This window comes from Ylistrum balloti, unplaced genomic scaffold, assembly GCF_031769215.1.
Source record: "Ylistrum balloti isolate Yb309-2 unplaced genomic scaffold, AGI_CSIRO_Ybal_v1 Utg370230, whole genome shotgun sequence".
Lineage (NCBI taxonomy): Eukaryota > Metazoa > Mollusca > Bivalvia > Pectinida > Pectinidae > Ylistrum > Ylistrum balloti.
In genome coordinates this window covers 352,723-424,811 of record NW_026782190.1, presented here as the reverse complement: position 1 = coordinate 424,811, position 72,089 = coordinate 352,723, and the positions used below count along the sequence as shown (strand labels likewise).

Genomic DNA, 72,089 nt, shown 5'->3' with positions numbered 1-72,089 from the left:
TCTTCAAACTCAGACTGTTCCAGTACTACCAAATACAGCGACCTCAGTGGGCAGCGTCCAGGTATAACACAGCATCACTTGTATGGTACCAAGACAACAGCGTTGTAATCGGCAGTAATATAGACCTATCTCTATGCCATCCAAACTGGTATACCTTATACATATCTCAATATGGCCTTATATGGTTGTAAACTTCTTGTGTCCTTTCAGAAACATTGGAAAAACATATCTCGTGCCGCTATTTAACACCTATTACTTCTTTTCTCTCTGTTTTTATTATTTGTTTTAATTTCGACATGATTACTGGCCGTGTTCGAGTCTCTTGCCTTGCATAATAACACACAGTATAACGAACATGTGCAGCTAGTTTAGTAATGAGTGTCCGATCGAGAGAAAAATGACCATAGATATGAGTCACACTAACTATTCCGTCGATACAGAATACCGGAGACCTCTGCAACATGGTGTTCAAGTTGAATAAGATTTTAACATTACATTTCACCGGGACATAAACACGTGCTTTTGTTCTATCATTACACGTTGATGTTGTTGTAAACAACGATTTAAAGGACCGCACCGGTCCAATAAAGATATATTGACAGTGTTACGCATAAAATACATTAACACAATCTTCCATTGGTGAAAGTTTGACACAAAACGTAGGAGCTGTGTTATATCCATTATTTTGTAATACATAAGTCATTAATCAGCCAGACAAAATAGGTCGCAAATCACAATAAGGTACTGTTATTGACTATATTAAGAAAGCTCAGCATCTGTCGCTTGCCATTCATACATGTCTATAAGGGAGTGAAGGATTGAGATTGAATCCGACGGTATATAGAACCATGTCTACACACAATAAATCTCAACATTAGACCATCGTCAGTCTAAGTACGTCATCTCTCGTGGACCGACGCTAAACGACCACAAACAATCTGTTTTCTGTCATCCATTCTGTTATTGAATAAAAACAAAACTGAATGAATGTCCCGAAATAATTCAGACAGTTGACAATCTATATATACCATTCCGACAAATATGTCTATTATTCGGTATAAAAGTGGTCAGGTAGGGCAGTGGTTACACACTTGCCCTTCACCTAGACGCCCGGGGTTCGATTCCCCAAACGGATGTGAAGAGTTATGGGGTCCCCTTCCCTGATACTCCAGTTCCCTTCAACTGTAAGATCCCTAATACGCTTCCGTCCGGGCCAACAAGCGTGATTAATAGAAGATGTAATAAAATTGTTGTAAAGTCATACAACGTTACCAGCTTAAAGTGCAAAGTATTCCAATTGTAATGGAACATGTACTTATGTTCTTCGTAAAGAACGTGTCCGTATTAGGCGGACAAACATTAGTTTTAACACCGAATGTCTGGTTGATAATGTGTTCATCACCCACGACAGTAAGATACAATGTATTCCAACAAACTGCCCTTCTCTTAGGGCTGTCATCTTAATGTTTTCATACGAGGTTTAATTTATAGAAGAGCTTATCAAATTAGGTCACAAAGATGCTCTCAAGTCCTTCAATTTTACATTCAGTTGTGTTGTTAACGACTTGGCTTTACTTCAAAAAAGAGTTTTTTGACAATGTCCATCGTACATTATATAACAGAGTTGGAAATGTGAACACGATAGACTCTTCTGCATCAGTTACTATACCTTGTTCTTTTTCAATAAATATACCAAAGGGACAACTTTCAACGAAGTTATATGGTAAGTATAATGATCAATTTCAAATTAAAGATTAATGTCTAAATAATTTGCTTAGTTTCATCGGATTCGAGTTGGAATTAAGACTCGTTTGATTTTCGCGTACTTTCTTTTGTTTGTTTGTTTGTTTGTTTGTTTTTTTTGTTTGTTTGTTTCTTTTCTCAATAAAAATGCGTGACTTCTCACAAAATCATACCCATTTCTTCAACAAAGAAACAAGTCAACGTCATCTTAATCCCAACTCCAATTAGATAAAACTAAAACAAAAAAACAACAATGGAAAGGTTTACACGAAGACTCCTTTACAAAATGCAATAATAAGACCAGATGTTCCGGAAGAGTAGGTGTCCTCTGCTTTAACACTGACATCCACCATATAAATCTTGGTCAATCCTAGTAAAAATAATGTAAAAGTAAAAATAAACAACAACGGAACAAACAGATACTAAGGAATATGCTACACGTTCAACATTGTAGCATAAGGAAAAAGGAATATTTCACATTGCGTTAATTATGACGACTGCAAAACTTACTCATTATTTTCATCAACCTGCTTCTGTCGAAATCCAGTTTCAATTATTCAGGTCTTGCATGAATGTCGTCATCTTGGGAAAAAACCCTCGAATATAGAATTAACTGCGAGATGTAAACACCACTGGTTAGGATGCAGAGATGTTGCTTTTAATTAAAGGAAAATTCACATTAGGGAAAATTTTAATCATCACGCTATACATACATCTTGGTAAAAAGCTGTCTCTGCTAATTTCGTTATGAAATGCAGGAAAAGATCAAGGTAAGAAACCGATGTAAAAAGGATATTGTTTCCCTCATTTCCAATTAAGGTGAGTAAATACCATAGACATTGTCAACGAAATATCTTATCGTGTAAAAACAAGACAGAATCAATATATCTTAAGTGAAATGAAAGAACTTCGCAAGGTAACAACGTCCTAAACTGAGTTAGAATATTACCTGAATGATAAAAGGACAACATTTAGAATATCAAAAAATTGAATTATGTCGCACTTCGAATCATCAAACAGCAGACCAAAGAAACAAAACACACATCAAAAACCATAACATAGAACGAGAGCATCATCGCTTGTCATACAGAAATCCCTTGTTCTTAAAACCGATCAGCACAACTTCTTATAGAGAGAAGACATCAACCCTTCTTCTAAAGATGATCAACACAAGTTGTTACAGAGAGAGAGAAAAAATATCAGTCCTTGAACTTCAACTTCAACACATCTTGTTACATAGAGAAAATAGACATCAGTCCTTAAACTAAAAGCGATCCACACAACTTGTTCGGGTGGTCGGGTGGCGCAGTGATAACGTAAGGCCGTTCACCTAGCCGACCTGTGTTCGATTCCCGGACGTGAAAAGGTAAGGTGTCACCTTCCCGATCACGTGGGTTTTCCCCTGGTACTCCGGTTTCCTCCCACAATAAGACCCCTCGCGCGTTTACATCCGGGCCAATAAGAGTGATCAGTATAAGTTGACATATTTTGTTTCGTAATTGTTGTAAAATAAATAAAGTTTATATTTATACAACTTGTTACAGAGAGGCAAAACCGATCACCACATCTTGTTACAGACAGAAAATATCGGTCCTTGTTCTAAATCGATCAACTTCATTAGTTATAGAGAGATAATATCAGCCCTTCTTCTAAAACCGATCAACATAACTTGTTACAGACAGAAAATATCGGTCCTTGTTCTAAATCGATCAACTTCATAAGTTATAGAGAGAAAATACCAGCCCCTGTTCTAAAACCGATCAATATAACTTGCTACAGATAGAAAACCTCAGCCTTTGTTCTAAAACCGATCAACATAACTTGTTATAGGGATAATGTCAGCCATTTTTCTAAAACCGATCAACACAACTTGTTACAGGTAGAAAACCTCAGCCTTTGTTCTAAATCCGATCAACATAACTTGTTACTGAGAGAAAATATCAGCCTTTGTTCTAAATCCGATCAACATAACTTGTTACAGATAGAAAACCTCAGCCTTTGTTCTAAAACCGATCAACATAACTTGTTATAGGGATAATGTCAGCCATTTTTCTAAAACCGATCAACACAACTTGTTACAGGTAGAAAACCTCAGCCTTTGTTCTAAATCCGATCAACATAACTTGTTACAGAGAGAAAATATCAGCCTTTGTTCTAAAACCGATCAACATAACTTGTTACAGATAGAAAACCTCAGCCTTTGTTCTAAAACCGATCACCATAACTTGTTACAGAGAGAAAATATCAGCCCTTGTTCTAAAAACGATTACCACAAATTGTTACAGAGAAAAAATCAGCCCTTGTTCTAAAACCGATCAACATAACTTGTCACAAACAGAAAAGACAGTCCTTGTTCTAAAATCGATCATCACCACTAGCTTTAGAGAATAACATCACCGATTGTTCTCAATCCGATCACTACAACTTGTGATACAGAGAAAACATCAGCCCTTGTTCTAAAACAGATCAACATAACTTGCTACAGACAGAAAATATCAGCCTTTGATCTACAACCGATCAACACCACTAGTTATATGGAGAAAACACCAATACTTGTTCTTAAAACCGATCACCATAACTAGCTATAGAGAGAACACACCATTCCTTGTTATACAGAAAATCCCCATACCTTGCTACACAGAGACCACACCATAACTAGCTATAGAGAGAACTCAACATCCGTTGTTAAACAGAAAATCCCCATACCTTGCTACAGAAAGAAAACACCATCACTTATACGCGAAAAACCACAACTTGTTATAGATATAACACATCCCTTGGCATACAGAATGTCACAATAACTTGTTATAGAGAGGAACCACCATTCCTGGTTATACAGACCACAATAACTTGTTATAGAGAGGCCACACCATTCCTGGTTATACAGACCACAATAACTTGTCATAGAGAGGCCACACCATTCCTGGTTATACAGACCACAATTACTTGTCATAGAGAGGCCACACCATTTACTTGTTATACAGACCACAATAACTTGTCATAGAGAGGCCACACCATTCCTGGTTATACAGACCTCAATAACTTGTCATAGAGAGGCTACACCATTCCTGGTTATACAGATCACAATAACTTGTCATAGAGAGGCCACACCATTCCTGGTTATACAGACCACAATAACTTGTTATAGAGAGGCCACACCATTCCTGGTTATACAGACCACAATAACTTGTCATAGAGAGGCCACACCATTTACTTGTTATACAGACCACAATAACTTGTCATAGAGAGGCAACACCATTCCTGGTTATACAGACCACAATAACTTGTCATAGAGAGGCCACACCATTTACTTGTTATACAGACCACAATAACTTGTCATAGAGAGGCCGAACCATTCCTGGCTATACAGACCACAATAACTTGTTATAGAGAGGCAAAACCATTCCTGGTTATACAGACCACAATAACTTGTTATAGAGAGGCAAAACCATTCCTGGTTATACAGACCACAATAACTTGTTATAGAGAGGCCACACCATTCCTGGTTATACAGACCACAATAACTTGTTATAGAGAGGCCACACCATTCCTGGTTATACAGACCACAATACCTTGTTATAGAGAGGCAACACCATTCCTGGTTATACAGACCACAATAACTTGTTATAGAGAGGCCACACCATTCTTGGTTATACAGACCACAATAACTTGTTATAGAGAGGCCACACCATTCCTGGTTATACAGACCACAATAACTTGTTATAGAGAAGCCGAACCATTTATTTGTTATACAGACCACAATAACTTGTCATAGAGAGGCCACACCATTTACTTGTTATACAGACCACAATAACTTGTTATAGAGAGGCAGAACAATTCTTTGTTATAGAGACCACAATAACTTGTCATAGAGAGGAACCATCATTCCTGGTTATACAGACCACAATAACTTGTTATAGAGAGGCCACACCATTCCTGGTTATACAGACCTCAATAACTTGTCATAGAGAGGCCACACCATTCTGGTTATACAGACCACAATAACATGTCATAGAGAGGCAACACCATTCCTGGTTATACAGACCACAATAACTTGTTATAGAGAGGCCACACCATTCCTGGTTATACAGACCTCAATAACTTGTCATAGAGAGGCCACACCATTCCTGGTTATACAGACCACAATAACATGTCATAGAGAGGCAACACCATTCCTGGTTATACAGACCACTATAACTTGTTATAGAGAGGCCACACCATTCCTGGTTATACAGACCACAATAACTTGTCATAGAGAGGCCACACCATTCCTGGTTATACAGACCACAATAACTTGTCATAGAGAGGCCACACCATTCCTGGTTATACAGACCACAATTACTTGTCATACAGAGGCCCCATCATTCCTGGTTATACAGACCACAATAACTTGTCATAGAGAGGCCACATCATTCCTGGTTATACAGACCACAATAACTTGTCATAGAGAGGCCACACCATTCCTGGTTATACAGACCACAATAACTTGTTATAGAGAGGCAACACCATTCCTGGTTATACAGACCACAGTAACTTGTCATAGAGAGGCCACACCATTCCTGGTTATACAGATCACAATTACTTGTCATAGAGAGGCAAAACCATTCCTGGTTATACAGACCACAATAACTTGTTATAGAGAGGCAAAACCATTCCTGGTTATACAGACCACAATAACTTGTTATAGAGAGGCCACACCATTCCTGGTTATACAGACCACAATAACTTGTTATAGAGAGGCCACACCATTCCTGGTTATACAGACCACAATACCTTGTTATAGAGAGGCCACACCATTCCTGGTTATACAGACCACAATACCTTGTTATAGAGAGGCAACACCATTCCTGGTTATACAGACCACAATAACTTGTTATAGAGAGGCCACACCATTCTTGGTTATACAGACCACAATAACTTGTTATAGAGAGGCCACACCATTCCTGGTTATACAGACCTCAATAACTTGTTATAGAGCGGCCACATCATTCCTGGTTATACAGACCACAATAACTTGTTATAGAGAAGCCGAACCATTTATTTGTTATACAGACCACAATAACTTGTCATAGAGAGGCCACACCATTTACTTGTTATACAGACCACAATAACTTGTTATAGAGAGGCCGAACCATTCTTGGTTATAGAGACCACAATAACTTGTCATAGAGAGGAACCATCATTCCTGGTTATACAGACCACAATAACTTGTTATAGAGAGGCCACACCATTCCTGGTTATACAGACCTCAATAACTTGTCATAGAGAGGCCACACCATTCTGGTTATACAGACCACAATAACATGTCATAGAGAGGCAACACCATTCCTGGTTATACAGACCACAATAACTTGTTATAGAGAGGCCACACCATTCCTGGTTATACAGACCTCAATAACTTGTCATAGAGAGGCCACACCATTCCTGGTTATACAGACCACAATAACATGTCATAGAGAGGCAACACCATTCCTGGTTATACAGACCACTATAACTTGTTATAGAGAGGCCACACCATTCCTGGTTATACAGACCACAATAACTTGTCATAGAGAGGCCACACCATTCCTGGTTATACAGACCACAATAACTTGTCATAGAGAGGCCACACCATTCCTGGTTATACAGACCACAATTACTTGTCATACAGAGGCCCCATCATTCCTGGTTATACAGACCACAATAACTTGTCATAGAGAGGCCACATCATTCCTGGTTATACAGACCACAATAACTTGTTATAGAGAGGCCACATCATTCCTGGTTATACAGACCACAATAACTTGTCATAGAGAGGCCACATCATTCCTGGTTATACAGACCACAATAACTTGTCATAGAGAGGCCACATCATTCCTGGTTATACAGACCACAATAACTTGTCATAGAGAGGCCACATCATTCCTGGTTATACAGACCACAATAACTTGTTATAGAGAGGCCACACCATTCCTGGTTATACAGACCACAATAACTTGTTATAGAGAGGCCACACCATTCCTGGTTATACAGACCACAATAACTTGTTATAGAGAGGCCACGTTATTCCTGGTTATACAGACCACAATAACTTGTTATAGAGAGGCCACATCATTCCTGGTTATACAGACCACAATAACTTGTTATAGAGAGGCCACGTTATTCCTGGTTATACAGACCACAATAACTTGTTATAGAGAGGCCACACCATTCCTGGTTATACAGACCACAATAACTTGTTATAGAGAGGCCACGTTATTCCTGGTTTTACACCATAACTTTATTGATATGAAGTCCGTATTCAAATATAGAATCAAGGGACGTCCACACATTTTTGTTGATTATTAATCAGTGGAATTTAATGATGGAGTCGTACAGCGATGTTTCAATATGTATTTGCGTTTTTGAAAATTTAAACAATATCAAAATATCCATTTACTTAACATTTTTAGTGCTTTTTTCTTCTACTTTTCTCTCTCCCATTTCAATCACTATTTCCATTTTTCTTTCTATCCGACCTATCCAATGAAAAACATCATTTTAAAAGGTAAAACGTTACGGAAATGTCATATAAAACATTTATCGAACTATTTTCCGGTGAATATGGTTATTTATCAACTCTCAAACGTGATATCTCCCTGTGAAACATCTCTTTCTGTCGTTGACAAATCATCGCATTAATTTCAAAACAAGTTGAAAATCGTACATATGAGAAAAAGCATCTTCCCTCATCATGCCGATGATCACACCTTTTGATATGATATTGTTTATTCAGACCACAGGAAACAATTAACAACACAACTGATAAAAATGGTATCACTTTCCATCACTAATGGTACGTTATGCAATATTGTTTGTTACCAAGACTGTTGTTATACAGAGAATCAGCTGTTGCTATAAATAATGTCCATGTGTCAGAAGTGTCATCTTAGATTATATAATGGACACATTGACAGCTTCATCCCTTTTCATACCAAGTCTTTTTTTTTTCTAATTAATACAATGCAGTATTTACACAGAAAAAAAAACATCTGCTGCAATGAGGCGCTTTGTACAAGTTCAGGCAACGAGCAAGCATCGTCAAGAAATTATCTTCCAAGGGAGATAAGTTGTATTGATTTTTTACTTAAAGAAGTGGTAACCGAATTCTTAACTTTATGCACTATTTTTGGAATAATATACTTAATGCATTCTTCGCAAAGTATACATAACCTTTGTCTTTATATCTCCATCAAACAATAAAGTCTATCAAAGCTATATTCATCATTGTAATGGTTCAGACAGGGTAAATGAATTTGTACATTGGCCAGTAAATTGTAATCCGGGGCGCGTTAGATTGGGGCTGACATGTACTGCACGCGTCTTCTGTTGTAACTGTATTGGTTATATAAGGTAGAGTACAGAGCCCGGCATTACAGTATCGATTTAATGCCTAAACCCAAACCTGTACACCCAGCCGCTGTGTACTCAGCCAGCCCCTGGGTAGACCGATCAGGGCATCTCAAACCAAAACACAGCTCCACGTGAAACAACTAATGAATACAAATTTCTGGTGTGGAAATTGATCAACGCGCTTCATTAGTGAAGCCAAGATGAGGCCCTCTCTCCAACACCATCATCACTCCGACCCCGACACGTACAAGCTAAATTATGTGTATAATAAACCAAGTGACTTACCATGTGTGGTAGAAATACCTTGCACTAGAACCATCAAAAATAACCACATGTTTTGAGATCCGCCCGTTTGCTGTGCTTTTCCACCATGCTTCATAGAGAGAATCATTCAGGGAAAGACACAGAACGCCACTGGCATTGTTGTAATGGTAAAATGACCTTGGCCTGGCCAAACACGATCTACTTGCAACGTATTTCTCTCACTCAGTATCTCCTCTGTGACTCTACGTCCATTGCCGGTGTCTCCGTGCTCTTTGATACGAAGTTGTGCTGGTTTTTGTTTTGTGTGATTCGTGAGCGCTCACTGTACATTAACACAGTAATTAGGCTAGTACAGTTATCGTCTGACCGTCAACCATAGCCTGGCCGGTTGGGCAGTGTGGTTGTGATGGATGTGTTCGATGGACGTTGAGAAACGTTCAAATAACTCTTGTCACAAAACAGAATCCGCTCTCAAACAACACAGCAAGCTGAAAACTCTCCTGAAACGAGTGACAATCACAGAGTATCGACCGCAGCTGTACGGTAACCCCCGAGTGGCGTCCGCTAGAGTAGTATACGAAAGAGGAACAACTGTCGAACAGTCAGTGCTCCCCGACCTTTGCGGCGCGCTACAGACAGGTCCGGTGTTACTATCGCTAAGTCATCAAACTTTTATGTAAGATCTAAAGTAGCGGTCGGGATATATCCAGGTGAAGTACTATTAGACGAAGTCCTATTGGACTATAATTAACTGAAACCGACATAAAAAATTAATAATTTCAATTCAAGAGAACAGATCGTTCATAAAGTCATGTCGTACTTTTGAAATCAATTGTCTTCTAATACATATGTCTATGAAAATCCACATCCCTCTTACAGATATCAGTTTTCATATCTTAGTTCTTGAAAAGCCGGTAGGTTTTACTGTGTAGGTGCCCTCCATTCATGGAAATTGATGTTGTGACATACAATTTAGCATTATAACCCAAGGGGACATCATTTTGTATGCTACTTATAATAAATATCATTAGTATGTGATAGGCTTTAATTTGTGTTTAAAGCGAACAAAATCCCAATATTGAATTGAAAAAAAATTTGAAATAAAGTTTATATGGCTTATAGACTCATTTTTCCTACTTCTTGATACCAATAGTTACTATTCTTGATATAATGATAACCAATAGGAAGTTAGTATAAAACATCTTTAGTACCCTCTGGTGCCTGTCATCAACGGTAACATATACTGTTTGTACAAACCATATAGACCAATTCACAAGAATTTGGTTCCGCCTGCCTACAGTAGTAGATCTATTATTACCCCTTAGTTACCACACCAATCCCCGACCATCTGTTCTTAAGAAGTTCAGAATCAGCACCATTTTTTACTTTTGATATTTTTCTGTAAGGAAAAATGTTAATTTTCCTGTTCTAAATTATGAATAGACATACATAAATACATAAATAAATAAAAAGACGAGATAATCGGAGGTAGCTTACACACAGGGAGAGTTATCTGCTCATGAACGTATGGCAACCTCGAAATGGCCTTCGCCCAGTTGTTTCATATCCTGACTCTTCAACACCGTGCCCCGTCCTATTTTCAAGACCTCGAGAACGAGAACGTGTGGACGTTCGGAAATATATGTAGAAATGACTGGGTAGATATTTTCCTTACCGGTTCAAACACGCTCTCGTCTCTAATGGGTACCACATTATCCAAAGAGACAACAGTATACATAGCCCGTGACCGTGTCCATATTCCTGTCCAGTATTGCAATAAATAACTTAAATCTCGTGAACTAAAAACAAAATACGTGATTTTTTTTTTATTTTCAATATTTTAAAACTCTGATAATTTGAATATGATTTACATATATATCAGGGAATTAAAAATTGAAAGCAACACTTCACTGTAATATTGTAATGAATTAAGAAAATGATTTTTGATATATAGAAGTTCTATGTGTTCACTTTCACATTTTTTAGTTTTCACTATAAGTTCAATGTGCTAACTTTCACATTGTTTTAGCTATCACTGTAAGTTCAATGTGCTCACTTTCACATTTTTTAGTTTCACTGTAGGTTCAATATGTTCACTTTCACATTTTTTAGTTGTCACTGTAAGTTCAATATGTTCACTTTCACATTTTTTAGTTTCACTGTAAGTTCAATATGTTCACTTTCACATTTTTTAGTTGTCACTGTAAGTTCAATGTACTCACTTTCACATTTCTTTTGTTGTCACTGTAAGTTCAATGTACTCACTTTCACATTTCTTTTGTTGTCACTGTAAGTTCAATGTGCTCACTTTCACATTTCTTTTGTTGTCACTGTAAGTTCAATGTGCTCACTTTCACATTTCTTTTGTTGTCACTGTAAGTTCAATGTGCTCACTTTCACATTTCTTTTGTTGTCACTGTAAGTTCAATATGTTCACTTTCACATTTCTTTTGTTGTCACTGTAAGTTCAATGTGCTCACTTTCATTTCTTTTGTTGTCATTTCTTTTGTTGTCACTGTAAGTTCAATGTGTTCACTTTCACATTTCTTTTGTTGTCACTGTAAGTTCAATGTTTTCACATTTCTTTTGTTGTCACTGTAAGTTCAATGTGCTCACTTTCACATTTCTTTTGTTGTCACTGTAAGTTCAATGTGCTCACTTTCACATTTCTTTTGTTGTCACTGTAAGTTCAATGTGCTCACTTTCACATTTCTTTTGTTGTCACTGTAAGTTCAATATGTTCACTTTCACATTTCTTTTGTTGTCACTGTAAGTTCAATGTACTCACTTTAACATTTCTTTTGTTGTCACTGTAAGTTCAATGTGCTCACTTTCACATTTCTTTTGTTGTCACTGTAAGTTGTCACTGTAAGTTCAATGTGCTCACTTTCACATTTCTTTTGTTGTCACTGTAAGTTCAATGTGCTCACTTTCACATTTCTTTTGTTGTCACTGTAAGTTCAATATGTTCACTTTCACATTTCTTTTGTTGTCACTGTAAGTTCAATGTGCTCACTTTCACATTTCTTTTGTTGTCACTGTAAGTTCAATGTGTTCACTTTCACATTTCTTTTGTTGTCACTGTAAGTTCAATATGTTCACTTTCACATTTTTTTAGTTTCACTGTAAGTTCAATATGTTCACTTTCACATTTTTTTAGTTTCACTGTAAGTTCAATGTACTCACTTTCACATTTCTTTTGTTGTCACTGTAAGTTCAATATGTTCACTTTCACATTTTTTAGTTTCACTGTAAGTTCAATGTACTCACTTTCACATTTCTTTTGTTGTCACTGTAAGTTCAATGTGCTCACTTTCACATTTCTTTTGTTGTCACTGTAAGTTCAATGTACTCACTTTCACATTTCTTTTGTTGTCACTGTAAGTTCAATATGTTCACTTTCACATTTTTTAGTTGTCACTGTAAGTTCAATGTGCTCACTTTCACATTTCTTTTGTTGTCACTGTAAGTTCAATGTGCTCACTTTAACATTTATTCACATTAAAGATTGGCTATCGACCTTTTTCTTTCTTATAATTTATCATAACTTTCATGTAAACAATAATCTACCAAGACATCGTGTACGTCCCTATAGTACGAAGTGTAGCGATCGATACTACAGCACTCCTGAGGGTTACAGTATGTTGACGGTGCTGGTGGTATCTATAACACCTATTGTACATGTATGTACATTTATTTGATATATATACATATATATCTGGAATTCCGTTTTGAATTAAATTATCTTTGTTTGCGCCAGTGTTTCCACGGATATATTCAAATTTGGTGTATCTAAGCAAACTTATGGTATAAATTACGTGGTATTGAATTAAACTGACAGTTTTCCCGAGATAAAAATCACTTGTCCATGTAGAAGTTCTCTCAGGAACAACACACATGCATCTTAACTATTAAAATTTACATGTTATGTATTTGTTAAGGTACGCATACTAATTTCCGTTACAATGCCTACATACCTTCATTGTAATTATTTCTATTGCTTATCTTGTATCGCGTCCGTTGTAGCAGCCAAGGAAGATGGCGAGCGTGGCTAGTTTCAATTTTCATGAAGAATGAACCTAAAATTAATTGAACCAAATTAATACTATTTTCACAGCGCCATTTCGCTCAGAATGTTGTCATGCCATCTTAGCAGGTAGTGTGTACATATTGTGCCTTTTCTCTCAATTGTATGAACGTCTGGCTGGATTAAATATGAGATCGTTATCTCGTCTCTTTTTCCCCTTTGACGCTGTTTCATATGTGGTTTTTAGATTCATATGCACTCATGTAAGGACGCACAAGTAAATAACATATTTCAAGACAAACATATACAGTAGAGTCAAACAAGGAATTTAACTGCATCCTTCAACTTTTTCGTTCTTACGTGACTCGTCGGTAATGCTTTAAGGAATTACACAGATGAAACCTATTAGGCGACTGAAGATAATCTATATACATTGATCGTAATAAATATATTTGTTGTATATCATAGCCCAAAAATTTCTAATGTTTCGTAACTTTAAATATTTCAAAAGAATATCAACCACATGTGTATATTCTGAACTGTGGAATGTTAACCTCCAGCAATTTCAACCACTAGCAATGTCAACCACCAGCAATGTCAACCACCAGCAATGCCAAACACTAGAAATGTCAACCACCAGCAATTTCAACCACTAACAATGCCAAACACTAGAAATGTCAACCACCAGCAATTTCAACCACCAGCAATTTCAACTACTTGCAAGGTCAACCACCAGCAATGTCAATCACTAGCAATGTCAATCACTAGCAATGTCAATCACTAGAAATGTCAACCACCAGCAATTTCAACCACTTGCAATGTCAACCACCAGGAATGCCAAACCCTAGAAATGTCAACCACCAACAATGTCAACCACTAGCAATGTAAACCACCAGCAATGCCAAACACTAGAAATGTCAACCACTAACAATGTCAACCACCAACAATGTCAAACTCTAACAATGTCAACCACTTGAAATGTCAACCACCAGCAATGTCAATCACTAGCAATGTAAACCACCAGCAATGCCAAACACTAGAAATGTCAACCACTAACAATGTCAACCACTAGCAATGTAAACCACCAGCAATGCCAAACACTAGAAATGTCAACCACCAACAATGTCAACCACTAGCAATGTCAACCACCAGCAATGTCAATCACTAGAAATGTCAACCACTAACAATGTCAACCACTAGCAATGTCAATCACTAGAAATGTCAACCACTAACAATGTCAACCACTAGCAATGTAAACCACCAGCAATGCCAAACACTAGAAATGTCAACCACTAACAATGTCAACCACTAACAATGCCAACCACCAACAATGTCAAACTCTAACAATGTCAACCACTTGAAATGTCAACCACCAGCAATGTCAATCACTAGCAATGTAAACCACCAGCAATGCCAAACACTAGAAATGTCAACCACTAACAATGTCAACCACCAGCAATGTCAACCTCTAACAATGTCTACCACTTGCAATGTCAACCATCAGCAATGTCAACCAAGATTCTGTCCTCTGTCCAGGACATACTATGGCAACAGAAAAAATATAATTGATACTGGAGTTATGGCCAGGATGTACTGGTATCATACAATAAAAAAGATTGATCAGTTCTTGAATAATGGCATTCAAGATCTGTAGGTTAAACACATTGTACAATTTCGATGTACAGACATTGTGTGATTGCAGCACACTGACACTGATCCTGCTCGCGAACGTCAAAATATGGACATCTTCCTATTGATATGTATATTTTGACTAATATATTCGATTGAACGAAATCTTGTGTAATAACTACTACATTTTACTATGTGTGTCGATTAAAACAAAATACCGACAAGTTAACAGGAATACCAGCCTCGTCTTGTCAATAAACACATGCTGCATGTAATAAAGTAACAAGGTTTGTAACTCCATCGGCTTTGCAAAACGACTCAATTTCGAGAAAATTGAAATTGTTCTTAAATCGTTCGAGATATCTCGGAGAGATACTTGAAGCGAGAAATAAATAATTTCTTATTCAATTTTTCATATGATTTATTATACATCATGCCCTAAACACTGATGCCAGACTTCATCAAACGTCGTTAAATTACCAGATTTCATTTAGTCGGACACTTATCTGGCAGTGAAATCAGACGCTAAATCCCTATAAATTAGCATCAAAATTCCATTACATGATATGGACGCGATTCAACATATACTTTTAGTGATAATTTACTAACGTGTGGGTTAGTTCTATGTCATACACGTCTAACATCACAACTTGGATTTAAACCTCCTTGTACACTATCTAAATGGGGTCGACATTTTGACACTCATGGAAACAGAAATGGTCTGTACTGTTTCGTAAGCACGGATTTAATTGGCTCTTCAAATTTACAATACATCTTTGCATGGTAGCCTCCAAAAGAAAAGTTTCCTGAAATTTTGTCAATTCTCTATTTCGATTGCATTACAAACATTGTTTCTAGTATGAGAGTTATTTTCAGACGACGCTGATATACATGATTCGATGGAGCTGTGACAGAATCAAGGAGATTAAGACCTGGTGTCAAGGAATGGTTAGCGTCTTCTGCTTTATTGGCGACACCTGCCATGTAAACCTTCGATAATGAGATGAGAACGAATTAATCAATATAACCAACAGGCAAACTACTGAGCACCATTAGTATCTTCTTAATTTGAACTTAATGTGCCTAAATCTGAATATATATCCTAGTTAAATGCTTTGTGTGTTTGTTTTATCAGCCCAACAATAAGTTACCATTGCTTTTTGTATTAAGGAATGCTATCGTTACATTGTATTAAGGAATGATATCGTTACATTGTATTAAGGAATGCTATCGTTACATTGTATAAAGGAATGATATCGTTACATTGTATTAAGGAATGATATCGTTACATTGTATTAAGGAATGCTATCGTTACATTGTATTAAGGAATGCTATCGTTACATTGTATTAAGGAATGCTATCGTTACATTGTATTAAGGAATGCTATCGTTACATTGTATTAAGGAATGCTATCGTTACATTGTATTAAGGAATGATATTGTTACATTGTATTAAGGAATGATATCGTTACATTGTATTAAGGAATGCTATCGTTACTATCGTTACATTGTATTAAGGAATGATATCGTTACATTGTATTAAGGAATGATATTGTTACATTGTATTAAGGAATGCTATCGTTACATTGTATTAAGGAATGCTATCGTTACATTGTATTAAGGAATGCTATCGTTACATTGTATTAAGGAATGATATCGTTACATTGTATTAAGGAATGATATCGTTACATTGTATTAAGAAATGATATTGTTACATTGTATTAAGGAATGCTGTCGTTACATTGTATTAAGGAATGATGACGCTACATTGTATTAAGGAATGATGACGTTACAATGTATGATTGGACATGAGAATGACCAACGGAAATCGGAAAAAATTGCATGACGAGTCATGTGCCTGCCCTATCACTAATTTCACTCATACATGGTAAAAAATAACTTTTAAATTTTTCATTAGTCTTACCTAGACAAAAATACAGTTAGAGTGCTGTAAACAATGCCTTTCTGAAAAGTAAGGAAGATCGTAATTGCAACTGAAAGAAAAGAAACACATATCTCCATATCACGAGGAATTTAAAGATTTACGTGTACTTCGATAAGTGTACATAAAGCTCCTCTCCTTGATAGAGACCATATTTATAATTGTAACAGAAAAATAATGGAACATGACTTCGCATTTTCGTATGATATTTGTGTAGTCTAATGGTGTGTTTCGCCTCAAGCAACTGTAGTTGTGAGCTGTTCTTATGAACTGTAGTTGTGAACAGTAATTGTGAACTATAGTTGTGAGCTGTTATTGAGAACTGTAGTTGTGAGCTGTTTTTGTGAACTGTAGTTGTGACCTGTGTTTTTGAACTGTAGTTGTGAGCTGTTATATAGAACTGTAGTTGTGAGCTGTTTTTGTGAACTGTAGTTGTGACCTGTGTTTTTGAACTGTAGTTGTGATCTGTTATTGTGAACTGTAGTTGCGAACTGTTTTTGTGAACTGTAAATTGTGAAATGTAGTAGAGTACTGTTTTTGTGAACAGTAGTTGTGAACTGTAGTTGTAAACTGTTGTTGTGAACTGTAAATTGTGTACTGTTTTTGGGAACTTTTTCTGTGATGTTGTTTATTGTGATTGTCATTTAAAGCCAGGTTAATTATACAGATCCATATTGTATGTACAGAGAGGGAATCTGATAATACTGCAGTGCCATAGACTGGAATAAGTTTGTTCGGTGCCATTATTTCAACGTCTCATGAAAATCCTATTTCTTTCATTTCAACATAACTTTGTAAATAATCAATATCTAAGATGTCTCCTCGGAGCATCTAAAACTACAGGAAGACGGATAGCAGGTCATCCGGGTCGCCGGGAAGCGGTCGTCTGCGTCTGAGAGAGGCTTGAAGATAAACGTTTTGTCGCATTTTTAGGTAATTGTAGCTCACCACACGACACACTGGTATTAACGATAGCCTACTCATATATTCTCCATTTAAGTGGATTCAGAATATCATGTTCTGCATGTTCAGAGAAACAAAATGTTTTGCAGCATTTTGATGCGTAATGTATTAAAACAAATTCAATCGATAAATGAAATATTTCAAGTGAAGTATCGCCGTAACAAAGTTAAAATGATTGCACAAAACACTTTCCTGATAGACATTTTTCATTAGTGTTTCGAAAGGATTTTCTGTCGTCATAGATAATTTTGTATTGATTTTAGCTTGTGTAATTGGTATGTCAGAGTGTACCTCCATTACGATAGGTAGCGATTGACGAAACAGCCCCACGGCTGGTCCTCTTACTGTGAGCACTACACCTCATCCACCACTCACCAATGCCTACCATCCTTACTCCAACACAAAGCCCCGATCGTCCGGTAGTACCCACGTTCATGACACTGCCACTCCCCTCCCCCTTTCCCCATCGTGAATCTAAAAGGTTTAAACTTTACCGATCTACACAGACATGGCGAGATCAACTAATAGCGTTCATTAACATTGGGCACCAATCAGAACAGAACGACAAGGTTACGTGTCTGAGCCACATTTCCCTTCATGTCTACACAGTTTCGATTCTCGTTATATTGTGATTGCTTTTTGTTCGCAATGGAAAATGTACTCCCAACAGTGGGACTTGCAGACTCCGACCTCTCAGAATATGGCGAGGCCATGAGACCCTTCTTGTAATCGAAATGTTTTTCATGACCGACTTATTTAAATTCCCAAATGTTCTTATTTTCAAAGTCAACCCCGTTTCAAATAACTAAAAAAATCATGATATCCACTGGTATTTGTGGTGGTGGGAGTAGGTTCGACCCCGGCATATGAAACAACTACTTCCAGTATGCAGTATCTAGTTAAAGAAGACACCCAAATGATTTGTTTTCATTACATCATGACGGCTCTTCATAAAGTATTACCTGTTTCGGGGGTTGTTAGCGGGGGTGTGTGGTTTGTTTTCTGGTCCTCAACACAAGTAACAAAACAAAAATTGGTTGTGGGGATTGTTGTCCAATGGGGAAGAAACTTATATGATAAACAGCGGATGGTTATCCAAGAGAAGTTCAATGAATACTACGCATATGATTATGTTGGGATTATTTTTCAAGGAGACACTATACGCATATGATTATGTTGGGATTATTTTTCAAGGAGACACTATACGCATATGATTATGTTGGGATTATTTTTCAAGGAGACACTATACACATATGATTATGTTGGGATGGTTGTTCAAGGGAACACAACACATATGATTATGTTGGGATTATTTTTCAAGGAGACACTACACATATGATTATGTCGGGATGGTTGTTTAAGGGAACACAACACATATGATTATGTCGGGATGGTTGTTCAAGGGAACACAACACATATGATTATGTCGGGATGGTTGTTCAAGGGAACACAACACATATGATTATGTCGGGATGGTTGTTCAAGTGAACTTGCCACATTTAAATATGAGAGGATGGTTGTTGAAGGAATACTACGCATATGCTCATCTGGAGATGGATGTCCAAGGGGACGTAATCAACAAAAGCACGGGCAGAACGATGAGAGAGAAAAGAAGAACTTAAGTACATACATACTTAAATGGCATGTAAATAATCCGACATTACTGAAATAATTTGAAGCAACCCCCATATAATAAGCTAAGCAGAAGCACGTGGTGACCCGACATTCCTTTGGTTTCTAATTGGCGATCACTTTAATGTTGAAAGTATAATTGGTTTTAAACGGATCATACAGTAACGTTACGGCCTTATTGCCAGTTCATCAGCAAAGATAAAGAGTTCTAAAGGGAAGATTGCCTCTGATTCTAACGCAGCGATTGGATTAAACTAATATACGAATCTCTCCCTGAAAATTGAATGATGGTATCGGATGTCCTAGAGGAGTGTCGCTCTTATCTGCAAGGTCATCAAGTGGTTGACATGCACATGTCCCTGTGTTAACGGTAGGTTGGTGGAAGGAATCATATATAGGGTGTGCTATCTCAGAAAATCTATCCCCGCCTACTACCCAATCACTCTTCTCTGTAATGTTAAACAGGCTTGTTTTTATAAACACTATATTTCGTTGATATATGTTCTTGTATATTAAAAAGAAGGCAAAGAGAATAAATTGTCGATGTCTAATTGAAATGTTTCATGAAGAACATTCAAACATCTTTGAATAAATGACAAGGGGACATGACTAATAATGCGGATCTTGTATTCGATGAGAATAATCATAGGACAAAGATACTAGTAATGATTATAGTAAGGATTTAAACAAAGACATTCTCGGTTCTTCTTCTCCCTTCAAATTAAAATATTATATTGATGTTGAAGTTGAAAAATATTGAAATTGTAGATGAAATAAAAATCGCAGCTGAAAGCAAATACTATGCCGAAACTATGGTTAACTTCGTTCTACACTAAATGTGCGACAGTAACGCAGTCTCTAGACCTACTACATATTACCTCCGCTCCATCAACGATGTGGTATGATTTTATCGTGTGTTTGTATACTTAGTACAATGTGTACAATTACTTGTTGTGTTCACCTTTCCTTTATCGATATAGATAGGCCAATAGCTCTATAAGATAAACTTATATCAACAATCATCAAATAATATGAATGTAATGTTAATAAATGGTGATTTGGGTTCAGAATGTATGTTCATAAACTGCGACAAAACGAGTGGATAAAATGTCGTCTTGTTGCGTTTTCAAACGACCTTTTGAACACACTAATTAGCGCGTACGGAATCGCAGGTTGTCGCGGAAAATGTCGCCTAGCTGTGCTGTCGCTATGTCGTGGTTTGAAAACGCAATAAAACTACATTTTATCTCCTAAATCACCGGTTGTCGTAGTTTATGAACGCGACAAAGCGGCAACACGACAACACGACAAGGCGACAACACGAGATGGCTGTAATTAGCCACCAAAGTTGACTATCTTAATATTCACATTGAACCGACTATAACGCCGGGTCCATATCACACTTTATAGATCAGACGACAAGGCGACAACACATGTCAACAACACGACAACATAAAAAAGCGACAACACAAGTCAACAACACGACAACATAAAAAGGCGACAACACAAGTCAACAACACGACAACATAAAAAGGCGACAACACAAGTCAACAACACGACAACATAACAAGGCGACAACACAAGTCAACAACACGACATGAGAAGGCGACAACACAAGTCAACAACACGACAACATAACAAGGCGACAACACAAGTCAACAACACGACATGACAAGGCGACAACACAAGTCAACAACACGACAACATAACAAGGCGACAACACAAGTCAACAACACGACAACATAACAAGGCGACAACACAAGTCAACAACACGACAACATAACAAGGCGACAATACAAGTCAACAACACGACAACATGACAAGGCGACAACACAAGTCAACAACACGACAACATAACAAGGCGACAATACAAGTCAACAACACGACTACATGACAAGGCGACAACACAAGTCAACAACACGACAACATGACAAGGCGACAATACAAGTCAACAACACGACAACATAACAAGGCGACAACACGACAACACGTCATTTTACTGCGATTTGAAAACACAAAAAAACTATATTTTATCTCCTAACTCTCGGGCTGTCGCAGTTTATGAATGCAACAAAGCGACAAGACTACAACAACATACAAGATGAGTGTAAGAAGCCACCATATCTTGGTATGTTTTATCTAGGGAGGTCGACAGAAAAGTATATTTTTTACTGGTGTGTTGAAAATAGGGTATATTGGTAGGCGGTTTGACGCTATAGTGTATTTTGTAATAGTGTACTGACATTGTGGTATATTTCATATTAGTGTACTGACATTGTGGTATATTTTGTAATAGTGTACTGACATTGTGGTATATTTCATATTAGTGTACTGACATTGTGGTATATTTTGTAATAGTGTACTGACATTGTGGTATATTCTATAATAGTCTACTGACATTGTGGTATATTTTGTAATAGTGTACTGACATTGTGGTATATTTTGTAATAGTGTACTGACATTGTGGTATATTCTATAATAGTATACTGACATTGTGGTATATTTAGTGTACTGACATTGTGGTATATTTTGTAATAGTGTACTGACATTGTGGTATATTTTGTAATAGTCTACTGACATTGTGGTATATTTTGTAATAGTGTACTGATATTGTAGTATATTCTATAATAGTATACTGACATTGCGGAATATTTTGTAATAGTGTACTGACATTGTGGTATATTTTGTAATAGTGTACTGATATTGTGGTATATTTTGTAATAGTGTACTGATATTGTAGTATATTCTATAATAGTATACTGACATTGTGGTATATTTTGTAATAGTGTACTGACATTGTGGTATATTTTGTAATAGTGTACAGACATTGTGGTATATTTTGTAATAGTGTACTGACATTGTGGTATATTTTGTAATAGTGTACTGACATTGTGGTATATTTTGTAATAGTGTACTGACATTGTGGTATATTCTATAATAGTGTACTGACATTGTGGTATATTCTATAATAGTGTACTGACATTGTGGTATATTCTATAATAGTATACTGACATTGTGGTATATTCTATAATAGTGTACTGACATTGTGGTATATTCTATAATAGTTTACTGACATTGTGGTATATTTTGTAATAGTGTACTGACATTGTGGTATATTTGGTAATAGTATACTGACATTGTGGTGTTTATTCTATGAAAGTGAACTTACATTGGGAAATTTTATGGTTAATTTTATATTTCAAATAATTCTAGTAAGAACATATTTACATTTTGTGATATTTTGTTGGCGATAATTTTCGTCTGTACCACATATTTAAGTGATATACATTTTCTTATTCTTTATATAACATCTTGATTGAGCGAAACATATCTGGAGACAAACGTTTACCTCATGGAGATTCTTGCTGCCACTGATCCTTAATCTAGATGGCGCCTTCTGTATTTTGCAAGAACGACACACTTAACATAGTCTCGTGCAAATACTCTCATTATTGTTTATCTATGTTTTACGCAAATAAGAAATCAAATTGAATCCATGTTATTCCGTTGTCTAGTAATTTTTATTTCAACGAATAAAATCGATGATAACAGAAAAAGCAACTCATAAGTTAGAACACGTGCACGAATTTGGTAAGATAATAAGATCTGTATCTACTGTCAAACAATACCACATCATTACCCTGAATATTGGCACGGATCTAGTGCTTTACAATAGTTTTCTCCAAAGTTAACTGACTTTGATCAATTTTAGCCGTGTCATTCATTTGTGCGTCTGTTTGCACGACCCATATCAAGTAGACAATAGCTATGTTTAAGTTTTAATTAACCTACGGCGATCGTTTATAATTGATGTGCTGAAAATAAAGATCATCATTGTTATGAAGTAAAAAACATTAAAACGTAAGTCAAAATGCTGTTATTGATACAAACTACATTATCACTGATTATTGATACAAACTACATTATCACTGATTACAGATACAAACTACATTATCACTGATTACAGATACAAACTACATTATCACTGATTACAGATACAAACTACATTATCACTGATTACAGATACAAACTACATTATCACTGATTACAGATACAAACTACATTATCACTGATTACAGATACAAACTAAATTATCACAGATACAAACTACATTATCACTGATTACAGATACAAACTACATTATCACTGATACAAACTACATTATCACTGATTACAGATACAAACTACATTATCACTGATTACAGATACAAACTACATTATCACTGATTACAGATACAAACTACATTATCACTGATTACAGATACAAACTACATTATCACTGATTACAGATACAAACTACATTATCACTGATTACAGATACAAACTACATTATCACTTATTACTGATACTAACTACATTATCTCTGTTTACAGATACAAACTACATTATCACTGATTACAGATACAAACTACAGTATCACTGATTACAGATACAAACTACATTATCACTGATTACAAACTACATTATCACTACATTATCACTGATTACAAACTACATTATCACTGATTACAAACTACATTATCACTGATTACAGATACAAACTACATACATATCACTGATTACAGATACAAACTACATTATCACTGATTACAGATACAAACTACATTATCACTGATTACAGATACAAACTACATTATCACTGATTACAGATACAAACTACATTATCACTGATTACAGATACAAACTACATTATCACTGATACAAACTACATTATCACTGATTACAGATACAAACTACATTATCACTGATTACAGATACAAACTACATTATCACTGATGCAAACTACATTATCACTGATTACAGATACAAATTACATTATCACTGATACAAACTACATTATCACTGATTACAGATACAAACTACATTATCACTGATTACAGATACAAACTACATTATCACTGATTACAGATACAAACTACATTATCACTGATTACAGATACAAACTACATTATCACTGATTACAGATACAAACTACACTATCACTGATACAAACTACATTATCACTGATTACAGATACAAACTACATTATCACTGATACAAACTACATTATCACTGATTACAGATACAAACTACATTATCACTGATTACAGATACAAACTACATTATCACTGATTACAGATACAAACTACATTATCACTGATTACAGATACAAACTACATTATCACTGATTACAGATACAAACTACATTATCACTGATTACAGATACAAACTACATTATCACTGATTACAGATACAAACTACATTATCACTGATTATTGATACAAACTACATTATCACTGATTATTGATACAAACTACATTATCACTGATTACAGATACAAACTACATTATCACTGATTATTGATACAAACTACATTATCACTGACAGATACGAACTAACTACATTATCACTGATACAAACTACATTATCACTGATTACAGATACAAACTACATTATCACTGATTACAGATACAAACTACATTATCACAGATACAAACTACATTATCACTGATACAAACTACACTATCACTGATTACAGATACAAACTACATTATCACTGATTACAGATACAAACTACATTATCACTGATTACAGATACAAACTACATTATCACTGATACAAACTACATTATCACTGATACAAACTACATTATCACTGATTACATATACATTATTATCACAGATACAAACTACATTATCACTGATACAAACTACATTATCACTGATTACAGATACAAACTACATTATCACTGATTACAGATACAAACTACATTATCACTGATTACAGATACAAACTACATTATCACTGATTACAGATACAAACTACATTATCACTGATTACAGATACAAACTACATTATCACTGATTACAGATACAAACTACATTATCACTGATTACAGATACAAACTACATTATCACTGATTATTGATACAAACTACATTATCACTGATTACAGATACAAACTACATTATCACTGATTACAGATACAAACTACATTATCACTGATTACAGATACAAACTACATTATCACTGATTACAGATACAAACTACATTATCACTGATTACAGATACAAACTATATTATCACTGATTACAGATACAAACTACATTATCACTGATTACAGATACAAACTACATTATCACTGATACAAACTACATTATCACTGATTACAGATACAAACTACATTATCACTGATTACAGATACAAACTACATTATCACTGATTACAGATACACATTATCACTGATTACAGATACAAACTACATTATCACTGATTACAGATACAAACTACATTATCACTGATTACAGATACAAACTACATTATCACTGATTACAGATACAAACTACATTATCACTGATTATTGATACAAACTACATTATCACTGATTACAGATACAAACTACATTATCACTGATTACAGATACAAACTACATTATCACTGATTACAGATACAAACTACATTATCACTGATTACAGATACAAACTACATTATCACAGATACAAACTACACTATCACTGATTACAGATACAAACTACATTATCACTGATTACAGATACAAACTACATTATCACTGATACAAATACAAACTCACATTATCACTGATACAGACTACATTATCACTGATTACAGATACAAACTACATTATCACTGATTACACAAACTACATTATCACTGATACAAACACAAACTACATTATCACTGATTACAGATACAAACTACATTATCACTGATACAAACTACACTATCACTGATTACAGATACAAACTACATTATCACTGATTACAGATACAAACTACATTATCACTGATTACTGATACAAACTACATTATCACTGATTATTGATACAAACTACATTATCACTGATTACAGATACAAACTACATTATCACTGATACAAACTACATTATCACTGATTACAGATACAAACTACATTATCACTGATTACAGATACAAACTACATTATCACTGATTACAGATACAAACTACATTATCACTGATACAAACTACATTATCACTGATCACTGATACAAACTACATTATCACTGATTACAGATACAAACTACATTATCACTGATTACACTGATACAATTACACTGATACACATTATCACTGATTACAGATACAAACTACATTATCACTGATTACAGATACAAACTACATTATCACTGATCACTGATACAAACTACATTATCACTGATTACAGATACAAACTACATTATCACTGATACAAACTACATTATCACTGATTACAGATATCACTGATTACAAAACTACATTACATTATCACTGATTACAGATACAAACTACATTATCACTGATACAAACTACATTATCACTGATCACTGATGCAAACTACATTATCACTGATCACTGATACAAACTACATTATCACTGATTACAGATACAAACTACATTATCACTGATTACAGATACAAACTACATTATCACTGATTACAGATACAAACTACATTATCACTGATACAAACTATATTATCACTGATTACAGATACAAACTACATTATCACTGATTACAGATACAAACTACATTATCACTGATTACAGATACAAACTACATTATCACTGATTACAGATACAAACTACATTATCACTGATTACAGATACAAACTACATTATCACTGATTACAGATACAAACTACATTATCACTGATTACAAACTACAAACTACACTGATTACAGATACAAACTACATTATCACAGATACAAACTACATTATCACTGATACAAACTACATTATCACTGATACAAACTACATTATCACTGATACAAACTACATTATCACTGATACAAACTACACTATCACTGATTACAGATACAAACTACACTATCACTGATTACAGATACAAACTACATTATCACTGATTACAGATACAAACTACATTATCACTGATACAAACTACATTATCACTGATTACAGATACAAACTACATTATCACTGATACAAACTACATTATCACTGATTACAGATACAAACTACATTATCACTGATACAATTACAAACAAACTACATTATCACTGATTACAGATACAAACTACATTATCACTGATTACAGATACAAACTACATTATCACTGATTACAGATACAAACTACATTATCACTGATTACAGATACAAACTACATTATCACTGATACAAACTACATTATCACTGATACAAACTACACTATCACTGATTACAGATACAAACTACATTATCACTGATTACAGATACAAACTACATTATCACTGATTACAGATACAAACTACATTATCACTGATTACAGATACAGATACAAACTGATTATTGATACAAACTACATTATCACTGATTACAGATACAAACTACATTATCACTGATTACAATACAAACTACATTATCACTGATTACAGATACAAACTACATTATCACTGATACAAACTACATTATCACTGATTACAGATACAAACTACATTATCACTGATACAAACTACATTATCACTGATACAAACTACATTATCTATCACTGATACAAACTACATTATCACTGATTACACTGATTACACAAACTACATTATCACTGATTACAGATACAAACTACATTATCACTGATTACAGATACAAACTACATTATCACTGATTACAGACAAACTACATTATCACTGATTACAGATACAAACTACATTATCACTGATTACAGATACAAACTACATTATCACTGATTACAGATACAAACTACATTATCACTGATTACAGATACAAACTACATTATCACTGATTACAATACAAACTACATTATCACTGATTACAATTACAGATACAAACTACATTATCACTGATTACAGATACAAACTACATTATCACTGATTACAGATACAAACTACATTATCACTGATTACAGATACAAACTACATTATCACTGATTACAGATACAAACTACATTATCACTGATTACAGATACAAACTACATTATCACTGATTACAGATACAAACTACATTATCACTGATTACAGATACAAACTACATTATCACTGATTACAATACAAATCTACATTATCACTGATTGATACAAACCTACAAATGTATCACTGATTACAAAATACATACTGATTACAGAACAAACTACATTATCACTGATTACAGACAAATCTTAGATACATGATCCCATACAAACTACATTATCACTGATTACAGAACTAAACTGCAAACTACAGTTGGTACAAACACAATTGAGTAGATCCCCGAGGACATAGCAAAATATCCAGTCCCTAACGTGGGCAGTTATGGTTGATATAACAAAACAAACTAGTTAAAACAGTAACAGGAGTGTATGATACCAGGCCTATTAAACTTGCCTTTCTCTGGATATATAAATATCTAACAACAATCATTGGTTCTGTTCTGATCAAAGATTTATTTTGCTACTGTTTTTGTAGTAATTAGCATATCTTAGTAATCTTTTGGTGTAAATCGAATACTTGAATTTTGTTTTTATCAATTTGTCTATCAATCTTATCAAAAAACATATCTTGTAGTCACATACTTATGGGTATAGAACAATAAAGTAATGCTATTAAATTCTGGGTTTGTCCTCGGAGATAAACATCTTTGATACTGTCTATGACATAGAGAAAACAGTGCAATCAATATCAAATACGAACAGATGTAGAAGATACAACACACGATGCAGTACTATTACATCATAACAGATTGTTCTACTGTTAATCTACACCTGTTAACATATGTCTAATGTTTATCTTAGTTATTCAAATATAACCGAGATTCTTTTAAATAAACACATTTTTATGGCGGTCAAAATCAATGTTGGACATCAATATTACTTGTATACAAAAGTTTGAACACACCTAACAAACAAATGGACTTTGAAACCTGTAGGTTTTTTGGTAGGAGAAATGGTTCAGGAATTTGTGCTCGTATTTCATACGATATAAACATCACAAAATGAAAAGTAACAACTGATATATCAACATTACAATTAGTTCCTCTATGCGGGCTTCTATCCTTATAACGCTACAAATGTCAGTATTTCGTTCCTAAACATTCTACATTTAAATTCTGAACATGTATACTCGCTATATCCTATCTATTTACTAACATTAATGTCACCTTACTCGCTCGGAATCGAAATTCGAAAATAAATTACATGTACATGGATATGATACGTCTCTGCATATTTAACAATAATTTTATCATATCACACTTCCCAGCTGTTTAACCACATAATAGAAATATATTTACATGGGGAATAGGTTAGATACGTGGAACCATGTACTGTTAGATTTTAATCTCCCGACGGTAAATTATAATTACGTTAACACGTGGGTTATTATGAAATAACAATTTCCAACCAAACTTATCCCAAACAAAAGCTATCGATGTCATGACTGGTCATATAGCAATAGCAGGGTAAAAGTTGTGTATTCACAACTACACTTCCATGTCTGTAGATGCCAATGTCTTGCGTGCTGACAGTGTGGTATCTCGATCTGTCTTAAACATTGTACATTGGTTTGGTAGGAGTGACAAGCACAGTAACAAACAATGCTTCCGTTTTGCTGTAAGACGACAACTTGTTCGAGACTCGTTTTCTTCTTCATTTTATGGTAACTGACCATATGTAATAAACTAAAAGAAAACAATAAGATTACACTTCATTTTGTTATAATTAATTAACTGTTCCCTTCAATCCTTATGATACTCCCAATAGTACATGCATCAAAGACAGCATGTCGCTTACAGTAATGTTTTGACAACGGACTGAGAAGAACAGTTTTAACAATTAAAAGGAAACTTTTTTATGGCGAATGACGCTTCTCTAAACAAACGTGGGTTACAAGGCACGCCGTCGAACCACCCCAAACACTATTGTACTACTGATAAAAATGAAAACTTGATTTAGTGTACATTTATATGGGATATGACTTGTGATTTTGTCAAATAATGAAATTTTAAGACATGGACCAGACACATATTTGTTATCTTAATATTTACATTCAGGATTGGCAAAGTTTTCATTGATGTTTGCATAACAACATAGATCTGATCACTGTGCAAAATGAAAAATAGAAGAAACATTTTTATGTCTACTTATAAAAATTTTCTTTAACAACTTTCTCAAACACCGTTACATGCCTTTATAGAGACCAAATAACCAATTGATTTTACAAAGACTTCGGTGTTACTGCTCAGGGTTATATCATTAAAACTGTGGAATTCAATTTGGCCAATAAGATTTGTAATAAATGTTTGGGGGTCTGATATAGCACTTAATAAAAAAAGGAGGCCCTTCAGCTCAAACATTTTTAAGATGCCATTTTGAAACGGGATGAATTTAGCAGTGAAAATTCTAAAGATCCTTAATTTTTCACCTTTCATTTATATGAGCCACAATTTTGAACAAAAGTTAAAATCAGACTTACCAAATCTTTATCAACATTATGAATAATTACCTATCATGATAGATCTGTTTGAATCTTCAAAATTTACTTGTCAAGCTCTCTTTTGGGGTTCAATCTTCTGTATTCAGGGGCCATTTCAAAAGTCTGTTTTTCAATAAGTTGGTCGTTCCCTACAAAGCCTAAAGACTGACATTGTTGTATGGCACCAGAAACCTCTCTGCCGTCTGAACCTATGTGGTTGACGAAAAGAGTCATTGTAAGTTCATTGCCAAACATTTTTAATGGCACGGAATCGGAGTGAACTATCGTTACTATAAACCTTTGAAACATCCTTCATGGCCGAAGTTATTGTTTTCGATGGATGTCATGTTAACTTTAGTGGTCGCTCATTCGACTCATTTCAATAGACCGATGTGACGTAGACCGGGTCACCCTGTCTTATACTCTCTTTTATCCTTCACTGTCTTAGAAATATTTTCAGATATGAATGTTGAAAAACGAAAAAAATATTCCTAAAAACAGAGCTTCGTTATCACAGATAAAATATCAGTTTTCGTAATAAAGTTAAAAAAGTTAAGAATACATTATCGTTTGCGTGAAAGCGAGTTCCTTACCAGTTTGATTGGTCGTAACTTGTATTTATCACTCAAGAAAATTTTACTGGTGATGTGTAACGAAAATGTACTGTTTCGGGAAAACAAACAGAAAACAGTATTTTGTTGTTATATTTGGGGAATTACGGTTCGTGCAACCTGCAAATTTACTGCCTGTTTGTACGCCATCTTACATAACTGTCAGAATTTAAATCGAAAATTATCTCCGACAATACCGCCCTCTTCTCGCCAATGGCCTTCAGCTCTGTCACCATCGGTACAATCCGGATTAGACGGAGTGGATAAAGTGACGGCACTGCTGACGAGAAATGCTGGTCATTTGAATATATCGTATTGTTTATGTGTAAATGGCGATTTCGACCGAGTTCACGTACTGATAGAACTCAGGTCAAGAATGAACAGTTGCAATATCACTGCCTTTGTGTGAAAGGTAAAGAATATACCGTTGTATGTACAAATTCGTACACACGACTTAGCCAGGTAAAATATCAACAGAGGAAATGTTTCAACAGAGACTAACGAAACAATTAGATGACAGCAAGACAAGAAAAGTTGTACTCTTACGGTATCCATATTGGCAATATTTTCTTGTGAAAACAAATATTCCAACCTTAACATGCTGAGTACATTATGTAAAATGTGTTTCCGTACTTCGCCATCTTGTCGATCCTCTAGATATGAAACACCGAGAGTACGAAACTTCGGTTATTGCCTCCTCCTTGAAAACATCTCAAGTCACATATATCATAACATTTGCGTCTTTTTATAGCTTGTGGTTTAAAGTTAGCTGATATATAATAAAGATATGTAAGTCATATCGTATTTTTCAAACATCACTTTACATTTTGAAAATATTTGATCACGCACTATCTTTTTACACATCTTTATATAACATTCGTCAATTGACAGACAAACTGGTAACACAGGATTTCAAAAGATGTAGGCTGATGAAAAATATGAATGTTTTACGATCATCATAGTGATCTCATTAAGAAATATTTTATTTTTGTGCGATATGAATCTGAACGTGATAAATACTAGTTAGTTTGCCTGTTGGTTCCGTTGTTGTATGTGTTGTTCTTATTTGAGAACGTGACATTAATTACTCGGACTGACCAAGGTTTGCATGGCTCTTACTCTACCACAACACACAGTCTTGTTATCCTTGTTCTTTTTCAGGATTCTCCATTTAACTTTGTTTGTTTGTGTTTTTTTCATATTTTGCATTAGTTATAATGAATTTGAGTTTGGATAATGACACTGTTGACATGTTGGTATTTTCTTGTTTTTTGTTTTTGTTTTTGTTCTTGTTTGCGAAACCCTGCTTTTTAAGTTTTTAAAGACTTAGGAGCACGCGTTAACACACAATAAAACCACAAAGAAAATATCGTACCGGACAATACAATTACGTCATTCAATGTGTGTTTTATATCATCCTGTTCATCAAGTTCGTCCACACATTCAGGATAAGGGAATGGAGTCATACACAACATAGTACTGTTATAGTATAAAAGTACATTTCAACTCTGTGTTCTTGACCAAACGCCAAGATAATCTGAGAAAGGAATTGCTCTATCGGTGATGTAATGACCTGTAACACTTTAAAACATGATATAGTAGGAAGTAACTAGGCGTTACAGCTACACCCTAACAGGTACAGTGAAGATGGACACAACGCTAAGATGTGTATTAAACATGTTGTGTGTAATTCTGAAATACTTATCGGGACAATACCTCGATCTTGTCCTACAATAAAACCATCAGGAGCAGCTTTCCATCAAGTTGTATGAGAAGGGTGCTGGTTTCAGTTTCCATTTTGGGATTTCCCCTTTTCTGGATAGCAACCCTCGAACATCCTTAACCTTGTTGTTTACATGTCGCAGCTTGTTGGCAATATCACGATATTCATGAAAGATAATTGACAGATAGCCTAGCAAAACAGGGTCCCGAGAAATACGGGTTGTTGAAGATTATGAGGGATTTTCACCGTCGTCTTAACAGGGATTTTTTCTTGTATGACGTGAAGTTGGCGTGTTTGACACACCGTAGTTTTTTTCTGGTGGTTCCGTTGTTGTCAACCTTGTTCTAAATTGGGAACGTGACATTATTTACTGCAATTGATAACGATTAACATAGCGGATGTCGCCGATGACCCAGGAGACGCTTGCCGTTCCGGAACACCTAGTGTTATTCTCTTTTTATGTTTTGATGAGTCTCTTTGTAAACCTTATATTATGTTTATATATGAACAAATGTCTTCGACGACCCTTCTTCATGTAAACTTTGGTAATTTCAAGTAAGTTAGATCGCATTCTCAAACTGTTTAACAGGAGTAAAGGAGGGTAGCTTGTGTTAGACTAGCGAGTTCGTCAACTAATATTTTGGGGAAAGGATATACTGTTAATTATGATATAGCATTGTAATACAGACCCTAAAAACTAAAGGCGCTGTATCAGTGAATATTTGCTTTTGTAAAGTTTGACAGAAAGGTTGCTGCGAATGGGAATAATTGTCCGCTGGATTTTGAGAAGTGAAAACACTTTTTACAAGATAAATGGAAAAGGTGATCAGGTCATAGAAGCTAATTCTCAACTTGTGTTAAAGGTTTTAATGCAATAAATATTTCAGATAAAGAAGATAATACTGTCTTGGTGCTAATTGTCAGCAGAAACGGATTTCAAAAAGAAATCCATTAGGAAATCAATAACGTTATAAAGAATGTATACTAGTACATATTAACCATGTAGGGGACCTGGATGAAATATTGACTCCGAGTGGCTTAGGAACATAAAACATCTAACTTTATTCTCCTCATCTATATTCCGATATTTCTTAGTCAGGCCCCTTAGCATCGCTGACGATAGATTAAGCTGCATGATACAGCTGGATAGGACGAAATAGCTGTATGATGCAGTTTAATCTATTGTTTGTGTCTACCCTCTATAATTGTTGAAATCTGGCACTCACTTGTGTGTTTGTTGTACAGTTTTCGAGATTGCAGTTGGTTATACATTGTTAGTTTTAATTTTAATTCTTTGTTTAGCTTGTCTGTATATAATTTCACATTTATAATGAAATGTCTTGTGTGTTTCTATTGTGCTATCCCTGGTGAAGGACATGCCTTTTGATTAAACTGCTTTTGGAACATCGTAAAACAGGTACATGTCTTAAATTTATTTTTAAGGTAAGGATGCATTTAATCAATACAGGAATACCGACATATAAACAGATTCTCCGTTTAAACTCAAATTCAATAAAAATGGGGCAAAATATGAATCTGAAAAATAATGACAGGGAAACAAATGAACAATTTACAGGAGAATAAGACCAGGTGTACCGGACGAGTAAGCGTTTTCTGCATCATTGACGTCACTCGAGATGTAAATATTGGGCAATCTAATTGAACTCAATTCAGAAATTTCAACAAAGTAACACTGAACCCGTGATGAACACTAAGAGATTCAAAGTCTTCCAGCCACATATCATAATAAGAAATATAAGGTACCCTTCCGTGATCGTTAAGACGACCATAAACGCCCCCTTTAATATTCCTCAACCTGCATCTTTCTAGACCCTGTGTTAGACGATAAAAATGTCTTGTGGTCATTGTTCGAACGGTAGGACTTTAGAAAATAATTTAAAAGTAAGACAATGGTTCAAATGTATGTTGCTTCACTTCTTTTGTCATTACTGACGGTAAAATCACAATATTAGGAATTTCAGGGCAATTTATTTTTCAGCTTTTCACTTCTTTCGTTGATATTAAAGAGGATACTAGGCTAACAAGAAGAAAGTTTTTAATCAAACTAACAGAAAAAAAAAAAGATTGAAAAAGAGGAAATTGCTTCGCAACTTATTAATACTTTTGAAAAATTGTCTGAAAAATACTTAATATCTAAAGTCGGGTCCTAAAAATTACGGAGAGCAATCAGCCTAAGGTCAGTATTTTCATTTTTTCTGACGGTTATTATTTTTGCAAAACATAGTTAAGATATAACCGTTACACCTAGAGTTATACTCCAGGCCCCGGATGTTGAAAGACCGGTTAGTGATATCCAGCGGTTGGTGAAAACGTTCAAACATGAAGTTAACAGAATTGAGAACGTTCTTTATCATTTCACAGCTGAAGGTTTGTTTAGACATGTCAGGATTTTAGATCTAAATGTTATTTTTTTTTCTTTATTATGATCTTTTGTTTTCCATGGTGACAATTTGAAGTTTTCACTTGGCGCTGGTTAACTCTATTTACCCTATGAACAGCCTGGGCCAGAGCAATACAATAGTAACGGGAAAACATTGAACGTGTCCGTTTTTCATTGTTTCGACACCTTATTCCTTGAATTATTTTGTCGCCTTTTAGGCTGTACATATTTTGCTCGAATTGGTTTGAATTCGAGATTTAATCAGTAAGCTATATATTGAGTCAGCCCGTTGATTTCGCTAATTTTATACCATCTAACTACACGACACGACTTTATCTTACTTTCAATTTCGGTATTTATGCTTCAGTCTCGTTGTCACTGGTACAAATCCGTTATAAATGTTGTGTCCGGTATCTGATGTCAACTAATCAGAAGGGTTATTGTTACAAAAAATTCATACTTGTTCTCCTTTTTTCCCTTTTTTATTGTAATGTAATTAATTGTTTTCTGTTAGTGTTAAAAGAGTAAATAGCCCCATTAGTTCATGTAATTTGTACATTTTATCCCCCTTTGACCTTACCTGTAAATTCCATTCCTTATCACCGATACTGCGATTTTCGTTTTACATGTATCTGTATTAATAGTGTCAGTAATTCTTCAATAAGTTTCCAATTGTTGATATCTTTATGAGTCACTTGGACAATTTGATACACGATTTGACATCTATTTCCATGATTTCATGCTTATCGTAAATAAATATATTGCATACCATGTGTTATAAAGCATTGCCAATCTGTTCAGACGACGTCTGTATGTGCAAAGGGAGGAAACTCTCGGTAGTTTTGAACTTTTAAAAAGTAAAACACAGCCAGCTAAATGAAGAAAGATTTTATTACATATAGGTGATGAAATAAACATCTTATGAATATATATGTTAAATTAGAAGAAACGATAACAACATGTAAAAATGATATTTTTCAGTCATACGTACAAAATATGGGATACCTCTACCAGTACATATTTACAAAACGAATACAATCGATACATGTAAATACCACCTCACAGTATATACTTTGGGTTTTATCAAATTAAAGTAAAAATCATATACAATCAATTCTGTGTCATGTTGACTGATTCTTAAAATCAAAATTCTTAGGAAAGACGGCAAGAATTTGTATAATTGATATTTATTTTACGGAAACGTAAGAGTCGGCATGCGATTCAGGTCGTTTTTAAAGCCTATTTTATCGTTCAGAATAGATGTCGTTTGATTAAATCACATGGTCAGCATTTTATCGATGAATTACACTGTCATACTAAGTCTCCCTTCGAAATTACTAGCTATAACTGTTTTTTATAAATTTCATTCTAGATGACTTTAGGAACTTACAAAATCTTTCATGATATCAAATGAATTGTCCATTTTCGACCTGGTCGGAAAAATTAAATGCGTCCATCGTAAATTTTGACAGAAATATAAACTATTTATAATTTCGATAATGGAAATAAGAGACCGCTGTGAACCATGATTTTAGTATATCCTATATAGCATACAAAATGCTAGGCATGATCTTTCCGTTAATGAAATATAACTTATTATAACTTAATATATCTGTAAGTCTAAACTTACAATATTCTCATTCAGAAATATCATCGCCTACTGGAGAGAATCAGTCCGTCCTCTGAAAAGCTGACAGATAAGTAAATAGATAAGTAAATAAATAGATAATAGGATCTGTCTGTCTTTTTTTGTCTTATACCCTATCAGGCAGCGACAAGGAATATTCAACATAACTCATAATTGCAATATCTTTTCATAAAATCACCTCTGAAGATGCATTAATTAAAGCCCCTGTCAGTCGTTAAACAGATTATGTATCTCGATCGATTTAGATCAGAATTCAGAATCAATTCATTTTCAAATGTGATGAGTAATTTCGGTCTTATTGAAAAAGTTAACATTTTACATTAAATTTACTTGAAATGACTAGATAACACACCACGTGACTGTTGATATCTAGCTGTACACAACAATGTACCTATTACAATATACAAACAACTTATATCCAACATTTCTGTATTCTATAAAAATGTCTTCTCCAAACATCATATTTACAATAACATATACTTTAGCCACAATATCCTATATATATATATATTTATATGTATGTATGTATGTATGTACACGTGACTAAGTAGTATAAAAATAACCCTCCGCCTAATGTCGAGGTTTAAGCATACTGACGTCGGTTTTGGACAATCGATGAAAACAAAATAATTATTATCACATCTGATTAAACAGTTGATAAGTAATCAGGATAGCAAACTGAGATACATTTATGTAGACTTGGAAGATCAGTGATATAAACTTGCAGAAAAAGAATCGTAAAAACGTTTCAAACGAAAAGTACTAAGTTATATTAGTACAGTCATGATGTATATTTAGTGGTATTCTCGAGTGTTTGGGGTCCAGTCCTAAGTACAGCCATGACGTATATTTAGTGGTATTCTCGAGTGTTTGGGGTCCAGTCCTAAGTACAGCCATGGTGTATATTTAGTGGTATTCTCGAGTGTTTGGGGTCCAGTCCTAAGTACAGCCATGGTGTATATTTAGTGGTATTCTCGAGTGTTTGGGGTCCAGTCCTAAGTACAGCCATGGTGTATATTTAGTGGTATTCTCGAGTGTTTGGGGTCCAGTCCTAAGTACAGCCATGATGTATATTTAGTGGTATTCTCGAGTGTTTGGGGTCCAGTCCTAAGTACAGCCATGACGTATATTTAGTGGTATTCTCGAGTGTTTGGGGTCCAGTCCTAAGTACAGCCATGACGTATATTTAGTGGTATTCTCGAGTGTTTGGGGTCCAGTCCTAAGTACAGCCATGACGTATATTTAGTGGTATTCTCGAGTGTTTGGGGTCCAGTCCTAAGTACAGCCATGACGTATATTTAGTGGTATTCTCGAGTGTTTGGGGTCCAGTCCTAAGTACAGCCATGGTATATATTTAGTGGTATTCTCGAGTGTTTGGGGGTCCAGTCCTAAGTACAGCCATGACGTATATTTAGTGGTATTCTCGAGTGTTTGGGGTCCAGTCCTAAGTACAGCCATGACGTATATTTAGTGGTATTCTCGAGTGTTTGGGGGTCCAGTCCTAAGTACAGCCATGACGTATATTTAGTGGTATTCTCGAGTGTTTGGGGTCCAGTCCTAAGTACAGCCATGACGTTTATTTAGTGGTATTCTCGAGTGTTTGGGGTCCAGTCCTAAGTACAGACATAATGTATATTTAGTGGTATTCTCGAGTGTTTGGGGTCCAGTCCTAAGTACAGACATAATGTATATTTAGTGGTATTCTCGAGTGTTTGGGGTCCAGTCCTAAGTACAGCCATGGTGTATATTTAGTGGTATTCTCGAGTGTTTGGGGTCCAGTCCTAAGTACAGCCATGACGTATATTTAGTGGTATTCTCGAGTGTTTGGGGTCCAGTCCTAAGTACAGCCATGATGTATATTTAGTGGTATTCTCGAGTGTTTGGGGTCCAGTCCTAAGTACAGCCATGACGTATATTTAGTGGTATTCTCGAGTGTTTGGGGTCCAGTCCTAAGTACAGCCATGACGTATATTTAGTGGTATTCTCGAGTGTTTGGGGTCCAGTCCTAAGTACAGCCATGACGTATATTTAGTGGTATTCTCGAGTGTTTGGGGTCCAGTCCTAAGTACAGCCATGACGTATATTTAGTGGTATTCTCGAGTGTTTGGGGTCCAGTCCTAAGTACAGCCATGACGTATATTTAGTGGTATTCTCGAGTGTTTGGGGTCCAGTCCTAAGTACAGCCATGACGTATATTTAGTGGTATTCTCGAGTGTTTGGGGTCCAGTCCTAAGTACAGCCATGACGTATATTTAGTGGTATTCTCGAGTGTTTGGGGTCCAGTCCTAAGTACAGCCATGACGTATATTTAGTGGTATTCTCGAGTGTTTGGGGTCCAGTCCTAAGTACAGCCATGACGTATATTTAGTGGTATTCTCGAGTGTTTGGGGTCCAGTCCTAAGTACAGCCATGATGTATATTTAGTTATTCTCGATATTTAGTGTTTGGGGGGGTCCAGTCCTAAGTACAGCCATGTTGTATATTTAGTGGTATTCTCGAGTGTTTGGGGTCCAGTCCTAAGTACAGCCATGACGTATATTTAGTGGTATTCTCGAGTGTTTGGGGTCCAGTCCTAAGTACAGCCATGATGTATATTTAGTGGTATTTTGTGTTATATGTGTTCCAGACAACCTACAGCCATGAACATATTTAGTGGTATTCTCGAAGCGTTTCAGTGACGGGCGCTAAGTACACATATTGATTGTAAGGCTATTTAGTGAATTCACAGTTTGGAACCACATTGGCCATTAAACACAGCAATCTGATTAATTTCTAATATTTGTTTTAAAAAATTATTTACAAATAGAAAACCTTCATTTTCCCCCTCTAGGTCGATGTTGAAGATTACAAAGAGTTGACTCCCTTTAACAGCGACAGAAAGTGTAGTAGTAGTAGATACTGGACATTACAGTGACAGTAGTAGTAGATACTGGACATTACAGTGACAGACAGTGTGATACACTGTGTAGTAGTAGATACTGGACATCACAGTAACAGACAGTGTGATATACCGTGTGGTAGTAGATACTGGACATTACAGTGACAGTAGTAGTAGAAGTACAGTGTGATATACCGTGTAGTAGTAGATACTGGACATTACAGTGACAGTAGTAGTAGATACTGGACATTCCAGTGACAGACAGTGCTGTACACCGTGTGGTAGTAGATACTGGACATTACAGTGACAGTAGTAGTAGAAGTAACAGTAGTAGTAGATACTGGACATCACAGTAACAGACAGTGTGCTATACCGTGTGCTAGTAGATACTGGACATTACAGTGACAGTAGTAGTAGAAGTGACAGTAGTAGTAGATACTGGACATTACAGTCACAGACAGTGCTGTACACCGTGTGGTAGTAGATACTGGACATTACAGTGACAGTAGTAGTAGATACTGGACATTACAGTGACAGACAGTGTGATATACCGTGTAGTAGTAGATACTGGACATTACAGTGACAGTAGTAGTAGATACTGGACATTACAGTGACAGTGTGATACACCGTGTAGAAGTAGATACTGGACATTACAGTGACAGACAGTGTGATATACCGTGTAGTAGTAGATACTGGACATTACAGTGACAGTAGTAGTAGATACTGGACATTACAGTGACAGACAGTGTGATACACCGTGTAGTAGTAGATACTGGACATTACAGTGACAGTGTGATACACCGTGTAGACACATTACAGTGACAGACAGTGTGATATACCGTGTAGTAGTAGATACTGGACATTACAGTGACAGTGTGATACACCGTGTATACACCGTGTAGTAGTAGATACTGGACATTACAGTGACAGTAGTAGTAGATACTGGACATTACAGTGACAGACAGTGTGATATACCGTGTAGTAGTAGATACTGGACATTACAGTGACAGACAGTGTGATACACCGTGTAGTAGTAGATACTGGACATTACAGTGACAGTAGTAGTAGATACTGGACATTACAGTGACAGACAGTGTGATACACTGTGTAGTAGTAGATACTGGACATTACAGTGACAGACAGTGTGATACACCGTGTAGTAGTAGATACTGGACATTACAGTGACAGTAGTAGTAGATACTGGACATTACAGTGACAGACAGTGTGATACACTGTGTAGTAGTAGATACTGGACATTACAGTAACAGACAGTGCGATACACCGTGTGCTGGAGTGACAGATACTGGACATTACAGTGACAGTAGTATACACTGTGTAGAAGTGGACATTACAGTACAGTGCGATACACCGTGTAGTAGTAGATACTGGACATTACAGTGACAGACAGTGTGATATACCGTGTTGTAGTAGATACTGGACATTACAGTGACAGTAGTAATAGATACTGGACATTACAGTGGCAGACAGTGTGATAAACCGTGCAGAAGTAGATACTGGACATTACAGTGACAGTGTGATACACCGTGTGCTAGTAGATACTGGACATTACAGTGACAGTAGTAGTAGAAGTGACAGTAGTAGTAGATACTGGACATTACAGTCACAGACAGTGTGATATACCGTGTTGTAGTAGATACTGGACATTACAGTGACAGACAGTGCTGTACACCGTGTAGTAGTAGATACTGGACATTACAGTGACAGTAGTAGTAGATACTGGACATTACAGTGACAGTAGTAGTAGATACTGGACATTACAGTGACAGACAGTGTGATACACTGTGTAGTAGTATATACTGGACATTACAGTGACAGTAGTAGTAGATACTGGACATTACAGTGACAGACAGTGCGACACACCGTGTAGTAGTAGATACTGGACATTACAGTTACAGTAGTAATAGATACTGGACATTACAGTGACAGACAGTGCGACACACCGTGTAGTAGTAGATACTGGACATTACAGTGACAGTGTGATACACCGTGTAGAAGTAGATACTGGACATAACAGTGACAGACAGTGTGATACACCGTGTAGAAGTAGATACTGGACATTACAGTGACAGACAGTGCGATACACTGTGTAGTAGTAGATACTGGACATTACACTGACAGTGTGATACACCGTGTAGAAGTAGATACTGGACATTTATATCAACACCTTTTCAAAACATGTCCATCACGATCATTAGATCACGATGTTGCAGATCTGGAAGTTTTTGAACTACGTTATAAGATGTGGGGCAGAGAAAAGCACTCCCATTGTAGAAGCAAGTGTGAATGTAACACAGATCCACAAACACAACCTGTCTATAACCATAGCGGCGAATCGCCACTCACTCCTCATCTCCATGTCTTCCTCTTCTCGCTTACACCGGATAGTTATCTTTCTTATTTCTTTCAAAATAGAGACCAGTTCGCAACGCTGAGTGTTTATCAGAGAGGTTTCCTCTCGTTTTACACCCGAATTAGCAGCATACGATCCATTTTCATATCTTAAGTCATCATCCGTCTCGACAACATTTGGAAGCAGACTGCGAGACTGCCGATCCTGCAGCACTACGTCACGTAGTCTTGACCTTTGAACTATATCTCTATGAGCATCTTTCTGATCTCGGTTCTGTCTTTTCATTTGAAGACCCGCCGCTAGCCAACCGTTTATGTATTTCCGCACCTGTAGATATAACATTAGATTATTCCTACACAGATGACGAAACGGAGAATGAATAACATACACATGTCATATAATTAGATCTGCCACTGTCAACACACTTCAATTAAATTTCTATTTTATTTATTTAACATATTTATTGAAACCGAACACAACTTATAAATTGACTTGACAACACTCGTGCAAACCGCCGAGAGGAAGCTCCCTCTTTGAATTGCCTAAGTGCTGTCTTTAAAATGAATTCTACCAATCAATATATGCATCTAATGTACCGAGAACCCAGAAATTTTGACATACATTACAGTAAAGTTTTACACCTACGACTTACCAGCACAGGTCTGTAAACTGCCTTACCAGGATGAATTAATTCTGTGAGTTTTATACCTGGGACAATTTACATCTGTGACTTACCCAGTCAGGAAGACGATGAGTATCAGGTCCTCGGTAATGGAAATTGAGCACAATTACGGTAAACATGACGGACAGGGAGCACATCACCATTATACAACAAAAATATATACCTGTAAATAAAATCAGGCAAATAGAAAAAGTGAAGGTTACAAAGAAAGTAGAGAGCGAACAGAAATAAGATTGACGTCGGAGAAATAATAAAAAACCTTACATACTTACTGTTGTCTGTTGTAGCATAATATGACTACCTCTTTGTAAGTCAAGGTGTGATCACAAGAGTAATTCTGCATTATCAGCGGTTTTGAGTAATCTTTATCGATCGTTCGATAAGAAATGCAAAAAACTATCTGCTGATTTAACACATCAAATTGTCGATGTTTGTCCCTGAACTGCTGTTTATTCGGCTACATATTGTCTGTGTGTGTTTCTGAACTGCTGTGTATTCGGCTACATATTGTCTGTTTGTTTCTGAACTGCTGTGCATTCGGCTACATATTGTCTGTGTTTGTCTCTGAACTGCTGTTTATTTGTCTACATATTGTCTGTGTGTGTTTCTGAACTGCTGTGCATTCGGCTACATATTATCTGTGTGTGTTTCTGAACTGCTGTGTATTCGGCTACATATTGTCGATGTATGTTTCTGAACTGCTGTGTATTCGGCTACATATTGTCCATGTATGTTTCTGAACTGCTGTGCATTCGGCTACATATTGTCTGTGTGTGTTTCTGAACTGCTGTGCATTCGGCTACATATTGTCCATGTATGTTTCTGAACTGCTGTGTATTCGGCTACATATTGTCCATGTATGTTTCTGAACTGCTGTTTATTTGTCTACATATTGTCTGTGTGTGTTTCTGAACTGCTGTTTATTTGTCTACATATTGTCCATGTATGTTTCTGAACTGCTGTTTATTTGTCTACATATTGTCTGTGCGTGTTTCTGAACTGCTGTTTATTTGGCTACATATTGTCTGTGTTTGTTTCTGAACTGCTGTTTATTTGTCTACATATTGTCTGTGCGTGTTTCTGAACTGCTGTTTATTTGGCTACATATTGTCTGTGTTTGTTTCTGAACTGCTGGTTATTTTGCTACAAATTGTTGAACACTTGTTCTCCAATGAATGACATTATTTTGACATTAGTCCTCACCTATCAGTGGCACTGCGTCTGATGTTGGGGGCATGGTCTCCGCCACCAGTAACAGAAACACCATCAATGACAGCAGGATCGTTACACCTAAACACAAAATCAAGCAACATATAAGGAAATGAAGCATACGTCTGACAATTTCGGATCATGATTTTCAAATCTATGGATTAGATGAACACATGTTAAGGAACAGGTACATGTAGGTGTGTTTTACTAACATGTCTGTATATAAATCGCAAATAAAAAATTCAATTTTCTTTCCTGATGAAATCTTAAAGTACACATCTGTAATTGAAGAATATAACAATGACGGACTCACGTGTATAAAGTGATATATACATTTTAAATATGAAATATACGTTTGAAGAAAGTGACCCCTCAATAACAGTCGAAAAACGTATAACAACTTAAAGACATGTAGTAATATGAATATGGAAAAAGTGTTAGTACAACGCACATGTAGGACTGGGGTAGCAACTAGAGGGATTTACAAGCATAGTAAAGCATCATCAGAGACACCAATGAGTTAGTAGTGTATACCACACACACAACACTGCAATAAAAGTCGGCGAAACCGGAAACGGATCCAATGTCAAAATAAAAACTTATCATCACCTAGATTATTTAATCATTATGATATGGCTGCATCATTTATTTCTTGTTTTTTGTTGTTTTTTTTTCATTACAAAACGAATTATTTACAAATGTGTTCTGAATGAAATATTAACAAGAGTGTGAACCAATAGTTGGTTTATCATTGTTATATCTGTGACGTGTGAAGTGGAACACAAACGATTAAAAAAACATAAAGCGAGTTTAAAACAATGCTACAAAACAAATGTATGAAAACAATTTTGCTACTCAGATTTCTGTCCATTGTAAAATTATCTAGTATCTAATTGATCAAAGAGTTGATGCTTTGGTGACCTCGGTAAAATTCCAGGCAGCAACAAGAATGAGCAAATGTCTGTCAATCGATGGTGGTTTGTTTATAGAGAAGTAAAATATCTATGGCAGGAATATTACTGTGAAGTCTACGACAGACTTACCTCCCTTGGCCCTTTGTTTACCTGAAATTATGTGACTAAGATTACAGATCAATACAACGCCTAATCACGAGAAAGAAGAACACCAGACATTGGTCATTGTTCAATGCCTCGTTATCAGTGAAAACAACATTAGTATAATCTCTTTAATTTTGATTAAAAAAATGAGTTAGAGACACAACACTAACAAGGGGATTTAGTGCTAATGAAAAAAGTTAAAAGTCTTGAAACTCTAGCTTTAGGAAACAAATTGTTTTCCAAACTGCAAAATTTAAATATTTCAAACGAATTGAATTGCAAATGGCAGCTTGTGTAGAAGCCTCGATGGCGGCAACGACAGACTCACGGTTAAAGCTATTCACGTACGTCCATAAAGGGTGCAATGTTTCGGATATTACCTTATCATATAACGATTCTATGCTGCATTCTTTTGGCAACTTTACCTTTATCAGAACGTCTCTTTGATAAAGTGAAATTCAACGGCCTAGGGAAGAGAAATTAACACGCCAACGACTGACAGACATTTGATAGTACAACAATTACTAATGGGGTGACAAACTCAATGTCATAACAACTATCTGTCATAATTGTTTACCATGACAAGGGTCAACATTGTAAGTGTTCGTACAGATGTCAGGTTGCTAATAAATTTTCACTTTGTCTTAAAAAACGCCATGCAACCATGCGACAAAATATACTGCATCATTTAGAAGACTAAAATCGAGGAAGTGTAGGACAGGAAAATGAAAGAAAATGTTCGAAATCGAGTACGAATACTGCATGAACCGAATGAAAGGCACCGTCCTTAAAACTTTTGTACATTTCTCCCTTTTTTTTCTCTCTCTCTTTTTTTCGTGTATCTAGATTTGTCAGTTTTTCCTCTTTTCTGTTTGGCGGATTATCATATCATTTTGCTTTGTACTTGTCCGTCTTTCATGGAGGTCAAAGAAAAATGACATGATATCATCTTTCAACACTAAAGATGAATTTAACTAGCAAAGCGCATAGGGCGTAGTGTTGTGCCTTTAACTCTCGCCTTTTCAAACATGTAAAAAAATCCTTTTCATTGCTTTTCCTTCGATATTTGATCCCCAGTATTGTAGGGCGCTGGCACTGCTCTGGAAGTTGCGCATTTGGAATGCATTTCTCTAAGTAAATGCATTTAAATCGGTTAAGAAGACATGTAATTTGTGTATGTCCGTGTAAAAATAATTTCGTCCCGTAAGAGATGAGACGTTTCGGTTGACGTACTTTATGTTAAGCGTCAGTATGACTTTGTTTATTACCTAGGGATATCTTTTCGCCTGAGTCCGGCGGTAACATAAAGAGTAGTAATGACATGGACGAGATAAGGACACACGGGATGATAATGTTGAAGCCGTAGTAGAGAGTACGCCTCTGGATGTGAATGGTAAACGTTATGTCTATGTAGAACTCCGGACAACATTCGTAGTGACGCTCGCTCCGCACCGCCGGTACACCTGCAAATAATTTTATAGAATATGCCCTTAATTTTGTAGAATGTATCTAAAAAAAATCTCAAAATCCATAAATATCATATTAAATCTTATGTCAACTAAACAATCTAACTGACAGGGAAAGAAAGTTGACTTATTAAGTAAATACCTAAATCATTTATTGATTTATTAATATTACGCACATAGTCCAATGTTCCTTACGTGACGTTCTCGCTGTCATGCTTCACTTTTTAAACTAAGCTGGAAGAACGTTTGGTCTAGGAAATTACGAACATGAATTCACATGGAAAAAAACAAATTATTAGTTTCACAATAGCCAGACTGCAGTCCGCGAGTGTGTAACAGACTATGTCGAATTAACGTCACCACCAGAATCTGACAGAGCCGACGCCTAGACATCCCCGAGGTAAATAGTTGATGATGTCTGTTTTTGTTTTTCTGTTGACATGGAAATGTAAGAAAAGTTCAACATTTCCAAGACAAGAATGTAATAAGGACATCAGCACGATACTATTGGACGAGGTCGTGTATCTCGCTGGATTGTTACATGTACATGCAGTTTGATATCGTTAATTTAAGCAATACGTTATATATGTAAACTAACGCTGGTATGTAAAGTGTCAAGAATCAACATACCGTAACATGTTTTTTTTTTAATTAACAGGTCCATATGAGAATGCATAAAAACTGAAATACCAAATACACCTACAGTGAATATCACTAATCTTAGACTATAGCAAACTGGGCTAGTCGACCTGAACTTTCATTTCCGACATGTAAAATAGCAGTTTCATCATCTCTGGCAATAACACTTATGTATGCTTGTCATAACTCCTAAACCGTTGATGGATTTGTCCTGAATCAGTAAAATTAAGTAGAAATGATAATAAGGTGCCCTTCAAACCATATCATGGGCATGATAACAAGGTGCCCTTCAAACCATATCATGGGTATGATAATAAGGTGCCCTTCAAACCATATCATGGGTATGATAACAAGGTGCCCTTCAAACCATATCATGGGTATGATAATAAGGTGCCCTTCAAACCATATCATGGATATGATAACATATATTCTCCGGGAGCTGTATCATCTAGGTTTAGGTTATATTTGGGAGTCAGAAAACAATACGGATGTTCATTATAATATAATCAGAGAAAGAATGTTTGATATGTTTAGACAAGAGTGTAAAGAAAAAATCAGAACTTCCTCGAAAGGACAAATTTATACTCATCTTTATCATGATAATGATTTACAAAGCTATCTGAAAAAATCAATACCTAGGGAATTGTTGAGAGAAATTACAAAAATAAGACTATCTTCTCATAATCTAAAAGTAGAAAAAGGCCGATATCAAAATATATCAAGAAATTTAAGAATATGTTCTAATTGTGATTTGAATGATATCGAAGACGAATTCCATTTTATATTGAAATGTCCCTGTTATTCGAACCTCAGAAGAAAATTTTTGAAAAGATACTATTATAAAAAACCTAGTATGTTTAAATTGATAGAATTCTTAAATGCAAACAATACAAAAGAAATAACAAACTTGTCTAAATATATTAAGGCAGCTTGCATTTTAATAGAAAACCGCATATAATTATATATATTCTCCGGGATATAATTATTGATAGCCTAGTTTACTCTCTCCGGGTTTGTGTTGTTTCTGTGTTTTTTGTATATTGTTATATGTTTGTAAATCGTCTATGTGTTGTTTGCTTTAACCAATGAGTCACACGACTCAAGGTAATAAAGAACTTGGAACTTGGAACTTGGGATATAATTACATATATTCTCCGGGATATGATTACATATATTCTCCGGGATATAATTACATATATTCTCCGGGATATAATTATATATATTCTCCGGGATATGATAACATATATTCTCCGGGATATAATTACATATATTCTCGGTGAGTTTCCAGTCGCCGGACACGATACCTACCTAGAAGTTTCCACTCGCCGTTACGTATAAAATTTGAGGTATCTCCTTTGTCACTTTCCAGTTGTAGATCCAATAACTGTCCAGGGTACGTCCATGATCCAAATTTCATTGTACACCGTTGCTCGTCAAAGGGAAACCATGCGATGTTGATTGCGCATGTACTCTTAAACATCCCCGGAGGCACCCATGAACAGCTGCCGTCGCTATATACTATGACGTTAGTGTGAAAGGTCCCATCAAACGCCTCATCGGCACTGAAACGTAGAGCATATTGACTGTTCTACAAGATATAGATCTCAAGGATACTCCTCTGATGTTTTGACCGGAAGTAAGACATAATTCAATATTAAATGAATTCCAGCATAATATCTTTGACTTTTTGGTATCTGTAGTTATACTTGTAAGTAGAAAACGATGTCATTCGGTTAATAACGTTTTCTGGTTGTTAAAAAATAAATGTTTCAGATGGCTATTGATCTTGGAAAAACTGACTATTTCAGTGAAAAATGCTAAAAGATAAGTACACAGACTCCCTCGTTTTTAATTAAAGTATCATAGAAAATTTCTCCATCAAAAATTAAAGTATCAAAATACTAGAAGACGGTCAAATTAAAGATTACATCATTTTTTAACAGTTTCATTTTTGGTAACTATGGAGATTAAAGCTTGTTAAATGTAAACTAAGCATTTCCACATGATTTTTTGTCTTAAAATTTTCGCCAGAAAAATTTAATAGCGAATTATTTTGACTTCTCAGAGGAGCACATCCTTAATACAGGTTTATGTAGCATAGCCCCAAAAATGATATTACGAAAAATAACATTTTTATCAATGTGATATTTTGTATATTTCTCTGAGGAAAATGTTGTAAAATACTTCAGGTTTAAAACCTTTCTGTGGCATGCCATAGGTATTACCAGGTGTTCCAAAACCTACTTTGTGACACATCATAGGTATTACCAAGAGTTCCAATGATTAATTAATGTTTCTTGTGAAACACGTAAGTCTCGTCAAACCGCCATTCCAATAAAAATGACGTATCCTTGATAAGTAGCAATTTACCTACATCTCCGAATATGATTGGTTTCCTCTGTGGCATTTTAATTTTCCTTTACACCTGGTTTCTTGTTCTTTGTATCGACTGGCTAATTTGATTGTGTACTAGTCGTATCGCTACAGGCAAAGCAACACATGCTTTACTCAAGGTATTTAACGTAAGAGGCGACAAAGAAAGCTTCCTTCTGAAGGTCGTGACAGACAAAAATACTGAACACTTGTTGTAGGTAATCCCTATTTGACCCAGTAAACTAAATGGGATACTCCAGGAAGCATGCTCAACCACGGTCAGTGTCATGGAATGAATAGTATATCAGGTTAACATACCTACAGTTTGACATTTCAGTTCAGTGATACTTTGAAACAGTTGATACTATTCAAGAAGTCATTGTATTGCAATGAAAGGACTGTAGATAAATAAAGTCATTCATAGGCCTTGCCCGGCAACATCTCGCTTCTCATCGCAGTATTGAGGTCGGCCAAAGAGGGGGATGTCATGAATTTTAGATCTGTCCCGAACTCAAATCAAGATTTAAATCATCGGTACTGATTACATATTGCTGGACATAGTCTGTTTCCTGATGTAGTATGATGTTAGGAGTGTTTGATGCTCAGTTGTAAACCTGTTGGTTACACTTTTATTTAGCATGTCCTCATTATGAAAAGTGACTTTACTTACTTGGATTGACCTATATATACGCGGTAAGTGTCGTCGATGAAACAAAAGACTCTTACTCCTGCGGAACACCTGGTTTTATTGAATTCGAGCTTATGATTCTGTTGATATGTTGGCATTTTCTTTACTGTTGTTAATGACTGAGTGCCAAGACCTTGTTAAACTTTTTGTCAGTATAATTAGATCGGATTGGTCTTTATGTTACAGTATCCACTTAATGATTATATGTTGTAATGTGATATTACCACAGATGTTCCCATCATCTGTTGTCACAATCTCCCGGACATTTGTTAAGACGTTAATCAGCAACTTAGAAAATCATCGTTTTTTCTCCCACTAAAAAAATCATCGATACATTTGCTGTGATCACTGTCTACAATTAATTCAACGTATTTTTTTGTAAATCTTTAATTATCTATGCAAGTTGTACTGGGTGTTGTGAAGCGTCATAACACTCAGAAATGGTATTTCCCTTGCTACATGTAAATACCAGAAAAGTAGAACATGTTTTCGGTAAACAACAAGAAAATACCAACATGACAACAAAATCATTATCCGAACTAAAATTCAATATAACTAAGGCAAAATCTGAACAAAAGGAATATTTATATGGAGACAAGAAAAAAGTACAAGAATAAGACCATGTGTTCCGGAAGTGTTAGCGTCTTCAGCTTCATTGACACCCGCTATATAAATCTTGGTCAATCCAAGCAAATAACATCAAGTTCTCAAATGAGAACAAGGTATACAACAACGGAATCAAGCTTAATTTCGACTCTACCACTGTGATTAAAAACAGAGAACGATGTTAGATATTTTACCCTAATCCTCTCTCGGTCAGGGAAACCGTCTACCTATCTACCGTGTCGTATATATTAACATATTTCAACATCTGGCCTAGTAACGAGGACATTTCCGGTGCTTTATGATGATGCTGTGCATCATTAATTCCCCCCAACTGCGTTATTACCTGTTGTACATCAATATATCAGGCTTCCAGACCTTAGCGGCGGGAACTCTAATAGATGTTATGCCACCAAATTCCTCGGGGTTCCAAACCAAATTACAGTCCTTCCATTTCTGTACAAAAAGGCGCATACACGTTAAGATTATTATTCATGGACGTTTGGTCTTTTGGTCTACCCTATCAACCGTCTGACACGGAAAAACATAGATCAATTTCATAAATTTATGGAATGGTTTGTTTATCATTGCTGCCAACGATGACCTTCAAGGTCTGTAATTGATGTACTGATTTGTTCGGGAAGCCCATGTAAATAGTTCACTTTTCTCCAGGAACCGTCGGACAGTTATATGCATTAGTCCATTTTTGGTATAAAAATTTCTTACATCATGTATTTATTGTAAAAGCGGATTACTTACCATATTCAGCCAGACATTAGAATGAAGAATCTGCATCTTCTCGTCCTGAAATATATATGATCGTATGTATTATCGCTACATTAAATAAAGTTAAAAATGGAAAATATTGAATAAACATTAAATTACAATCATACACAACCAATAATTTATCGAATATTCTTACGAGATAGCGTATATATTATAGATATTGCCGTCCCAGAAGGGTAGATAAGTGTAGAGTAGGACTGTATTAGCATAAAAAGTGGGACTAAGGAACTTTGTGTACCAGCAGAATGTACATATACACAAACCAGGGTAAGTTGGCATAACGAAGGACTAAGGAACTTTGTGTACCAGCAGAATGTACCTTTACTCAAACCAGGGAGAAGTTGCCCTAACGAAGGACTAAGGAACTTTGTGTACCAGCAGAATGTACCTTTACTCAAACCAGGGAGAAGTTGGCCCAACGAAGGACTAAGGAACTTTGTGTACCAGCAGAATGTACATATACACAAACCAGGGAGAAGTTGGCCCAACGAAGGACTAAGGAACTTTGTGTACCAGCAGAATGTACCTTTACTCAAACCAGGGAGAAGTTGCCCTAACGAAGGACTAAGGAACTTTGTGTACCAGCAGAATGTACATATACACAAACCAGGGAGAAGTTGGCCCAACGAAGGACTAAGGAACTTTGTGTACCAGCAGAATGTACATATACACAAACCAGGGAGAAGTTGCCCTAACGAAGGACTAAGGAACTTTGTGTACCAGCAGAATGGACCTGTTCTTAATCCAGGGGGAAGTTGGCCTAACGAAGGATTAAGGAACTTTTTGTACCAGCAGAATATACCTGTTTTCAAACCAGGGAGAAGTTGGCGTAACGAAGGATTAAGGAATTTTGTGTACCAGCAGAATGTGCATGTAGTCAAACCAGGGAGAAGTTGGCGTAACGAAGGATTAAGGAATTTTGTGTACCAGCAGAATGTGCATGTAGTCAAACCAGGGAGAAGTTGGCGTAACGAAGGATTAAGGAATTTTGTGTACCAGCAGAATGTACCTGTTTTCAAACCAGGGAGAAGTTGGCGTAACGAAGGATTAAGGAATTTTGTGTACCAGCAGAATGTGCATGTAGTCAAACCAAGGAGAAGTTGGCGTAACGAAGGATTAAGGAATTTTGTGTACCAGCAGAATGTGCATGTAGTCAAACCAAGGAGAAGTTGGCCTAACGAAGGATTAAGGATCTTTTTTGTATTAGCATGATATATCAGGGCAAAGTTAGCGTACAGCGGGATTTCGGGCATATCTAAGGAGAAAGTTGGCATACTGTAGGACACAGGGCCGTACGGTATAACGTAGGGGAGAGTGGATGTATGTGGAGATTCAAGGTTCAGAAATGTGAGGTACGGCATCGTGGTACACTGACGTGGTACAGTATCGTGGTACAGTGACGTAGTACAGTATCGTGGTACAGTGACGTAGTACAGTATCGTGGTACAAAGACGTGGGACAGTATCGTGTTACAAAGACGTGGTACAGTATTGTAGTACAGTATCGTGGTACAGTGACGTAGTACAGTATCGTGGTACAGTGACGTAGTACAGTATCGTGGTACAGTGACGTAGTACAGTATCGTGGTACAAAGACGTGGTACAGTATCGTGTTACAAAGACGTGGTACAGTATTGTAGTACAGTATCGTGGTACAGTGACGTAGTACACTATTGTGGCACAAAGACGAGGTACAGTATCGTGGTACAAATACGTGGTACAGTATTGTAGTACAGTATCGTGGTACAAAGACGTAGTACAGTATTGTAGTACAGTATCGTGGTACAGTGACGTAGTACAGTATCGTGGTACATTGACGTAGTACAGTATCGTGGTACAGTGATGTAGTACAGTATCGTGGTACAGTGATGTAGTACAGTATTGTAGTACAGAATCGTGGTACAAAGACGTGGTACAGTATCGTGGTATAGTATTGTAGTACAGTATTGTAGTACAGTACAGTATTGTAGTACAGTATCGTGGTACACAGATATTTCAACAAATGGACGAAGTGATAGAAAGAGAGATTAGTATGCTATCAGGGAATATAGATGGCCAGTTATTTTTTAATTGTACTAGTATTGTAGTCTTGCCTGGCATTATTTTTTATGTGGTAGGAACAATTAGAAGGACTAACATGTAATAGAGATATTGGGTTATCTTTGTGTACTCTAGAATACATACAACGTCAATGATCTGTTGAAGTACGACGCTGAACTGGACCTGTATGGCATGGGACTCGTTTTCCACGGGCCTCTCTAGGTTGTTGTAGTGCTTTTCAACAAACAGGTAGTGCAGTAGGCGCTTCTCGTTGGTTCCCTGTAGCGTCTCTGTCCACAAAAGTACAAATAGTAATCAAGAACACATACATCGTAATTAGAAACATACAAACATTAATTTATGTAGAACGTGAAACAGGTACGGAAAACAGTAACAATATTTCATACCAGATAAAAATGATAGATGGTTCCGACAATGTATTTTAACAGGAACAAACATAGACTTAAACCAACACAATTACTTATATATGTAAAGGATAACTGAAGAATTTCCTGATTAAAGTATACATATTGTAGCGAATGTGAATGCAACATTTCTCTATAACGGACATTAAATGATACCATAAAATTATTCTGTGTTTGTCCTGTCAGTCATGCGTAACCAGCTACACTCACCTCGTACTGGTATGTGACAATATACTTGTGTAACTGATTTATTTCGTAATATCCAAGCTGTCTCCTATTCTATATTTTATTTCCGCTACGTCTATATCATGTCTTACGAGCAACAATTTCATTAGAAAATCTATACGAACATTAAAACACTGAAAACTGTGTCCATTTTTACGACAGGAACTAGAAAAGCTTTCAAAGGAATTTAATAAAAAAAAACACGTGTGGTTCATTTCGGATTCGCATACAATGATAATTGCTTGTTCTTTTTAAAATATGAGGTATTACCCACCACACTTTTCTGTCAGATAGATTGACACCTAGGCACGGAAACACTTCCGATACGGTCAAAGCATTTGTAAATTAGACATTCCGAAATTGGTTCCTTAATCATAACGCATGTTATGTAATATTATGTAATACACGAACCCGTCATTCCTGCATGGGGTAGACAACATTGATTAAAAAAACATATGAGAAAGGAGTCACCAGGCATAGCAATACGTGTTTTCTTGACAAGTATTTATATAACAATGATGAATGTGGAGAGCCATTCGTTTCTTCACTTTAACAAGACATGGTGAATTTCTTATAGTGAAGCTTAACATTTTCCCTTATGTTGATATTTTTATAGTGAGGTGTGAAGTGAAATGTAGGTTTAACATAAAGACTTCACGTTGGTAGAGCGTGAAATTACGTTACCAGTTAAGCTTCGACTTTCCCTAAACTTGACAGTTTGTGTTTATCAAGAAACCGGAAAAATAACCGGTCTCTGCTAATGTGGTTATATCTTTCAGTCAAAGTATTTATCTTGATTGGCGTGGATGGCAAAACGACGGGCCTCCCGTATGCTGTTCATTGAAGAACACTGGGGTAGCCATCGGTTACCACAAGGAGACCTTACCTCAAAATGACTTGGTGTTCGCAGGACGATAAATACAACAAACAGACTTTCTACGTAACATAATCCACAATAAATTGAAATGTAGAAACCATTTATTCAAAGTATATATTGGTATTATGGAATATCGTTTTTATACTGAAATAAAAAAATATCATAATGTTATGATTTGTGGAAAAAAAATATATGACTCTCCTGTGTTTTGTGCATTTTACAACTACAGAGGGATTGGAACAAAATGATTGTAGATATTTATAATAATATAAGCTGGACAATGTTCTGGGTTAGACAGTCAAAAATCTCCCCGGATGGTAGGGATTTCTCTGTCCGTCCCTAAAGTTGGACAATGTTCGGGGTTAGACAGTCAAAAATCTCCCCGGATGGTAGGGATTTCTCTGTCCGTCCCTATAGCTGGACAATGTTCTGGGTTAGACAGTCAAAAATCTCCCCGGATGGTAGGGATTTCTCTGTCCTTCCCTAAAGCTTGACAATGTTCGGGGTTAGACAGTCAAAAATCTCCTCAGCGGGTAGGGATTTCTCTGTCCTTCCCTAAAGCTTGACAATGTTCTGGGTTAGACAGTCAAAAATCTCCCCGGATGGTAGGGATTTCTCTGTCCTTCCCTAAAGCTTGACAATGTTCGGGGTTAGACAGTCAAAAATCTCCCCGGATGGTAGGGATTTCTCTGTCCGTCCCTATAGCTGGACAATGTTCTGGGTTAGACAGTCAAAAATCTCCTCAGATGGTAGGGATTTCTCTGTCCGTCCCTATAGCTGGACAATGTTCTGGGTTAGACAGTCAAAAATCTCCCCGGATGGTAGGGATTTCTCTGTCCGTCCCTATAGCTGGACAATGTTCTGGGTTAGACAGTCAAAAATCTCCCCGGATGGTAGGGATTTCTCTGTCCGTCCCTATAGCTGGACAATGTTCAGGGTTAGACAGTCAAAAATCTCCTAAGAGGGTAGGGATTTCTCTGTCCGTCCCTAAAGTTGTACAATGTTCTGGGTTAGACAGTCAAAAATCTCCTCAGAGGGTAAGGATTTCTCTGTCCTTCCCTAAAGCTTGACAATGTTCGGGGTTAGACAGTCAAAAATCTCCCCGGATGGTAGGGATTTCTCTGTCCGTCCCTATAGCTGGACAATGTTCTGGGTTAGACAGTCAAAAATCTCCTCAGAGGGTAAGGATTTCTCTGTCCTTCCCTAAAGCTTGACAATGTTCGGGGTTAGACAGTCAAAAATCTCCCCGGATGGTAGGGATTTCTCTGTCCGTCCCTATAGCTGGACAATGTTCTGGGTTAGACAGTCAAAAATCTCCTAAGAGGGTAGGGATTTCTCTGTCTGTCCCTAAAGTTGGACAATGTTCTGGGTTAGACAGTCAAAAATCTCCCCGGATGGTAGGGATTTCTCTGTCCGTCCCTATAGCTGGACAATGTTCTGGGTTAGACAGTCAAAAATCTCCCCGGATGGTAGGGATTTCTCTGTCCGTCCCTATAGCTTGACAATGTTCGGGGTTAGACAGTCAAAAATCTCCTCAGATGGTAGGGATTTCTCTGTCTGTCCCTAAAGTTGGACAATGTTCTGGGTTAGACAGTCAAAAATCTCCTCAGATGGTAGGGATTTCTCTGTCTGTCCCTAAAGTTGGACAATGTTCTGGGTTAGACAGTCAAAAATCTCCCCGGATGGTAGGGATTTCTCTGTCCGTCCCTATAGTTGGACAATGTTCGGGGTTAGACAGTCAAAAATCTCCCCGGATGGTAGGGATTTCTCTGTCCGTCCCTATAGCTGGACAATGTTCAGGGTTAGACAGCTGAGAACCTCCGTAGATGGTAGGGATTAGGGGATAAACTTATTTTTATGACCAACAACAAACAATGCCAGATAGTATGACTGACATGTCTTTTTCGGCCTTCATCACAACGTGTTTCATATTAAATATGTCCTTAACATATTGTCACATACAAGATAAAACACAAATAATCATAAATACCAACACACATGTTGACTCACAACCTCATAAATCGACTTGTCATTCCGCAGATTTTCATTAGCCAGATTACTGTTTCCGCTTGACGAGAACAAAGCATTTCGAAGCGATCTGATCTATGACAAACAAGCTTAATGTTGATCACATACTTACCCATCCTTATACGGTAAGGATGACGTTGCATGATTGATCTTATTCCATACGGCACTTCCCTGTCGTGCAACTGTCCAGTTAAAGTCAGAACGATGTTGCATGTGTAACACGGGATTGGTGTTTTTATAATCGAGCCTTTTTCATCAATCTAATATAACTAATTGGTATGGCCTTAGAGATGAATAAAGGGATGGCTATCATGTGTATTAACACAGAAGAGTACATACAACTTGTTACAACCACCGTTTACTAACATTAACCAATAACAGTTATACGTGTACCTATAAAAACGACAATGCTTAAACCATCGACATCTATCTGTTAACATGGCAATATATACTTGGGAGGCGACTTCAACATATCACTCCCTTCCCTCGAGATTTTTTATCTCTTCTACAAAGCAAAGCAACGTAAGAAACAAAGCTAAGCATGTTTCTCCAATTGCACCAATAAGGATGCTGATGTTTCCCTGTCTTTCCTATCTATTCTTTCTTCCCGTGTTTAATGCTCTCAGTGGCTCTATTGCTGTTCAATGATATAGAAACACAAACATGTCCCCGCTGTTCACATTCTTCTCATTTGCGAACACAACATTTCTTACTTGGAATGATCCAGATTTTACAGAAAGCGCGTTGCCTATCGGAACACCTGGTCTTACTCTCCGTGTATGTTTCAAGGTCTCCGTGTATATTTTTCCGTTGTTCATATCTTGCCCATGTTTCATGCTAATATGTCAATAATGTATATGTTATTTATGATGTAACTCTGACTGTTGTGAAGCCTTGAACAACCAAATATTCAATGGTTGCATGCAGCACGATTCAATGTTTAAAGCGTATTATTTTATACAATGGAAGAAAATGGTAGATAGCGTGTGAACCATATATACATATGTATATTATATTGAATATAAATATATTGAATGTCAACAATAGGCATTATTGCATGCAGCGCTCACTTAATAAAACTAAGAATAGAATACCCTGACATGTTGCTTTTTCATTAGTATTCTGTGTATATGAATTATTGTCGTATGCAGAACAGTATGATACTACTACATCAGCGTGTTGTATCACCCACCAAAATCATTATGGAGTGCGGACACCTTCTGCATCCTAAACTTATAAACTCATATACATGTGTGATGGCACAAATGATGGGAACCTAAAAAAGCTCAAAATATTATGTTTGTGTTGAATACAGTGCTTGAAAAGTAGCCATTGTAATACAAATTAATTGATCAGATATACATATATAGGCGTATATCTAATTATTGTTGCCATCATGATTTTATACTTCCTGGCAAAATAGTTTCAGGCAATTCTAAAGCATAAGCAAGACAAAGATGAGTGGCAATGGGTCTCAGCAGTCTATTTGTATCACGGATATGGAATAGTGTCTCAGATTTATTATTAGGAATGAATTTTGGATTCAACACTATATATTATACACCCTTAAGATCAGTACATATACACAATATTAACTACATCAAACAGCTGTTTCCTTGACCTTTTGGTAATGATAGTTGGTAAAGCTGAGATCGCGTATACTATGTTTGGTTCGGATACTGGGTACTTCGGGTGCATCTACCATCTCACTGGTATGTTTATTTTTTTTTATCGGAATACATTCCTCTTTTTTCCTAATAAACAAGAACTGTTGATGAGCATGCTACATTTCATGTTTGCTGTATTTCAAACCCAGATATCGTTCTACATTTTCAAGGAAACGTAGGCTCTTAATTTCCTCTTCTGTTACTTACTGCCTTTAGGCCTAGGGGTAATACAACACATAAGCAAAAAATGATGACAGGTGTGATATATACCTTTAAAGAACAGGATGATCACCAGGAACTAGTACGTTTGGAATGAACGGAAAAAATGATGACAGGTGTGATATATACCTTTGAAGAACGGGGTGATCACCTGGAACCTGTATGTTTGGAATGAACGGAGAAAACTGATGACAATGATGACAGGTGTGATATATACCTTTGAAGAACAGGATGATCACCAGCAGCGCCATCTCCAAGCGGATGAGGCGGGTATTCTCCATCGCCTTCCATGCGTGCATTACGGTTTACACGTACAGATATACATCCTCTTTACTACAACCTGCAACAAACAAAATTAAATCACTCAAACAATAGCGTGGACTTGGTCTATATATATATATATATATATTACCTATTGTAACTGCAATACAAGTGTGAGTGCATTGTGTAAAATTAACATATTAATGGAAATTATATACTCTCTCTCTCTCTCTCTCTCTCTCTCTCTCTCTCTCTCTCTCTCTCTCTCTCTCTCTCTCTCTCTCTCTCTCTCTCTCTCTCTCTCTCTCTCTCTCTCTCTCCGTTTGACCAACTGGTTGTTGTAGAGGTTAGAGAGGCATATATATCTATTACAATAATCTTGTGAGAAGTGTTTATTCGGTCTGCGCATGCGCGTGACATGGACGCCTCGACTTTTAAAATATAAGTCAATGCTACGTTTTTCTTTTTCAGTTGATGTATAACGATATATCACACTATTACTTTACCAAAGTCACTAATAAATGTTCATTGATGATATCCAAATATTCATTGCCTGTGATCACTCGAATTACTGCTTTGTGGTGTATCACTTATTTTATTAACTTAAATCATCTATATATATCTAAAGCCATAAATGACACGCGCGACAACTTCATAGAGAATCATCGCGACGTTTGCACGTGCTTTAACAACAAAGGGACACGCATTCGTTTAAATTTTATCACAACTGAAGATATTTACTTAATTAAATCAACTTCAAAACGACGCTGGTTTTTGTTTTGTTTTCAAAGACCTCGGTCAAGATTTAAACAACGCTAGTCGAATATAGAGTCAAGATAGGCAATAAGTAGGTCATGTTAATCATGTCTAATGATATATATCTCAATAGTAGTAATACATATCATTAACCGCGACCTAATCAATAGTATTCCATTCAGATGTACATGTTGACTTGGATGAGCCGTGCCAAGGTTATCGAATAGTATTTCATTCCGTCAGACGTGTAAAAAAAAGGCTAAGTAATAACGTTTCTTGGTTGTTTAGTTATTTATCTAAAATAGGAATCACCATTTAATGAAAATGTTTGTGTTAATACTATAAATGTCTTCAATATTAAGTGTTTGTCAGACCAAGTACGAAGTATGATGTATTCGCACAAGAAGGTCTATCAATAGGAAATTTCCAATCTTTTATTCTCGAAATTCTTTATTTCTGCAAAATTATTTGATACTTTTGTCTGATAAGCAAAACAAAAAAATTCCCAAAAAAAACAAAAACAATATGGTCTTAGATGCAATCCTGTCTTCAATAATCACCGACATCCTTTTTAAGAACCTTTTTGTCATGTTCATCTCTAAATGTTTCCAAATATAGGTACACTGATACACGTAAAAAGCCTTTCAAGGTTTGCTTTTAGTTTCTGATATAAAATTCATTATCATATATGCGAAAAAGACACAGACAAATCGATTTTAATGTCAACGCCATGAATAAAATCTTTATCATACAAAACGTTTGCTCACTCCACAACGTCCCCGTACTGAATCTGTTGTTTCTTTCCGCTTTCAAAAAGTTATATATAAAAAACTAAGAAAATACCAAAATGTCAGTATTATCATAATTCAAATTTAGATTAAAAACAACAAGGGCAAAGTGTGAACAAAAGAAAGATTTGCACGGATACTCCTTAAAAGCTACAAGCAGAATGAGATCAGAGGTTCCGGAAGGTCAAGCGTCATCTGCTTCATCGACGACATCTGCTCTGGTTGGTCTAAATATAGATCATTACTATAAGATTTATTATCTCATCACTGCGATTATGATATAAGATTTTGTATTCAAATCAAGAAATTGCTATATTTCAATGACAACAATGTAATACGTACTCTTAAAAGTAAACTTTTTATTTGATTTATAATTTTATTGAAAGTAGCTATTTAACTGTGCTTCTTTTGTTAACTTTTCAATAATTTTGATTTAGAATTAGTATCGTTGAAATGCCGATATTTTCATGTTATTACACATCTTTCAGTTACTTGTTTGTCTTACAGAAATCATATCAACACATCTTCAGTTTATCCCAGTAAATCCCTGGCCTTGTTTATACCTTCAGTGTTATCCCAGTACATCCCTCACCTTGTTTATAACTTCAGTGTTATCCCTGACCTTGTTTACAACTTCAGTGTTATCCTAGTACATCCCATGACCTTGTTTATAACTTCAGTTAATCTCAGTACATCCCTGACCTAGTTTATAACTTCAATGTTATCTCAGTACATCCTTGACCTTGTTTATAACTTCAGTTTATCCCATCACATCCCTGACCTAGTTTATAACTTCAATGTTATCTCAGTACATCCTTGACCTTGTTTATAACTTCAGTTTATCCCATCACATCCCTGACCTTATTTATAACTTCAGTTTATCCCATCACATCCCTGACCTTATTTATAACTTCAGTTTATCCCATCACATCCCTGACCTTATTTATAACTTCAGTTTATCCCATCACATCGCTGACCTTGTTTATAACTTCAGTGTTATCCCTGACCTTGTTTATAACTTCAATGTTATGCCAGTACATCCCTGACCTTGTTTATGCCTTCAATGTTATCCCAGTACATCCCTGACCTTGTTTACAACTTCAATGTTATCTCAGTACATCCCTGACCTTGTTTATAACTTCAGTTTATCCCATCACATCCCTGACCTTGTTTATAACTTCAGTGTTATCACAGTGCATCCCTGACCTTGTTTATAACTTCAATTATTATCCTAGTACATCCCCTGACCTTGTTTATAACTTCAGTATTATCGCTGACCTTGTTTATAACTTCAGTGCTATCACAGTGCATCCCTGACCTTGTTTATAACTTCAGTATTATCGCTGACCTTGTTTATAACTTCAGTGTTATCACATTGCATCCCTGACCTTGTTTATAACTTCAATGTTATCCCAGTACATACCTGACCTTGTTTATACCTTCAATGTTACCCCAGTACATCCCTGACCTTCTTTACAACTTCATTGTTATCCCTGACCTTGTTTATAACTTCAATGTTATGCCAATACATCCCTGACCTTGTTTCTACCTTCAATATTATCCCAGTACATCCCTGACCTTGTTTACAACTTCATTGTTATCCCAGTACATCCCTGACCTTGTTTATAACTTCAATGTTATGCCAGTACATCCCTGACCTTGTTTTTACCTTCACTGTTATCCCAGTACATACCTGACCTTGTTTATACCTTCAATGTTATCCCAGTACATCCCTGACCTTGTTTACAACTTCATTGTTATCCCTGACCTTGTTTATAACTTCAATGTTATGCCAGTACATCCCTGACCTTGTTTGTCATTTCAATATTATCCAAGTACATCTCTGACCTTGTTTGTCATTTCAATGTTATCCCAGTACATCTCTGACCTTGTTTGTCATTTCAATGTTATCCCAGTACATCTCTGACCTTGTTTGTCATTTCAATGTTATCCCAGTACATCTCTGACCTTGTTTGTCATTTCAATGTTATCCCAGCACATCCCTGACCTTGTTTACAGAGACGTCTGTCGTGTCACATTTGTAACTCAGCCAGGCTGAAAATGGAATCTGTCATGGTTGTTTTGCTTCAATGTTTCATTTCCTTCACAAACCAAATAACCTCAGCCATGACATGACAAGTAATGTATTGAAAATAAAAAATGAAGATTCCCTGTTCGTTTGTGCTGTTTTGATTGTACATGTTCGACGAGTTGTGCATCAAACTAAAGTTAAGTGAGTACACAAAAAGTTGTATTTGGATTAGTTCATACATATCAGAATATTAAGACTTCAGTGTCACAATGCTTGACTGTTTGACGTTGCGCTAAGGATATATTCCTCTGGAAAAAAATCGAGTATCAAACTTTTCTGGTGATGATTTTTTTCAAATGTTATATTTAAGAAAGTAGATTAAAAGCAAGGAATCAATTGTGTTGCCTCTTCCCATTTTCCGGTACAGGCGTCAGAATATGTGTCACAGCAAATGATTCCCTTTCATATATTATCATTATTTATCTCCGTGAATAACAGACATGCTCTTGTTAATCTTGTTAAGATTAATTTTCGTCTATGATTTTATGGCAATCTTCTAGTTAAACCTATTATTATTAAACCTTTTTAAAAAGTGTGTGGACAGAGATATTTTCGGGGATACTTTGTATGATTCAAAAAGAGGTTGTTTCATTGCTTAAGGTTTGCAATTTTCACTTAGTTTTTCCAAGATCAAGAAGAAAACTGAAATGTTTGTTTTGGATCCTAAAATTCGGGAAAATGGTCAACTAAGTCGAAATGCAGGATTTTGAAATCTGTGATGTGTGGTGAAAATTCATGCAAAATCTAGTTGAAATCTACCAAATACTTCCAAAGTTATACTCAAGAGAATAACGTTAGCAACCAGAAAACGTTGGAATTGTTGACGCAGTCAAAAAATGGAGTCCGCAAGCACAATTTCTTCAAAACGTTATAAAAATTGATCGCTTTAAATTTATCAGTATAAATAGAGACAAAGAGCACAAAAACAGAAAATTTCAAGAAGTTGTCTTTGACTTCATTTATATTGAATATGTCTTACTTCCGGTCATTTGTCAAAGGAGTACAATCTTAAGTAATAAATAAATGTACCGTTTCAGTGATCCAGATGTAAACATGGACGTGTTTTAAAGAACTTGAGTTTGAATTAAGATTCTGTTGATATGTTTTGATGGTTTTTGTTTTATTTTTGTTCGATTGTTTATTTGTTTTTTGAAAAGAGACAACAAAATAACAATAACAATGTCAATTACACGTCAAAAACATTACAATTGTGTTATCGATAGGAAATCAAAATTGTATTATTAATAATTTCAACAGGGAGAAATGAATGTTTTATACAAATTGTAGAATTACTTTTATCGACAGTAATACACGGTCTTATTCACATGTGCATCCAGATTATGAAAGCTTCGTGTTCGGCAAAGTTTTCTGAATCAAGTACGGCTGTCAACAAGGAGATAGGACGGCGGTTTTGATGAATTGTGTATTGATATAGGAATAAATTAATTTGACATGTACACAAATTGGTTTGTGTATTCGGCATGCGTTATCAATGGATTATTAAAACAAATCATCCACACATGAATGGGTCTGCCCTGTAACAGCGTGAGAACATGCCAGTCTATCGACACTGCCATTTACAGTTGTAATGAATGACATGTCTCTAGCCTCTGTCAGTTTCGACTAATAGCACTCAGTTTCGCTTCTGATCTCTTTGTCCTCTGTATGACCACTCAATTGATGATATGAACTGTATAACTGTACTGATTTCTCGGATGTATCGATACAGCCTGTTTGTAGTATCGGACAGTCCGAAAGGATAAGCTATTGCCTTACTAAACTATGGGGCATGTATTCAAATTTTCCACTCTTCACGATCGATTAATCCCTTTGATATTGAATATTAGTTTTTTTGCCAAAGTGAATGTTTTGGCATTAATTTGTTTTAACAAACAGCGGAACATTGTTTTAAAGGTTCTGCCTCCTTTAATTGCACAAAGACACTAAAGTATGTAATATCTTTCAGCATTAAAGATTTAAACAAAACAACATGTGCTTCCTTCCTTCCTTCTTTGTGTCCCTTGAGTATCAACAGAATGTGTATTAACGGATATTGTTATTATCAAAACAACGCTCTTCTCCCTGCGTGCTGTGTATTCCTTACACCTTGGAGAATGGTAACCATAAAGCATGGAAACAATGTGAACAGTACTTCCTATTTATTGATAGAAAACAGCATTTTGAGACGAACTTAATTAAACTATATGCTAATATGCCAGTGTTTTATATACTGACGTTTACACCTTAAAAACTACCGTTTGATACTACATGTATGAATAGCCTTCTTACGCCAACATACAACAAGGCATTGATACGCTGTCGTTCCCATCCATCATTAACAAGCGCCTAGACAACATCGAATAGCAGAAGGGAGCGGTCGGTGCTCACTTTAGAGCTGTATATATGAAGTGTAAAACAGAAACAAGGGTACAGCATTACGAATGGTCAAGTAAAAAGATGATCAAACATAGTACTTAACCTTCTATAAAACGTGTATATCTCCAAGTGCATTTAAAACGCCTTAGTTTTAAATTAAATCTAGCTTTACATACACGATTGATATGAAATGAAACAATTTCGAGATCACGTAGAGATTTTCTAGAATGGTACGGACGAACCTTCAATAGTACAGGATACAGTGTTACAATGTTCAAAAGAATGTTTTAAATCAATAACTACATTAACTATCAATTCATTGAAAATAACTGCTCGTTTGTTTTATCAGAAGTTTCGTAATTTAATAGATGTCATTCCAACTAACCGAAATTTTACTGGTTTGTATGAAGGCATGGCACACAGTGATCAACAGACCTTATGCTGGCCCTTGTCACTTGGTAAGGATATCAGAATGTGATATCGAAAAATATCATAACAATTCAGTTCTACCGGTACTATAGGTTGTATATCATCTATAATACGACTGATAACTTACACGCAAATTATCAGGGAAAAAAACTAATATATGGATGGTTATAATTTGAGTGATGAATAGTGCATTGCCGTCACTTTTAATGTGTAGTAGCAAGAGTAAAGTACACATAAGATGCGAGTGAACGATAACAAAAGTGATTTTATATTTATCACAGCGGTTGTATATCTGGAAACTTAAAAGAGTCTCACTGATTTCTCTTAAGATTGTCTTGGAATCTACACGCCATTTTTATGTCTTGTTTGTGTCAATTATTGTCTTGTCCCCCGAGAATGCCTGATGTTTGTCAAGCGTCTCACAGAGTACGATCTATAACCGTCATTATTGACAGAGCTGCCTGGCGGGAGAAGAATGGCAGCTAATGATCGAAGTGGGTTGGCAGATATCTGACTTAACAGGCCGGGACAGTTGCGATTCTCTATCAAGCTTCTACTAATGTGTCCGTTTCATTTTCCTATAATGTTACGCAATCCCCTTGCGACGATATTGAAGAGTCTTTCATTCCACTGTTTGAGTTATATAAGCTTTCTGGCGTCTTTAAATTCGTCACTCATGCATTACAAAGAGCCTATTACGGCTTCTCCATTTCTATGCTTCCTACTTCTCCTAACGCAATTCATATTTATGGCATCTCAGACGTGAATGCAACTTGGTTAACATGTTATTCAAAACGCCATTATTAATACTTAAACAACTGTTGAATTTCAACTTTATCCTTCCTTTATCTATTCCAACAGTGATAAGTAAGCAGCCAATTTTTCACATACGTCACACGCTGTTGATGACAAATTCAACAGAATTCCTTTTCTAGATAGCAATATATCTGCTTTCCAAACTATTAAATTTATTTGTGGAAGTCGATTCTATGTTCAAGATTTGTAAAAAAGGCACATTTGAATAAAAACAATGATATGTTGCCATTAAAAGATCTCCTAGATGTTATTATTTGACATATATACTTACAACACGCAAGATATGTCGGGTCGATGATCACGTGGTGAAGTAATTATGTTTCCTTGAGTACAATGATCATACTATGCTTGTTGGTTTCGTTTGATATAAATGTGACACGATACTTTGATTGATTAGATTGGCCACGTTTTATATAGCGTATGTATCATCAATAAAAATGAAGGTACCTCCACTTCCGGCACGCCTGATTTTATCTGCCATTTACTTTTTAAGGGTGTCCGAGCCTTCCATTTGCGTTTCCTCACGTTTCCTTAATATTTAGTTTGAATGAAGATTTCATCAACATAACAGTAGTATCTTGCTTCATTCATATTGAACTTATTAAGCCGATAAAGCAAAACTAAAGATAAAAGATTTAAACAATTGAACGTACCAACGTACATTCACCCACCCCAATAAATACATTTGTTTCCATCCTCTACCTGTAAGGAGTTCAAGACAATTGGAAAAAAACTACTAATTTGTCGGGATTAAACATACCAATTTTAAAAAAATCAATAAATTCTAATATGTCAACATAATCACAATCCAAACTCCAGACCAGATGTTCCGGAGTAGTGAGCGTCTTCTGTATCCTCAGCGACACTCGCTTTGGTTGGTCTAAAGAACAAAGCTATATCATCACCGGTCATTTTACATTTAGTCAAACACGTCCTGGCTTCATATCGCACACAGAAACAGAATATTTCTCTAAGAGACTTCGTCCGTCAGCTGACAAATTGATACTTCTTATTATCTTTTAAGCGCATAGATTAAAGAAAAATGTTCCATTCAACTATTCGTCATAAAATGTTAGATATTTATACCAGTTGGTATTGATAAAGCTCCAAAATACATATCATATATGGCATCATAAATGATCAAACGTCCATTTGATAATTAAGCAAAGATAACATAAAAATATACTTAAGCCGAATGGTACTTAGTAAGGCACATTTTGTTGTGATAACAAAACAAGCAAAACACTGTAAAACCACGTCTTACTTAACATACAAACGGACATGAATCGTTTGAAAACTATGCCATAGTGTGTATGAAACGAGAGCATGTTGCGTTGAATCATTTTTCAGAGTGGGTTAATCGCTTCACCATTCATAAAAGAAGAAGCAACTTGAAATCCAAAATGAGGACAAAGCACAACTGAGTATTCCCCTATCCTTATGTTAAAACCAAACTTTATCATTTACATAACTAGTATGTCTTTGTACGTGCATATCAGGCGTCCAACAACTATATCCTTGTTTGTATCCATGGTTAAATTTCTTGCAAGCCAAAGGAACTAGGCTTTCTTTAGAACGAAGGAAATATGGAATCGCTCCAACGAAGAAATATTGTCTAAGCATGCTTCAGTATTTCAGTCATTACGATTGCCTATGAATGTTAGGATACGTGGATAAATGGAAATGTATGGCAATTTTAAACAAGAACAAAATTTGGACATTTAACTCCAAACAGCTTTTGAAGAATTTTTCAACGCCGCTTCTAAAACCATTCCTTCTATAAAAACATTTTGTACATACCTTACCTTAATTCTAAAAGGAAACAGAATGCCTCCGTTATCTTGAAATGGGAGCTTTCTTTTCCAAGAAATGTGAATGATAGTTTATATGTGTGACTGTGAAATATACTGCAGTGTATTTCGTAAAGATTAGCAGGACGAAATCTTTCAACATAGTAATGACCATGGGGATTACTATGCCACTTTGTTGGTTGGTTTGTTATTGTTTTCATTCGAGGCAGATTTATTAAGGAGTTTATCAAAACTGTTCACAAAATCCTTGCAAAGTCCTGTAATTTCACTTTTGGATATACTGTTGACGCTTTGTCTTTAAACTACATTAGCTGCTTATATCAATGATTCTGTAAGATAAGCCTGATGATTTCATTTTCCCTATTTTTGGTTTTTCCATTTCTGGAAAGCAACACGCCTTCATTCCCAATTCAGATGATTCAGTATTCAATGGCCTGTTTCCAATATCGCGATTTTCGTGCAGGATGGCGACATCTAACACATTGGTGGAAATTTTGGGGAAGATTTACCGACTTTTAGTGAAAGTGTCTGTTCGGCGAAAAAATTATGACAGGTCGGTAAAGTAGTTTTATAATCAAATGCTGCGAGAGGTAGCCACTAACGTCATCACTTCACACCAACACAAACTGCGTAATAGAAATCACGCCGCAGTCATAAAATACAAGAGAAGTAACAGTTGGATGGTAATTCCGTCAACGTAATGAAAACACACAGACGCCCAATCCTTATGTTTCCACGGCAATAACCACTGTAAATTGAAGTGTGAGGCATGCTGTCAATATTTTCAAACGAAGAGAACAAACAACATGTTGTATGACCAGAAATATCAATACGGAAATATTTTCTGGAGTAATTTCATCTTCTATATCTTTATACATTAGCATTTCGATTAACGTGTTCTTCTCAATTAAATCTGAAAGCAAAATCGATAAAGAGCTCGACAAAATTCCTTGAAGTGTTTTACTCGCCTATTCTTTCATCGCTGAATGTCGTATTTGATAAAGTCGTATGTTAATTGATGAAGAATGTAACCATGGTTTCCAAAAGTAACTCAATCTACGTTGAAATCTACATGCGAAAGCATCATAACCATTTGACTCTTATATTCAAGTTCTACGAACCTGGAACACTTACCATTGACTTTTTGTATAACCCTTTGAGAGTGCTTAGTGGCGTGGCAAGTTTTGCTCGCAGAGTTTTAGGCCCTAAAGTTATGTTATTCACTTATTGGATTCACTTATTGGATTGGTTTTCTTTTTAAATGATCAACAGAATCAATGTATAGAAGAAACTCAAAATGGGGTAATGTTACCGATGTACAGAAGAAACTCAAAATGGGGTAATATAACCGATGTACAGAATAAGCTCAAAATGGGGTAATGTTACCGATGTACAGAAGAAACTCAAAATGGGGTAATATAACCGATGTACAGAATAAGCTCAATATGGGGTAATATTACCAATGTACAGAATAAGCTCAAAATGGGGTAATATTACCGATGTACAGAATAAGCTCAAAATGGGGTAATATAACCGATGTGCAGAAGAAACTCACAATGGGGTAATATTACCGATGTACAGAATAAGCTCAAAATGGGGTAATATTACCGATACACAGAAGAACCTCAAAATGGGGTAATATTACCGATGTACATAATAAGCTCAAAATGGGGTAATATAACCGATGTACAGAAGAAGCTCAAAATGGGGTAATATTACCGATGTACATAATAAGCTCAAAATGGGGTAATATAACCGATGTACAGAAGAAGCTCAAAATGGGGTAATATTACCGATGTACATAATAAGCTCAAAATGGGGTAATATAACCGATGTACAGAAGAACCTCAAAATGGGGTAATATTACCGATGTACAGAAGAAGCTCAAAATGGGGTAATATTACCGATGTACATAAAATGGGGTAATATAACCGATGTACAGAAGAAGCTCAAAATGGGGTAATATTACCGATGTACAGACGAAACTCAAAATGGGGTAATATTATCGGTACATCAAAATGGGGTAATATTACCGATGTACAGAATAAACTCAAAATGGGGTAATATAACCGAAAATGGGGTAATATTATCATTGTAATATAACATGTACAGAAGAAACTCAAAATGGGGTAATATTACCGATGTACAGAATAAGCTCAAAATGGGGTAATATAACCGATGTACAGAAGAAACTCACAATGGGGTAATATTACCGATGTACAGAATAAGCTCAAAATGGGGTAATATTACCGATGTACAGAATAAGCTCAAAATGGGGTAATATTACCGATGTACATAATAAGCTCAAAATGGGGTAATGTTACCGATGTACAGAATAAACTCAAAATGGGGTAATATTATCATTGTACAGAAGAAACTCAAAATGGGGTAATATTACCGATGTACAGAATAAACTCAAAATGGGGTAATATTATCGTTGTACAGAAGAAACTCAAAATGGGGTAATATTACCGATGTACAGAATAAGCTCAAAATGGGGTAATATTACCGATGTACAGAATAAGCTCAAAATGGGGTAATATTATCATTGTACAGAATAAACTCAAAATGGGGTAATATTACCGATGTACATAATAAGCTCAAAATGGGGTAATATCATCATTGTACAGAATAAACTCAAAATGGGGTAATATTATCATTATACAGAATAAGCTCAGAATGAGTTATATGACAATTCGGATAGGAGTGTATTAATCATGCTTATAATGCTTAAGAATGTATAATTAAGAACAAAGTTGTATTTCAATGTTTTACATGTGGACATGTTTTGTTTCATAACATTAAATATAAGGTCAAAACAATATTATTTTAACATTAAATAACCTTAACTTTGAAACGAAGTTGTGAAATATTGGTTGTGTATATAAAACAAAAATATCGTTTTGCTTGTACACAGCCCCTTCTATACAATACATGTATATCTCCAAACTCCAACAAAGGAATGTAGCTCCTCTATGGATATACTCAAGCCCTTATTTAGCATTGATAAAGACTAAAAACATTGATTTAAATTTCACTTTTTGGTGCTTCTTAGTGTTATGCAAATATACAAATGTAGATGACAAGCAATTAATAAACCTACATCAAACATATGTTCCGTCCTTCCACACTTATAGTAGTTCAAGAGTCAACAATTCGAGTGCAAATCCAGATTTTGTAGA

General features: G+C 35.8%; 1 protein-coding gene across 1 annotated transcript; it reads right to left on the bottom strand.

Moving 5' to 3' along the window:
* Nucleotides 1-42,471: 42,471 nt before the first annotated feature.
* LOC132552024 (neuronal acetylcholine receptor subunit alpha-7-like) lies at nt 42,472-59,877 on the bottom strand. Its single transcript, XM_060216170.1, has 9 exons — nt 59,796-59,877; nt 54,282-54,427; nt 52,072-52,116; nt 51,659-51,768; nt 48,957-49,210; nt 46,812-47,006; nt 44,480-44,566; nt 43,330-43,439; nt 42,472-42,921 (listed from the first exon to the last, which is right to left on the bottom strand). Exons 1-9 carry the CDS (start codon nt 59,875-59,877, stop codon nt 42,472-42,474), a joined length of 1,479 nt encoding a protein of 492 aa, XP_060072153.1.
* Nucleotides 59,878-72,089: the final 12,212 nt, after the last annotated feature.

Coding starts and splice junctions, on each gene's coding strand:
- LOC132552024 (XM_060216170.1), bottom strand. CDS start 59,877: ATGCACGCATGGAAGGCGATGGAGAATACCCGCCTCATCCGCTTGGAG. Junction 54,428..59,795: donor GATCATCCTGTTCTTCAAAG/GTATATATCACA, acceptor TTTTGTGGACAG/AGACGCTACAGGGAACCAAC. Junction 49,211..51,658: donor GATATATTGATGTACAACAG/GTAATAACGCAG, acceptor TCTACGTTTCAG/TGCCGATGAGGCGTTTGATG.